Source organism: Pistacia vera, unplaced genomic scaffold, assembly GCF_008641045.1.
Source record: "Pistacia vera cultivar Batoury unplaced genomic scaffold, PisVer_v2 Contig40, whole genome shotgun sequence".
Lineage (NCBI taxonomy): Eukaryota > Viridiplantae > Streptophyta > Magnoliopsida > Sapindales > Anacardiaceae > Pistacia > Pistacia vera.
The window spans coordinates 2825285-2897373 of NW_022196224.1; the positions used below are offsets into that span (position 1 = coordinate 2825285).

General features: G+C 36.4%; 5 protein-coding genes across 6 annotated transcripts; 3 read left to right on the forward strand and 2 right to left on the reverse strand.

Annotated features, from left to right (window-relative positions):
* Positions 1–1936: 1936 nt before the first annotated feature.
* Positions 1937–3992, forward strand: LOC116141670. Its single transcript, XM_031427150.1, has 3 exons — positions 1937–2403; positions 2917–3346; positions 3744–3992. Exons 1-3 carry the CDS (start codon positions 1937–1939, stop codon positions 3990–3992), a joined length of 1146 nt encoding a protein of 381 aa, XP_031283010.1.
* Positions 3993–13915: 9923 nt separating this feature from the next.
* LOC116141671 lies at positions 13916–14851 on the reverse strand. The gene has a single exon (XM_031427151.1). The coding sequence runs from the start codon at positions 14849–14851 to the stop codon at positions 13916–13918; it is 936 nt and encodes a 311-aa protein (XP_031283011.1).
* A 6484-nt stretch (positions 14852–21335) lies between these two features.
* LOC116141674 lies at positions 21336–21794 on the forward strand. The gene has a single exon (XM_031427152.1). The coding sequence runs from the start codon at positions 21336–21338 to the stop codon at positions 21792–21794; it is 459 nt and encodes a 152-aa protein (XP_031283012.1).
* Positions 21795–32703: 10909 nt separating this feature from the next.
* LOC116141714 lies at positions 32704–34687 on the forward strand. Of its 2 annotated transcripts, XM_031427198.1 has the most exons (3): positions 32704–32815; positions 32945–34066; positions 34159–34687. In XM_031427198.1, the coding sequence occupies exons 1-2, from the start codon at positions 32799–32801 to the stop codon at positions 34059–34061; spliced, it is 1134 nt and encodes a 377-aa protein (XP_031283058.1). In that variant the 5' UTR covers positions 32704–32798; the 3' UTR covers positions 34062–34066; positions 34159–34687. The 2 variants fall into 2 exon arrangements, with proteins under 2 accessions (XP_031283058.1, XP_031283057.1); XM_031427197.1 differs by having other exon boundaries at positions 32704–34066.
* Positions 34688–60642: 25955 nt separating this feature from the next.
* On the reverse strand, positions 60643–62159 carry LOC116141675 (exopolygalacturonase-like). Its single transcript, XM_031427153.1, has 4 exons — positions 62031–62159; positions 61628–61930; positions 61015–61530; positions 60643–60900 (listed from the first exon to the last, which is right to left on the reverse strand). Exons 1-4 carry the CDS (start codon positions 62157–62159, stop codon positions 60643–60645), a joined length of 1206 nt encoding a protein of 401 aa, XP_031283013.1.
* Between the last annotated feature and the right edge of the window lie 9930 nt (positions 62160–72089).

Here is a 72089-nt window from a genome sequence, read left to right on the forward strand (position 1 = left end):
CCTCTTTTCAATCTAAAATTCTAGATGGATAAAGTACAACAAAAGTAATACAATCTCAAGTATCAGCAAAATGGAAGACATGCCACCTTAATTTTATTGAACTTGCAAAGAAGAAATTAGAAAAGGAAATCGACCAAATTGTCATTTATCTTCTGTTGGATGGAACAATTTGATCAAGGCATTCAATGAAATGACTGGTATTAATTATAATAGAAAGCAGAAGAGAAATCATTGGGATGCCATGAAAAAGATTGGACTCTTTTCAAGCAATGATGAGAGGGGAGACAGGTTTAGGTTGGGATGATGTGAGAAAAACAATTATTGTGATGACAAATGGTGGATGAAAAATAAAGGTAGTTGCAACTTTTTTTTTTTATGTATTTTTTTTAATTGATATTAATTGTTTGAAATGTCCCTAATTTTCTAAATTAACACATTGCAGGTGAATAAAGAATATAAGAAATTTAAAAACAAGGATTTGTCATTAATATGGGACCGCTATGGATGCTTTATTTTCTGATATTACTGCCACCGGTGATCGAGCATGGCACCTAGCCAAATTGATGCCCTCAACATTGAAAATGAATTTGCAGGTGAATCAATAGGGATGAGAGAAAATAGAGATGAAGAAATTGATGTGATTGAAAAGGATGATGACAATGATGTGTTAGGAAGAAATATAAAAGAACTTGAAAATGTCCCCATCAAATCAACTTCATTCTTTTGTGCTTGAACCCTTAATATCTCATATTAATAGGCATACTTTCCCATTTTGCCCTTACACTTTATAGAAAATTTCATCTTTGTCCCTTAGTCATTTACACTAATGCCCTTACCTTTATTACATTCTCCATCAAATATCCTTATTTTTCACTCCCCACGTTTTCAACTAATTAGGGGTAGAATGGTCATTTTGTCCCTAAGGAAGATTTCTCTAAAATTTTCAAAAATTCTAGCCGGCTCTTCACCTAGGCGAAAAAATCCAAAGAGTTCTTCGCCTCGGCGAAGTCTGAAATTTCTAAAACAAATTTGGGCAAAAAGTTCATTACCGCGACGACAAAATTCCTTTGCCGCGGCGAAGTTTGCAAGTGTCGATTTTTCAATCTTTCTCCTTGAAATAAGCAAAACTAAGGGCATAAAAACATACATTAGTTATATACCTCAATGTGGGCGTTACACCTTACCTCCATCACGATCCCTTGCTTGCCGATTGTAAGCTGTGCACCTCGCGACCTTTCAACTTCCAAGCCGATTTCTGGTGTCGGAAATCGTCCCTGTCACAACCAATTGACTCCCTGGATCTTCCTCTCCAAAAGCCTCAACATTCTCGATCCCGTTTGCTCACCAATCGCCGACAACTGAAGCTTGCCCACCCTAGGGTTTTTTGAGTTTTGATCGATTAATTGGGTTTGATTCATTCTATTTTTGTGTTTGTAGGGTTGAAAACAATTGAGGAATGTTTATTTGTAATATTTGTGATTTGTTTGTTGATTTTCTGGTAACCGGCGACAATTGTTGGCAATTGAAGATGATAAAAAGAGAAGAAAAAAAGAAAAGTTTTTTAGTAAATTACTTTATTTCCCACCAAAATCAGAGGAAAACCTAATATTTTGATAGTAAAACGGTATTTTAAAAGTTTGAGGGTGAAAAGTACCAATGAATCATTTTTTGTGTGAGAATATGTCGTTAACTCTTGAAAATTATCACTATTGAATCAATGAAAAAAATCTGATTCACGTATCCTATCNAGCATCGAGGGGAACTTTTTTGAGCTCTTACGATTTATTGGCAATCAATAAGGATTTGAAGAATGCTTCTGAAAATCTCAAATCCAAATCACCTCATATTTACAAAGACATTGTATTTCAAATGAAATTACCAATGTTATTGTCAAAGAGATGGGGGGCAGATTTTTTTTTTTTTTTTTTTTTTGTTGATGGATGAATACATTGATGCAAATAATGAGCAATTTGTATTTATATTGTGTTATGTTGATAATAATGGACACGTGATTGAACGAGTTATAGGTCTTGAACATGTTACTAGTGTCAAAGCACTGTTCCTTGAGACATCGCTTGATAAGCTATTTTCTAGATGTGGACTGAGTATGTCTAAGTTACGGGGGCAAGGTTACAATGGGGTTTGTAATATAAGAGGTGAATTTAACGATCTTAAAACTCTCATTACGAGGGAGAGTGAATGTGTCAGTATGTTCACTGCTTTGCTAATCTACTTCAAACGGTTCTTTTTAACTGTTGCAAGTAATTATCTTCCAGTTGAAGCTCTCTTTAGTACAGTTCGTAAAATGATGAATGTTGTTGAAGCCTCAGTACATCGTGATATCTTTTGGGGAAAACAAGCTCTTACAGATAATCAAGCACTTAACAGTAAATGGGCTTTCAAGTGGACAATATCTAGATCAAGATATTACTTTGAAGTCTTTTGGTGATACATGTTGGGGTTCATTTTACGATACTTTAATAAGCGTCATCACTAGGTTCTCATGCATAATTGATATGCTTGAGATAATTGCAGATGATGTATCAAACCTTGACCAAAAGTACCAAGCAAATATTATATTGGACTTCATGCTTTCATTTAGTTTTATTTTTTTGTCTACGTTTGATGAAAGAAATACTTGCAATTTCAAATGAATTATCATGAGCATTGTAAATGAGGGATCAAGGTATTGTGAATGCTACGAAGTTGGTTGATTATGTAAGCAACAATTGCTAGTGATGAGGGAGCATGGATGGGATTCTTTACTTGGTCAAGTTTCATCTTTTTCTGTTGAACATAGTATAGATGTGCCCAACATGAATGATAAATATCCAACTCAAGGACGACCAAGACATGAAGCTCAAGAGATCACAAATTTTTACTACTATTGCTTTGAATTATTCTATGGCATTTTAGATATGCAACTTCAAGGCTAAACAACCGTTTCGATGAGGTGAATTCTGAATTGCTTATTTGTTTGACATGTCTTTCTCCAAGCAACTCCTTTGCTGCTTTTAATAAACAAAAGTTATTGCGCTTTGCTGAATTTTATCCAAAAGAATTCTCTAGATTAGAGCTTATGGCACTTGAAATGCAACTTGAGACTTATGTTATGGATATGCGTCCTAACATTGAGTTTTTGGGATCGAAAGGGATCAGTAATCTTGCTGAAAGAGTGGTTGAGCCTAGGAAAGATAGCGTGTATCCATTAGTTTATTTGTTGGTGACATTAGCCTTGATTCTACTGGTTACTAGTCCCACTATGAAAAGAGCATTTTCAACACAGAAGATTGTAAAGGATCGACTGCAAAATGAGATTGAAGAATGGATAATTGATAATTTAGTTGTATATACAGAGCAAGATATATTTGACTATTAGAATCTGTGATATTTTGCTGGAAAAAGGTTTGCTGCTCAAAGTTTGTATTTTGGTGCCAAGTTTGATTATGTCAGGTTGTTCTTCAAATGTTGTATTTGGTTGTTTTTTGAAATTGTTATGTGATATTTTAGGTGATGACAGCCGGTGATTAAGGCCACTTTTGACATTGTAAATCAGTATTAGTTAGAGTTGTTTGGTTTGCATTGTATTTGCTAAAATTTCTCACTGCAAGAGTTGTTGAAATAGTGAGAATTTTGTGTATTTATCTCCCATGTTCTATGAATGAAAACAGAGCAGATACATGTTGAAATTTTTCTCTCCTTATAACTCTCTCTTACATGCACGTTAGCCTTCTTTCTCTTAGTATAATCCAGCTCTAAAACCTACGATTGGTATCAAAGCCATCCTTGATCTTTCGGGACCAAAAACACCATATGTGAGCTTCCTCATGGCATTAAACCCAACTCCACTTTCTCCACCTATCTTCAACGGTGATCAGTTCCATGTTTGGGCTGTCAAGATGAAGACGTATTTGAGAGGCCATGGTTTGTGGCAATATGTGGAGGAGGAGAGGCAAGTTCCACAGCTTGGACCAAACCCAATGCTGAACTAGATGATAATTCATGAAAAAGAGTTAGCCAAAGCTCCAAGAGCTTTGTCATGCATACACTTAGCTGTCACTGACCAAGTTTTCTCTAGGGCCGTGGCGTGTGAAACTCCCAAAGAAGCTTGGGATATCTTCAAGGAGGAGTTTGCAGGAAGTAGTTAGACTCGCAACATGCAAGTCTTAAATTTGAGGAGAGAATTTGAGATGCTTAAGATGCAAGAGGCTGAGTCTGTCAAGGAGTATGTGGATAGGCTTATGAATGTGGTGAATAAGATTAAGTTGCTTGGTGAGGAGCTGACTAATAAGAGGATAGTGGAGAAGGTCCTGGTCAGTTTGCCTAAAAGATTTGAGGCAAAAATTTCATCCCTAGAAGACTTTAAAGATCTGTCCCAAATCAGTTTGGCTAAACTTGTCCACTCACTTCAAGCTCAAGAGCAGAGAAGGCTGCTGAGGTAAGAAATTTCAAATGAGGTAGCCATGGTTGCAAGTCAGAAAGGAAGAGTATACCAGAGGGAAGACAAGAAGTATGTTGGTGAAAATAAGGGAAAAGAGAAGAGTAACTTTCAGGGAGGAAAACGTGTGGAATGAGGTCATTTCCTCCATGCTCACACTACAAAAAGAAGAATCATTCAGAAAGTAGATGCTGGTTTAGACCTGACATACAATGCAGGTCATGCAAGTAATTCGGTCACATAGAAAAAGTGCGTAAAAATAAGGGAAATCAACAGGAGCAACAGGCTCAGGTGTTGGAGATTCAACAACCAAGTCAAGATGCTGAGCAGCTCTTCATGGCCTCATGTTTGAATAAAAAAATTTGTGGTGATGTTTGGTTGATTGACAGTGGCTGTACAAACCACATGACTCCAAACTTGGTAAGCTTTGGGAGTCTTGATAATTCCTATCAATCTAGAGTTAAGATTGGAAATGGAGGATTTGTGGAGGTCAAGAGAAGAAGTGAGGTTGTCGTTCCAACTCCATTAGGTACAAAATACATTTCAAATGTTCTTTATGTGCCTGAAATTAATCAAAGTCTATTGAGTGTGGGTCAAATGTTAGAAAAGAATTACTCATTGCATTTTCAAAATATGTCATGCATTGTAGTTGATAGTTGTTGCAATGAATTGATGAGAGTGGGAATGCTAGGAAAAAGTTTTCCAATTGAGTGGAGGAAGTCAGATTCTCAAGCTTTGTCTGTCAAGCTTGATGAGACAGAAATATAGCACAAAAGGCTTGACCATTTTCATTACATTGCCCTCAAGGAGATGAAGAGGAAATGCCTTGTCCAAAATATGCTTGAAATTGAGGAGAAAAGAGGGGTGTGCCAAATCTGTCAAATAGGCAAACTCAATAGACAACCATTCCCAGCAAATCAAGCCTGGAGAGTTGTTGAAAAACTTCAGCTCATACACACAGATGTGTGTGGACCTATGCAAGTCTCTTCCTTGAATGGTAGTAGGTACTTCCTCCTGTTTATAGATGATTTTTCTAGGATGTGCTAGGTGTATTTTTTGAAGCAAAAAAGTGAGGTGGCAGCAATATTCAAGAAATTTAAACAAATGGTGGAGAATCAAACTGGTTTAAGTTTGAAGATAATTAGAAGTGATAATGGTGCAGAATACAACTCAAATCAGTTTGAAGAATTGTGTGTGGGAGCTAGAATAAAGCACCAACTGAGCAGTCCATACATACCACAACAAAATGGTGTGAGGTAAAGAAAAAATAGGACGGTAATAGAGATGGCTGGGTGCATGCTGTTTGAGAAAAAAACTTCCTAAAGTTTTCTGGGTAGAAGCTGTAAATACAACAATGTATTTGCTAAACGGGCTGCCAACTAAAGCCCTTGGCAACAAGACTCCATTTGAGGCTTGGTATGGAGTAAAGCCAAGCATTGACAACCTCAAGGTGTTTGGGAGTATCTGCTATGCACATATTCCAGCTGGCAAAGGAAGCAAATTGGATGAGAGGGCTGAAACTAGAATTCTGGTTGGATACAGTAACATGTCTAAAGCATTTAGGATTTATAATCCTAAGACAAAAAAGTTTTTAGTAAATTGATAAGAGTGTAATTTATATATTTTTATTCCTTCCATATTATGTTTTTTGTTATGTTTTATGCCTAGTTGAGTTGATTAGAGTTTATTTTGTAAGTTTGGCATATTTGGATAGACTTTATGAAATAATTGAGAAAAGATTAGGGAATTCCAGATTTTTGTTATTCTGACTAGTGCTGCGGTTTTCAGGTTTTTCATGGAGTCAGATTTCTTGATTACAAAAGTATTCTTCAGAAAAAGTAAGGTAGACGAATCAAGCATTCCAGGAAGGTATTATGGGCAAGAATCCGAGTTCGTTTGGGCCCTCATTAGTTGTTACAAAACCGGACCTAGATCCTATTTGCGAAAGGATTTCTTGGTTGAGTATTAAGTCTTCGAATGGGCCTAACTAGAGCTTCAGATATCGAAAGCAGGTGATTCAAAAGCCCCAAATTCATCTACACATCCAGGACTACAACTTTTGTGAAGTGACTAAGCCCAGAAAAGTTCTTTTGCATTGCGAGAATCCTGGTGCAAGCTGGATTACGAATTCTGTTTTCCATATCTAATAAGATTTTGATAGTTTTGGAAGTCTATCGTTTAGGAAAAATCTAGGACAGTAATTTCTGTTTTTCATGGGAGAGAATTAAGGAAAAAACATATTATTTATTTATGAGTTGTTAGGTTAAAAGGAGAGAACAACAGTAGAGTTTAGTTTTTAGTTTTTTTTTTACTTTCTACGTTAAGATGTGCGGCTGATCTTTCTTCAGTTCAAGGGGATTTGAAGCCTGAATTCATGTCATTGGTGTAACTTAACTTCAGTAACATTGTTCTCAATCTCGTTTTTATTGGAATTTTTTATGTTATCCTATTTTAATTGTTTATAATTTTCTGTTTGGGTGATTTAGTAATGACTTGCTAAATTGTTTAATCAGAATTTTATTTATTAGAATTAGGAATTGTGATACGTAATTGTCCTATTTCTATTCAATGAGTAACAAATGATGATAGATAATTACAGACAAGTTTTCAGTCTATCACCTTGAATAACATAACCTAAGTTAAATAATCCGATCTTTCGTGATTGTTGCTTGGATTGATCTATTTTCCTAATTCTTAAGGTTGCCATTGAATTAAACTTAGATAGCTTACTTTAGGTTATTCAAAGGTTATGATCTAATTGAAGAGCTTATTTCAGTATTGACTATTAAGGGAAAATTTGGGTAACAGAGCTTGTTGTTTCCTAGGGTCAGTAATTCCATAATAACAAGATAGAATAATGTTACGGTTAGTTAGTGTCCAATGCATGTTTAGGTGGATCTTGAACCGAGAACTGGTTGTTCTTAATTTGATATTTTCTACCATCGGAGATTTATTTGTTTCACTTTTGATTGCATTGATTACAACCCCTTTCATTATTTTGTTGTCGTATTTACTGTTTAGGATTTTATTTTATTTTCCTGTTGTCTTCGTTGTGGTTATTGGCATAGAATATAGGATTTAATCGAATCATTCCCTGTGGGATCGACCATTGCTCACCCTATATACAATTTAGTAGTTAGGTTAGTAAGGTTAATTAATTTAGTGCATTCGGCACGCTACCATAAACTGAGATGTGAAGGTAGATGAAGCCTCTTTGTGGAATTGGGAAATAAATGAAGTTGAGAAGAAAGGAATGCTGGAGCAAGGAGGAGATCTGTTAGACAACCAAGAAGCTTCAGATTGCAGCTCAGATTTTGAAGAAGAAGCTCCTACCAAGGGCACAAGAACTTTGGTAGAGATTTATGAGAGATGTAACATGGCTTTGATGGAGCCAACATGCTACTCTGAAGCTGTAAGGGTAAAAGAATGGAGGGCAACAATGGAAGATGAGTTAGGCATGATTGAGAAAAATGCCACCTGGGAATTAGTGGACAGACCAGTTGGGAGGAAAGTCATCCAGGTGAAATGGGTTTATAAGAAGAAATTGAATTCAGATGGCTCAATCAACAGGTATAAAGCAAGGCTTATGGTAAAAGGGTTATGTGCAACAATTTGGAGTGGATTTTTCTAACACTTTCGCACCTGTAGCAAGGCATGACACAATAAGACTTCTCCTCTTACTTGCAGCCCAATTCAAGTGGAAAATTTTCCAACTTGATGTGAAGTTTGCTTTCTTAAATGGGTGGCTTGATGAAGAAATTTTTGTAGAACAACCTGAAGGGTATGAAGTTGAAAGGCAAGAGGATAAAGTGTATCTCCTTAGGAAGGCCTTGTGTGGCCTGAAGTAGGCACTTAGGGCTTAGTACAGCAGGATCAATGAATGCCTGATTAGTTTGGGGTTTGCAAGGAGTCCAAATGAGCATACTTTATATGTTATAGAGATTGGTGATGAGATGACATTTGTGTCTTTGTATGTTGATGATCTCCTGGTGACAGGAAGTAATCCCACTTGGCTGAATGAATTTAAGATTGAGTTGCACAATGTGTTTGAGATGACTGACCTAGGTGAAATGAGTTTCTTCTTGGGAATGGAAGTTTATCAATCTCCTAACGGTATCTTCATTTCCTAAAAGAAATATGCTAATGAACTCCTTAAGAAATTTGGAATGGAAAATTGCAAGTCAGTTAGCACACCTCTGGTGCAAAATCAAGTTGTGTAGAGATGATGAAGCTGCTAAAGTGGATGAAACCAGATATAGAAGCATGGTTAGGTGCTTGTTGTACTTAGCAGTAACAAGACCTGACATTATGTATGCAGTTAGCTTACTCTCTAGATTTATGAATGGACTGAGTGAGCTGCATTTGCAAGTAGCAAAAAGAGTTCTCAGGTATGTTAGAGGCTGTGCAGACCTGGAAATTTGGTTCAGGAAAGTTGAAGAACTCAACTTATATGGCTACTTTGACAATGACTGGGGTGGTTCTTTGGATGACATGAAAAGTACCTCAGGTTATTTTTTTTCTTAAACTTAGGTGCCATAAGCTGGATTTCCAAAAAACAAGAGGTTGTAGCACAATCAACTGCAGAAGCAGAATATATTTCTGCTACTGCTGCAGTCAACCAATTGATTTGGTTGAGGAAAATTCTAAAGGATTTAAGGCTGGAATAGAGTGAGGCAAATGTGGTATATTGTGACAATCGATAATTGCTCTGACAAAAAATCCAGTCCTTCATGGCTGCACTAAACATATCAAAATCAAATACCATGCAGTGAGGGAAGCTGAGCAAAATAGTGAAGTGAAGCTGATTCATTGCAAGGGAGAAGATCAAGTGGCTGATATAATGACTAAACCCATGAGCAAATCCAAGTTTGAAGAATTAAGATTCAAACTTGGAGTTTCCAACAAGAATATCAAGGAGGAGTGTTAAAATCTGTGATATTTTGCTGGAAAAAGGTTTGCTGCTCAAAGTTTGTATTTTGGCTCCAAGTTTGATTATGTTAGGTTGTTTTTCAAATGTTGTATTTGGTTGTTTTTTGAAATTGTTAGATGATGTTTTAGGGGATGACATCCGGTGATTAAGGCCACTTTTGATATTGTAAAACAATATTAGTTAGAGTTGTTTGGTTTGCATTGTATTTGTTAAAATTTCTCACTGTAAGAGTTGTTGAAACAGTGAGAACTTTGTGTATTTATCTCCCCTATTCTATGAACGAAAACAGAGCAGATACATGTTGAAATTTTTCTCTCTTTATAACTCTCTCTTACATGCACGTTAGCCTTCTTTCTCTTAGTATAATCTAGCTCTAAAACCTACATTGACAACATTGATAATGAGACTACCATAGAACATGTACAAAACATGAAAACTTATTGAGGTCATTGTGAGTAAATTGAGCATAATTGATGTCAAATTCTTAATATTCTCTTTTTTATTTTTGGAAATTCTTAAAGATTATTATTTTTCAAATCTGTAAGATGACATTCTTGGTGAATCTATATTGTGATACCTGCTATTGTTACTTTGTCCTAAATTTTGCCTTATATAAGATATATTCCCTTGAATCTTTGATAAAAGGAAAATATATGTTTTCAAGGCTGCATCTGCTACTTGTCCTGGAACTGTCAAGGGTTCACCTGCCTTGAGCTCACCGTTCTTCACATTGTAATAGGCAATAACCAGTCCAGTACTTTTAAGGTCTTAATTTGAAGTGTGTGAAGCACAAAAAATAGGAGCTCCAAAAACTGAGTCTCAAGTTAAGGTGATTTATTTCTCTCTTTCTCTACCAATCCATCTATAGTCATGTTTGCTGAATCTATGCACGTTACATAGCTAATCCCAGTCCTGCAAAAAGGTGGAGCTTGCCGTAGGGAGATGACACATGTAAAACATACAAGTGCAATCTTATGAGCTGTCTGAAACATATAGTTGATGGAGATGAATGTTGAGAAAAGTATATTGATTTTGTTTGTGTTGAAGGGATTTATGCTCTGATGCCGAATTGTTTATATAATTTGTCTTTATGACTTCCCTAAATAGCTTATTCTACCTTACAAGATTGTTAGTCATTTTTCATTTGAATTCGCTGTAGATTGTTGAACTTCTGCCTGCAAATAATTTGCCCACCAGTCCTAGGTCTGGGTGAATTTCATGAGTTGCTTTGATGGTTTTGCATGGAAACGAAGGAAAAAAACAGATGAACGAAAAATAAACGTGAGACTACAATAATGCTTTGTTTTTTATTAAAAAAATAGGGGTAAAATATACAATGCACACGCCACTGTTCCAACTAATGAAATTTCAAAATTCAAATTTAAACTTACTACACCTACTAATACACGTACAAGCATGAGTGAAATTACACTTAACCAAACCTAATACACCTAAACATGTCACTGAATCAATCCAATACAGTAACTCAAAATCTGCTTCTGCATGAATAGCGGGAGTCCAACTGGCGGTAAAACTGCAGTTCAAAAAGTTTCTGCCAACTTTTTCATTTCCAGCATGGTATCACCATTCGACACTCCTCCTTGATATCATTGCTGGAAACACCAAGTCTGAATTGAAGATATTCAAACTTGGCTTTGGACAATGGCTTAGTCATAATATCAGTAACCTGTTCTTCTCCCCAGTAGTGTATCAACTCAACCTCAGGATCTTGCTTAGCTTCCCTTACTGCATGAAATTTTATCTTAATATGCTTTGTATGGCCATGATGAACTGGGTTTTGGCCATAGCAACAGTGGATAGATTATCACAAAAAATCACAATAGGCTATTTCTGAGCTTGCTTTAGATCATTCAAAATCTTCCTAAGCCAAATGGCTTGATTCACAGCTGAAGCAGTAGAAATATATTCTGCTTCTGCAATTGACTGAGCTACTGATTCCTGCTTCTTGGACATCCAACACGCAACACCTGAATTCAGAAAAAACACATAGCTGAATGTACTCTTCATATCATCAATCGATCCAACCCAGTCATTGTCCGAATATCCCACAAGCTGGAAATTTTCAGACTTCCTGAACCACACACCAAGTCCAGGATTACCTTTAATATACGCAAGCACCCTCTTGGCTGCCCTGAAATGGTTTTCACTTGGATTACTCATAAACCTGGAGAGGAGACTTATTGCAAACATTAAGTCAGGCCTGGTTGCTGTTAGATACAGCAAACAACCTATTAAGCTTCTGTATAAGCTCTCATCTACATTCACAACCCCATCTTTTCTGCTCAATTTCTGAGTTGCAACCAGCGGTGTATTGACAGATTTACATTTATCCATGCCAAACTGTTTAAGAACCTCCACAACATACCTCCTTTGATTAGTAAATATGCCACATGAAGCTTGATTAATCTCCATACCGAGGAAGTAAGACATTTTCCCAAGGTCTGTCATTTCAAATTCATAATGCATGGCTTCCTTAAACTCATTCAACTTACTTGGATTGCTTCCGGTAATGAGAAGATCATCAACATATAGTGAGACAATAATCAGTTCACCCTTCACCTCTCTCACATATAATGTGTGTTTATTGGGACTTCTCAAATAACCCAAGCTACTCAAATATTCATTGATCCTACTATACCAGGCTTTAAGAGCTTGTTTTAGTCCATATAAAGCCTTCCTCAAGAGATACACTTTATTCTCTTGGCCCTTAACGTGGTACCCATCCGGTTGCTCAACATAAAATTCTTCATTGAGCCATCCATTCAAAAACGCAGACTTGGCATCCAGTTGAAATATTTTCCACCCAAATTGTGCAGCCAAAGCAAGTAACAGTTTGATTGTGTCAAGCCTTGCCACCGGTGCAAATGTATCTTGGAAATCAATTCCATATTGTTGAGCAAATCCCTTAACAACCAACCTTGCTTTGTGCTTATGAACTGAACCATCAGGATTAAATTTTTTCTTGAAAATCCACTTGACTTGAATCACTTTTCTATCCCTTGGTCTGTCCACAAGCTTCCAGGTCTGATTTTTCTCTATCATTGCTAACTCCTCCTACATAGCAACTCTCCAAGCTTCAGATTTTGTTGCTTTAGTGAAGCTTGTCGGTTCAAGTGCAGCCATATTACACCTCTCATATACCTCAGCCAATGATCGAGTACTTCTAACCGGGAGCTCTTCTTCAGTTTCACTTCCATCTTCCTCAACAACTTCATCACCAATAGCATCAGTCTATTGTGGACTTTCTCCTTCATCAACTTTGTTCTCTTCCCAATTCCAAACACCTTTCTTATCAACCTTTAAGTCTCTAGTGATATGAATCTTCTTGGTTTCTAGATTATACACTCTATATGCCTTAGAATGATTACTATATCCAATAAGAATTCCTATAGTTGCTTTGTCATCCAGCTTCCTCCTTTTGACTGCTGGAACCAAGACATAACAAATGCTGCCAAAGACCCTTAAATGATCCACAGTAGGTTTGATCCCATACCAAGCTTCATAAGGGGTTTGGTTGATCAAGGCTTTTGTGGGAAGTCTATTAAGCAAATAGACTGAAGTGTTTGCAGCTTCTGCCCAAAAACATTTTGGTAGTTTCTTCTCAGCCAACATGCATCTCGCCAACTCCACAACGATTCTATTTCTTCTTTCACTTACTCCGTTCTGTTGTGGAGTATAAGGGCTGCTGAATTGGTGCTTAATTCCTGCCTCTATACAGATGGTTTCAAACTCTTTTGATGTATACTCACTCCCATTGTCACTCTTCACCATTTTGATACTCAAACCAATTTGGTTTTCAACCAGCTGTTTAAACATCCCAAAAACTCCAGCCACTTCATTTTTTTGCTTCAAAAAATACACCCAACACATTATAGTTTTATCATCAATAAACAAGACAAAATAATTACTCCCATTCAAAGAAGTTGTTTGCATAGGTCCACATACATCCGTGTGGATGAGTTGGAGTTTTTCTACAGCTCTCCAAGTTTGTTTTACGGGAAAGGGAGGCCTGCTCAGCTTGCCAAGTGGACATGCATGGCAAATGGATTTCAATTCATCAATTTTCGGCATGTTCAGGACCAGCTGTTTGGTTTGTATTTGCTTGAGGCTGTGGTAGTGATAATGGCCAAAACGTTTGTTCCAAATTTCAGATTCATCTAGCTTAGCACTATGAGCTTTGAATTCTGATTTTTTCCAGTCAATGGGAAAGCTTTTTCCCATCATTCTAACTCTCATAAGTTCATAGCCCTTACTATCTAGTATCTTACAAGATTGATCCTGAAAATATAGGACATATTTTCTCTCTAACATTTGTCCTACACTAAGTAAACTTTGATTTAATTCAAGAGCATAAAGCACATCAGAAATCAGCTTAATACCTGATTGAGTTTGCACAGCCACATCACCTCTCCCTTTGACATCCACAAATTCTCCATTCCCTATTTTGACCTTGGATTGAAACGCCTTGTCCAAGCTGATGAAGCTTTGCAAATTTGAAGTCATGTGATTGATGCACCCACTATCAATCAACTAGGTTTCATTGCATGGTGAGGCGTCTCGTAGGATGCCATAAATAATTGCTCAGCTTCCTGCCCTTGCTGCACATCTTCAACCATCTGAGCTTGCTGCTGAGAGGATTCCCCTTTATTTTTACAAACTCTCTCTATATAGTCGAATTGTTTGCAGGCTATACACTGAATTCCTGGTCTAAACCAGCACCTTTTTTCTGAGTGTCCCTTTTTCTTACAGTGGGAACACGATGGATACTCTTTTATCCCACCAGATTTGTTCCACTGAACGTTGGCCTTCTCTTTTCCTTTCTTGTCTCCTGCATTTCTCTTATTTCCTCCCTGTACAAACTTTCCTTTATGTGTTGCAACCATAGCACTTTCACCTGTGTCTTCCAGCCTCAAAAGCCTCATTTGCTCTTGAGCTTGTAAGGAATGAACCAGCTTAGTAAGTGTTATTTGAGTCAGGTCTTTAGAATCCTCAAGAGAGGAGATTTTAGCCTCAAACCTTTCAGGTAGGCTCACCAACACTTTCTCCACAATTCGTCTATCCGTCAACTCCACCCCAAGCAATCTAATTTTATTAACCACACTCATTAATCTATCAACATACTCCCTCACCTTCCCAGTTTCTTGCATTCTCAGCAACTCAAACTCTCTTCTCAAGTTCAACACTTGCATGCCTCTTGTTGTATCACTACCCGTATACTCTTCTCTCAACTTATCCCATGCTTCCTTTGGTGTTTCATGCGCCATGATCCTTGTGAATACAAGGTCAGTCACTACTGCATGAATGTGAGAGAGAGTTCTCGATGCCTTAGCAACCTCTTCTTCATGCATCCTGATTTGATTCAGGGTGGGATTTGGTCCCAAGTGAGGCAGTTGACGATTCTCTTCCACGTACTGCCACAAACCCTGTCCACGAAGGAATGCTTTCATCTTGACTGCCCACATGTGGTATTGCTCACATTAAAAACTGGAGGAGTGAGAGAGGCTGAAGGTTGTGCCATTAAAACTGAATGTTGGAGTTTTGACAAAGTGAGTGTCGTAACATGGGTTGAAAGTGAGGAGAATAAAGGTTAATTATCAGGCTCTCTAAGATCTATATATGCTCTGATACCACTTGTTGGTTTTGCATGGAAACGAAAGAGAAAAACAGATGAACGAAAGAGAAACATGAGACTACAATAATGCTCTGTTTTTTATTAAAAAAACAGGGGTAAAAGTATACAACGCACACGCCACTATTCCAACTAATGAAATTTCAAAATTCAAATTTAAACTTACTACACCTACTAATACACGTACAAGCATGAGTGAAATTACACTTAACCAAACCTAATACACCTAAACATGTCACTGAATCAATCCAATACAGTAACTCAAAATCTGCTTCTACATGAACAGTAGGAGTCCAACTGGCAGTAAAACTGCAGTTCAAAAAGTTTCTGCCAACTTCTTCATTTCCAGCATGGTATCACCATTCAACATGCTTCCATTGAATGTCCTTCATCTGACACGCCTTCCCTACTGTGTTAATCTTGTAATGATCAGAGGCATATTTTATGATACTGGTGTAGTTGCAGAGCACTTTGTTGGTTCCTAGTACCGCAATTTCAAAGGAAGCCTTCAGGCTAAATGAATTTCCGTAAATAGATGTCATTATATTGAAGGGCTCCTTCACAGTTGCAGAGGCTTCATAATCTCCAAGGCTATCTGGCCGGCAGTGTTATCATACAAGTTAAAAGTGCCACTTAAAATAAATTTTGAACAACGTCTGTATTTCTGAATTTATTAGGTGTTTGTTGATATAGGTGTTTTTGGAGAAGAAGAGTTTGTCCTAGTGTGGGTCCGGGTGGACGGTGGACCGGTGGAGTTAGTGTTAGACATTGATTATTCTCTATATTATGAATTCCTTTATTATCTGTTTACTATCATTACGTTGGAACACAATATTGGATGTAATATTCATAATATGAAATTGAGAATAGAAATAAATTAAACAACGAACTTTTAACTTATAACATGTAGTATCCACTTACATTGATACTAGTTTGGTTTTGTAAGAGATCTCACCATATTATTATCGTATAGTATGAAAAACTGACAACGAGGGTGCTACAATTTTATGCAGAGGGGACTGCTAAAAGACTTCATTCGTGGTGCGACGGGTGTTAAGTATATAGCATGATTTTAGGGTTTAGGTCAACATCTGAAATCTTGTGGTGGGGATGATATTCACTACAAGCTTTCCAATCCGCTTCATATATTTTCTAACCCACTTGGTTAGAAATGGTATAATTGCAGGCAAGATTGCCGTCAACAGAGTGACGAAGAGCCATAATTTTTCTGGTGCAAGATTGGGCACAACAGTATTGTAAGTGGAAAACATTGCAAGCATACATACTTGAAGCTCTAATTGCTAGGGAAAATTGTGAGTGAGGATGTAGATCATGTGAAGAGACAATGCAAACCCAATTGAGTTGGAAGCCATAAAAATGCCGTATGTAACAGCATTCACAGATCCCAAAATAGAACTCCCGGCATTATTTTTGTTGTTGATGCTAGTGCCGTTGTCTTGCCAAACGCCGCCTGGAGGATTCATTCCAGCTTGGAAGGTTGCAGTTGCCACCAAAACTGCGATAATTAATAGTGCATTACGGGCTTCACCAGGGGAGTCTCTATCCTTTTTGAACTTGAAGTAGTCCTCCAAATCAGTTGGCCGTTGTTGNAGAAACAAAACCTACCAAATTCTTATATTACTTCCTTCAAACTCATCAAAGCAAATGACTGCCATCAAACTAACATCACATACACACAAATTCAATTTGATCCTGTCTCTTGAAAGCAAATGACTGCCCATCAAACTAACATCACATACACACAAATTCAAACCTGTGATCTGAACTGGCAAGTTAATCAGAGCCGCATAGAAGCACTGATAGAATAAAAAGCTTTTAATCATTCAAATTCCACCAGTGGTTTTTCATCCACAAGTAGTACACGACAAGTACACCATCACATATCTAAACCTGTAGCATCAATGACTTGAAACACCACAGCCATGCACCAAACAAAGGCTAAGCATAGAATTGGTATGGTGAGCTAAAATACAATATAGTACCAGAACTCCCAAAACAAATACGTACCATTTCTTCATCGGCCTCCTCCTCCTCGCCTGGATTATCGCCGGCCTCCTCCTCTTTAGAACCGTTTTGCGATTTTTCTCTCTGTTGTTGTGCCGCCGTCGTCTCCTTTGCCTGTGGACCACCTTCACTAATCGAATGATCCACCGGAGTAGCCATTGAATTGCTTACGCCACCAGACTCTAGGATTCGAAGTGGCGTTGGGTTTTCCTCCTCATTGTGAGTGTTAGCCATGATTTTAAGAAATGAAGCTTTATGATTGAATTTGGTGTGAACATTTGCAAGAATGTGGACTGTACTCGCCGAAAATGGAAATCCCAGACAATGGGTTTACGGTTCAACAAATTGATTTTGCCTTTTTAGTTTCAATTAAGCGATTTGAATGGGTGGGGCTCATTTTTAAATTTCAAAATTTTAAAAACTTCCATTAATTATGATTTTGTCCTTATATGTTTGAATCTTTTTATTTTAACCTATTTTACATGTTTAATGAGTCCTAACTGTATCACATCAGCTTTTCTAAATTAAAAAAATAAAAATAAAAAACATTTTCAAAGCGATTTTTTTAAATGAAAACTTGGGATGGCCAGGAGTTTAATTTTCCAAGGTTCTGAAACCCGGACCGGACCGGGCGGTCGAACCGGTCGGACCGCCACCCGCTTACATTTCTGGTTTGAAGAGAGTGAATAATCGGGATTTGCTATTAAACCGTTTCAAACCGCGGTTGGACCGTCGCACTGTAGTAAACCGACGGTCCAACCGCTATTTAAAAAATTTTCGGTCTTGGTTTTTCCGGTTTAACGCATGAAAAACTGAAATAAAAAAAAAAATTTAATTTCAAAACAATCACATGCAAAAGTCAAACTGTTGTCAGACTAAAACCAAACCCTCAAAATATTTTATTAAAAAACACATTCTTTTTATTTTGTTTTGGCTACAGATACACTGATAGTCATTATCTGATACAGAGCCGTCTTCTTCCTTCAATTTTTTAGTTTTCACTTTTTCTTCTGGTTTGCACTTTGCCGTTTGCTGCTGCCATTCACGATCTCCTCCAGTCTAGTCCCCCTCTTCGTGTCCTCCATTCGAGATCTCAAAAGCAATGTCAGATCTCCTTCAAGCTTTCAGCTAAGCTTCAGCGCCTCACGTCTTCAGTCTTCAGTCTTCAAGTCTTCGGTCTGCAGTCTGCTCTACTCTGCTTCAGCGCTTCATTCTTCAACTTCCAGTCTTCTAGTCTTCAACGTGAACTCTTCAATCATCACCATCTCCATTGCTGATCTGCCGGATAAGTCATTTCAGCTCAGATTTCAGCTTCAGCCTTCACATCTGCCGCCGTCTGCTGCCAACATCAGTGCAACAACATATAATGCACTCCCTGCCCCCAGAACGCCTTTTTCCAATTTGTTCCGATATCAAAAAATGACCGAAACAAGTCTCTTTGAATCGTTCTTCACCATTCCTCACTTCCTTTAAAATCCCTTTTATTCTCTTAAAAACTTCCCAACTCAACCTGACTGTCACCCTTACAAGGAAGTACGGTACCTTATCGCTTACAATTTCTAACCCGTAGTCCTTGTAGTTTACGCTCCGCAAAATCTGCAAAATCGATATAAACAAAATATAAAAAAAAAAAAAAAACCAAAACAACTAATAAGCTGCCAACATACTTTGTAATCAAAAAAATATCATACAATCAATTTAGAAATTACCTCTATAAAGAGAGATTATTACATAATTCAGGAGAAAAGTAGGAAAAATCTGTTTTGACCATGATCACTTAAACGATATATGAGCGACCGCATATATCACTTAAGTGACCAAGAGCTTTCTAGAAAATATCGCTTAAGCGATCACCTTAATCGCAAAAGCAACCAAGAGTAAAAGCGAAGAATCGCTTAAGCGATCTTAGATCTAGGCAGATGATTCTGCCTTGTACAAGATCTCTTAAGCATTCTGAAATCGCTTAAGCGACCAAGAGTAAAAGCGATGAATCGCTTAAGCGACCAGCAATACAAAAGATTGCTTAAGCGATTTGGAATCGCTTAAGCGACTAAGAGTAAAAGCGATGAATCGCTTAAGCGATCTTAGATCTTGGCAGATGTTAATTTTGTCTCGGACAAGATCGCTTAAGCGATCTGGAATCGCTTAAGCGACCAAGAGTAAAAGCGATAGATCTGGGCAGATGCTATTCTGCCTCGGACATGATCACTTAAGCAATCCTAGATCGCTTAAGCGACAGTACAAAGCAAAGGGATGTTATTATGACTTCCATACATTTCTTCCGACCGATTTATGAATTTATTGAATTCAAAAACATAATTGCACTCCCTTATTTCATCACAGGATAAAAATGACCCTTGATTAATCCATCTATCAATAGTTCAATACACAACTTTCTCTTATTTAATCAACAATTACTTGAAAATTTTCAGGCAAGTGTTTCAACAACCAAATACAATTTCTTATTTCCATTTTGGGCAACAGAAAAATAAAACCTCACCACAAAACACAAGATCTAACATGATCAGTTAATAATAAGCAAGTAAAAGGTTCTTCTAACCATATATTCAAGATTGAAGTAAAGAAACAAAACCTACCAAATTCTTATATTACTTCCTTCAAACTCATCAAAGCAAATGACTGCCATCAAACTAACATCACATACACACAAATTCAATTTGATCCTGTCTCTTGAAAGCAAATGACTGGCCATCAAACTAACATCACATACACACAAATTCAAACCTGTGATCTGAACTGGCAAGTTAATCAGAGCCGCATAGAAGCACTGATAGAATAAAAAGCTTTTAATCATTCAAATTCCACCAGTGGTTTTTCATCCACAAGTAGTACACGACAAGTACACCATCACATATCTAAACCTGTAGCATCATTGACTTGAAACACCACAGCCATGCACCAAACAAAGGCTAAGCATAGAATTGGTATGGTGAGCTAAAATACAATATAGTACCAGAACTCCCAAAACAAATACGTACCATTTCTTCACTGGCCTCCTCCTCCTCGCCTGGATTCTCGCCGGCCTCCTCCTCTTCAGAACCGTTTTGCGATTCTTCTCTCTGTTGTTGTGCCGCCGTCGTCTCCTTTGCCTGTGGACCACCTTCACTAATCGGATGATCCACCGGAGTAGCCATTGAATTGCTTGAGCCACCAGACTCTAGGATTCGAAGTGGCATTGGGTTTTCCTCCTCATTGTGAGTGTCAGCCATGATTTTAAGAAATGAAGCTTTATGATTGAATTTGGTGTGAAAATTTGCAAGAATGTGGATTGTACTCGCCGGAAATGGAAATCCCAAACAATGGGTTTACGGTTCAACAAATTGATTTTGCCTTTTTAGTTTCAATTAAGCGATTTGAATGGGTGGGGCTCATTTTTAAATTTTAAAATTTTAAAAACTTCCATTAATTATGATTTTGTCCTCATATGTTTGAATCTTTTTATTTTAACCTATTTTACATATTTAATGAATCCTAACTGTGTCACATCAGTTTTTCTAAATTAAAAAAATAAAAAAATAAAAACATTTTCAAAGCGATTTTCTTAAATGAAAACTTGGGATGGCCAGGAGTTTAATTTTCTCCTCAGAATTGAAGGCTCTATATTCAGCTTCAGCCTTCGTAGTCTTGGCATTGGCAGTTTCAATTGAAGTTTGCGGAATGCAGTTTAAAGTTGAGTAAGTTAAGTTCATTATGTTTCGCTTTCTTTGTAAAACAACAAGAAAAGTAATTGCTGATAGGGATTTTGCTCTGAATCTCACAACTACTCAACTGGGTTTTTCTCAAAATAAGATTTTCTCTCTTAGGTTTCTTTCATCATCTTCGCATGTAGAGAAGAGATCGTTAAAAACTAAACAGAGTGAACAGGCAGAGTCTTTTACATTTTCATACTTGATAAACTCGTGTGGGTTGTCTTTAAAATCTGCTGTTTGTGCCTCTAAGTTCTTTCAATTGAAGAACACTGAAAGAGCTGACTCAGTCCTTAGGTTTCTCAGCGATCATGGTTTCACCAAAACCCAGATCTGTAAAGTTGTGAGAGGATGCCCACAAGTCATTTCAAGTGATCCCGAAAAGACACTTTTGCCTAAGATTGAGTTTTTCCGTTCTATGGGGGTTTCAAGTAGTGAACTAGCAATGATCATAGCAAAGAGTCCAACGTTGTTATGTATGAGTTTAAAGAATCATCTTATCCCCAATTACAATTTCCTCAAGAATGTTGTCATTCATGACAAAAAGTTGTCAAAGTTTTGAAGGGCATGCTATGGCTATTTTTAATGGACTTAAGGATTAAAAATTTTGGTCCAAATATAGCTCTTTTGAAGGATATTGGTGTGCCTCAATCTCGAATTTCTTTTCTTGTGACTAATATGCCAAGCACAGCATGTTCCAAACATTATAAATTTTCCAAGGTTGTCAATGAGGTTAAGGAAATGGGATTTAATCCCACCCAAACTGTGTTTGTTAAGGCAGTTGGAGTAATTAACCAATTGAAGGAATCGGTTTGGGAATCTAAGTTTAAGGTTTATAGGAGGTGGGGTTTGTCCGAGGATGAGATTCTCACTGCTTTTAGAAGGTTTCCATATTGTATGCAAATATCTGAGGAGAAGATTACAAAAGCTATGGACTTCCTTGTGAACAAAATGGGTAGGCTGTCGCGAGATATTTCCAAAATGCCAGAAGTTCTCTGTTACAGTTTGGAGAAGAGGATTGCTCCCCGGTGTTTGGTTATTTAGGTTCTGCTTTTCAAAGGATTGATCAAAGAAGATATATGTCAAAGCACTTACATAAAAATTGGGGAGAGCAAATTTATTGAGAGATTTGTAAACAAATTTCAAGAAAAAGTTCCTGAGTTATTAGATGTTTATCAGGGCAAAATCGATTTTCTGGATTCCTCCCCTGGATTTCAGAAGCATGTGAAATGAAACAGGTTTAACTCTTGAACTGTGTTCAATATAAAATTATTTGTTTTTGTGGTAGTCGCTAATTTAAGCTATTTTTTATTTACCAAATGTTGGATCTGTAGTTCTTTTACGCTAGGATGAATGTTTTGCATAACATTCTTCAACATTAAGCTATGAAATTCTTGTGAATGACTAAACATGAATCTTAACATTCATACTGTGTCCAAATGAAAATTAGAAAAGCCAATGTTGGAATGTCAATGTTCTTTGGAACATTACTGGATTTCTGATGCTTCGTTTTCACTCTGAATGGCCTCTGTTTCTGCTTCCCAAATATATTACCATTCACTAGGAATTCTTTTTTTTTAGTCTAATAATATAATAGGATAGTTTTGACAATTTTGATACCGATAAGTGATTTAAAGAACCTAATAGTATCTCAAAATTGTGGTGTTATTGATTTACAATGTGTGTTATAATTTATATCTGAACTAATGATTGATACTCAGAGAGCACTTGGTTGTTCAGTGTTTTTGTTTATTCCCATCTAAAGGGACCAAAAGATCATTTTAAAATATTTAGTAAATTTTGCTAATAACGGTATTTTTAAGTTACCATTTTATTGACATCCATGTGATTTGTTGTGGAGAAGCTACATAGATGTGGCAATTGAGATCCCTTCATGACTTTTTGAAAGTTTCTTTTATTTGCTCTATTAGAGAATAATAGTACATTTATGTATTGCAAAAGAAGAACCCAGGAACTAGTTTTTTTAATTTTTATTATTCACTACAAATAAAAAGAAAATGATCCCTAAAGTCATGTAAATGAGACACCATTGTGGTGTTTCGGTACCAAAAAAAAAAAAAAAATCTAAATAATTTTTTTTTTTTTTTTTTTTTTTTTTCAATCTCACCTTAGTGTTAGTGAGATTGATGCTCTTTTCAAGGATGGGAAAAAGTAGTAAAATGTCATATAATGGGAAACTTTTTATTTTAGTGTAGCAGGCAGAAGCTTTCACCATGGCGTTTTGTACAAAGGATGATAGGAATAGTTGTTTTCCTTCCCAAGTACCTTCTTTCCCTTCATATATACTCCTTTTGCTCTGTTTTCTTCAGCAACAATTGAAATGTTGCATGAAAACAACTGATATAGTTACATTAGAATTTTAAAGGGATGTAACTTGGGTGAACTTTGAATTGAAGTTGTATATTCTACATGATTTAAGTTTTGGTCTTAGAAGATTACTTTGAAATTAACGTACCTTTAGGCTTAACTTTACAGCGTCACATGCTTTTGTTGTTCAATAATTACTCCAGCCATTATGATTGTTGTCTCCACAGCTTGATGAAATTTCCCTCTTATTCTGTTGCTTTGCCTTTGGAGAACTGTGAGCCTCAGTAGACATTGATGAACAAGAGAAATGGCTTGGCAGGTATATGTAATTACTTGTATTTCCATGACTATTAACTGTATTGGTTAAAGTGAATTTGGGTACTACATAAACTGAAATAAATCTTCTAGTCAACTGAGCTGCTTCCTTATTCTTCCTAGGCAAGTACTTTCTAGTTTCTACATGCTTTTTTGCAGTTCTAAAATCACTTGGAAAAAAAAGTGCGTTTGTTGTTACACTTAAATTTTGATTTTGATTTTAATTAATAACAATGTACTGGTAATTCCGTGATTAACAACTCAGTACTACTATTGTGTATTTGCGCAGAATTTAAACAAAACAATGTAGGCTTCCCGGTTTGGCTTTATTGAGAGAGTACCTATTACAAATTTTCCTGAACTCTATGCCAGCGTGCTTCTATATCTGCAACTGGTAAAGGAGATACAAAGCACAATGCCAAAAGATGGATGCAATTCCGTTTGACTAGGACTGTCAGACGAGTCGAGCGGCTTGCGAGCCGACTCGGCTCGACTCGTCTGGAGCTCGACTCAGCAATTATCGAGTCAACTCGGCTCGAACTCGGTTTATTAACCAAGTCGTGTTCAAACATAGTGAAGCTTGGCTTGTGGGCTCGCGAGCCTGGTCTGGCTCGCGTATACACTGTGCACTTACACAGGATGCTTTGGTGATTTTTTAAACCATGAGGTATTAAACTGATATTTTTCAGTGAAAAAACTTAAAAAAATGACAGTTACCCACCCAAAGTGCAAAATCGTATAACACGATTACACGATTATCCCCAAATCAATTTCAGTTGGCCTAATTCTCAAATCGCAAACAAAGAACCCTAACCTGCGAACCAGACACCAGTCCTCGTCGTGAAATCAGTCATCTCCGTCGCTGTCTCCGATCTCGGCAACTGGAAAAAGAGTCACACAAACCCCCAAATTGCGAAATGGCACCAGCCAGCAGCCCATTGCCCACCACCGTGAAATCAACTGCCCGAAATGGCAGACACGCACCAGCCACCACCGTGAAACTGATAGCTCGTGAGCCAGCTCGAGTTAGGTCTCAATTCTGAGGCTCACCAGGCTCGAGCTTGAACTCGAGCTCGACCCTGTAGTAAACGAGCTGAGCTCGATAAGCCAAAAGCTCAGCTTGGCTCGGCTCGTTTACAGTCCTACGTTTGACTAGCCAAGAGGAGAGAAGTAAATAATTTTGACATTAAGCTGCAGATACAAAGGCAAGATCAACAAACTTACTGCCAAGCTGACGTAGAAGGACAACTCAGATACATTTTTGCAAAGGTTCTTCTTCATTNTATCAGTTAAGCGATCCTACATACATAAGCCATTATTTGTTTAAGTGATATCTTGCATCGCTTAAGCGATCATGCCTAGTGAACTAGATAACCATAGAAGCTTAGTGAACATATATTTTTCTTCTTTCTTCAGAACATAAAGGGTGCGTTTGGTTGAATATTCTTATCCATATTCCCAATCCTATTCCCAAAATATTTGTTTGTTTAATTATTTATGAAATATTAGTATATTTTTTAAATTAATTTTAGAGCCCCTTAAGTTTATTAATTTCATTAAATACCCCCAGAAAAAAGTTTAAAAATTAACAAAAACACCCCTACTATCCACAGTGCCAGATTCCAGTCACTACCATTAGAATCTTGCTGGAAAAGGGCATTATGATGCAGACCGGTTGAATCCGGTATGTAGGGTGTCGATATGGCATTTTCCGACTAGATCGACCACAGATCTGGCCATCGATGGTCGCAAAAGTCCAGATCTGGCTGTCAGTGATGGCCAAATATATGGCCATGGTTGTCAGTCAACGATGCCCAAGATTTGGCCATCGTTGACTGTTAACGACAACCATTTCTTTGGTCGTTGATGACGACAGATGTGACCTTTTCTAGCTAGATCCACTGTGGATTTGACCGAAAAAGGCCATATTGGTAAATTTTCGGCTAGTTCTAGTCATTTGTAGGCCATTGTGACAGATTTCGGCAACCACTGATGGTGGTTGCCAGAATCTGGCAAGTTTGGGTGGGTGGGTGGGGTTGTTTTTGTTAATTTTTAAACATTTTTTCAGGGGGTATTTAATGAAATTAATAAACTTAAGGGGTCTAAAATTAATTAAAAAATACTAATATTTCCTAAATAAGCTTCCATGGTTATCTAGTTCTCTTCTACCCAAATCTCTAGCCTTGAATTTGAGAATGATTATTGTACAGTACAAAGGAAATTAGGCATGATCGCTTAAGCAATGTGAGATATCACACTGAAATATCTATTGTTATTCTATTATTTTTGTTAGTTCTTGACAAGAAAGTAATATATAAAAAATATAATAATAATATAAAATTAAACTGTATAACCATATGCTCTGCACTTTGTAGACCAAGAGAGTGCCAAAATTTTTTAGAAACTTTTTGACTATGAACAATGGCAACTGTTATAACAATAAGGTTTTCAACACACCTGTTGTAACCTTCTTAAGCGACCAAGGTTAAATAGATAGGATCGCTTAAGCGATTTAGGATAATTTACTTCAATATTTCTTTTCCAAGTGTATGGACATATGTTTAATATAGACGTAAACATTCTATACCATATATTTTTGATATAGACGTAAAAGAACTATAAATTTAATTAAAATATAATAACGGTCATGGTGAACTTAACGAATCGTACACCCTAAGAAAATGGCTTCAGAGTTGAGATATGGATAAAGAAGAAGACGGTGAAATTTGTAGAGCATTGATCAATATTGCACTCTTTTGAGATTCTTCTCGGTCTGATTTTAAAAGAGTTGTTGTTTCAAAGAGTAAACGAAGTTTGAATGACTAATCAATAGATTGTTTGCGCAAATGGTTTTGCAGAGTTACAACTCTGTACGATTCGCTCAATAAATAATACTTTATTGCCAATAGTAATATAATAAGTTTAGATAATTTAATTTTATGTACGGAGTTGTAACTCTGTAGAACCATTTGCACAAACAATCCGTTGATTAGTCATTCAAACTTAAGCGATCAAGTCCGATGCATAATCAATCTGCCAGATGCACGATCGCTTAAGCGATTTAGGGTAATTTACTTCAATGTTTCTTTTCCAAGTGTATGGACATATGTTTAATATAGACATAAACATTCTACACCATATATGTTTGATATAGACGTACAAGAACTATATGTTTAATTAAAATATAATAACGGTCATAGTCAACTGAACGAATTGTACACCTTATATGTTTAATATAGGAGTAAACATTCTACACCATATATGTTTGATATAGACGTACAAGAACTATATGTTTAATTAAAATATAATAACGGTCATGGTCAACTGAAGGAATCGTGCACCCTATATGTTGAATACAAAAGTAAACATTTTACANAGTAATAGTATTTATGTAATTGAGTGTGAAAGACATGAGTAAAATAGGGCTGTTCAGAAAAGTCAGAAAACTGAACTGAACCGTTAACCAAGCCGAAAAATCGGTTTTTAGTGAAACTGGTTTTGTTTCGGTTCAAAAATTAGTTCAAGTGATTTTTGAAATCGGTTAACCAAAACTGGTTTAAAAATCCGGTTTGTAGTAAAAGGGTAAAATGTAAAGCCCTAAAACCAAAATCCCCAAATTCATTCTCAACTCTCAACTCTCATCTCAAGTCTCTCACTCTCAATGCCTCTTGCTTGCGAAACTCTCAAGCTGTTATCGTCATTCTCACTCTGTCTACTTCATCTCTCAAGCCACTCAAAGGTTGATGCCTCTTGCTTTCGTGTGACTTGCTCTTGCTCTTGCTCTTGTTCTCTTGTTGCTTGCCTGCTTTGGCTCCATCACTTTCAGTCTCTCACTCTGTCTGCTTCATCAACCAGTGCGAATAAAACTTTTTGCTCTTAGTATTCCTTTGTTTTTATTCAAACAAATCTTGACTCTGTTGTTTTGTTTTGCCTTTGTGAGTGAAAAAGATGCCAAGTTGAACTGTTGAAGGAGTCATTCTATGAATATATGTTCTACTTTTTTAACTTTCTATCATCATGCACTCTGGTGCCCACCTTTCCCATCTGGGACGCTACATCTACATTCATCAATCAAAGGTGATGATGTAATTGAATTTGAAATTCAACAGTGGAGATTTGATGGTTGGATCCCAGTCAATCTTGGGTTTAGCTTAATCAAGATAAGGATTTTTGATGATTTAAAAGGTGTAGAGTTGCTGGGAGGGAGAGACGATTTTCTTTTTCTTTTGTTTGGTTGGATTTGAATTCAATTAAATGAGGATCCACTTGGATTATTAGGACATGGAAGGCAGTTGAGTTTTTTCTTTTCCAGAGTGAGCAGAGTAAAATTGGTTAATCGGTTAACTGGAACCTGGAACCGGTTTTCCTCTAGGACTGTTTGGTGTTGGGTCAAGGTTTTTTGAACTAAAAAACTGGTTCGATTAAAAAAAATGGGTGTTTGGACTGGTTAACCGGTTTTAAACATCCCTAAGTAAAAGTGTCCAAAGATCTTTTGATATATCTTGCTTGCAAAGTAATTTGAGAGTTGGTTATCCTTTAATTTGACTTTAAGTAAATTTATCTCTTAAATAAACTATTTTGGTAGTAAATAAGCTCAAGTAGATCATTAGAGATATCCATAGAAGTTGCTACTGCAAGTAAGGTTAAGAGGAACCCACCATTTATAAGGTTTGGTTAGAGATGCCCACGAATCATTTCAATTGATCCTGAAAGATACTTTCGCCCAAGCTTGAGTTTTTCCGTTCTATAGGGGTTCAAGTAGTGACTACAGCAATGATCATAGCAAAGAGTCCAACATTGTTATGTATGAGTTTAAAGAATCTCTTATCCCCAATTATAATTTCGTCAAGAATTTTGTGATTCATGACGAAAAAATTTGTCACATTTTTGAAGCGCACGGACGGGGACTTTTACTGGATTTAAGGAGTAAAAAATTTGGTCCAAATATAGCTCTTTTGAAAGATATTGGTGTGCCTCAATCTCAAATTCTTTTTTGACTAATATGCCAGGCGTAGCATGTTCCAACATTCTAATTTTGCAAGGTTGTCAATGAGGTTGGAAATGGATTTAATCCCACCCAAACTATGTTTGTTAAGGCAGTGGGAGTAATAACCAATTGAAGGAATCAGTTTGGGAATCTAAGTTAGAGGTTTACAGGAGGTGGGGTTGGTCCGAGGATGAGACTCTCCGCTGCTTTTAGAAGGTTTCCTTATTGTATGAGAAATCTGAGGAGAAGATTACCAGCGCTATGGACTTCCTTGTGAGAAAATGGGTTGGCTGTCGCGAGATATTTCCAAATGCCAATAGTTTGCACATTCAGCATAGAGAAGAGGCTTGCCCCGAGGTGTTTGGTTATTCGGTTCTGCTCTCCAAAGGATTAATCAAAGAAAATATGCGTCCATGCAGTTACTTAGTCTTGGGCAGGCAATTTTATTAAGAGTATGTAACAAAATTTCAAGAAGAAGTTCCTGGGTTATCAGATGTATATCATGGCAAAATCATCCAGTGGATGCCTCCCCTGGATTTCAGAGCATTTGAAATAAAACGGTTTAACTCTTGAACTGCGTTCAATATAAACCTTTTTTTTTCTTTTTTTTTTTTGTGGAGTCGTCTAATTTAAACTATTTTGATTTACCAAGTGTGGATCTGTAGTTCTTTTACGCTAGGATGAATGTTTGTGATGAGACCATCAGATATGTGGTATACAATAAGAAATCAAGGGAGGCAAGTAGGGGACTTTGAGTTGTAAAAATAAGATTCCGGTGAGTAGATGTTAAAAGCTGAGTGAGGTGTTAAGAATCAGTTATGTGGTGGAAGATGGCAGTAAGGATGGGATAGGGAAGAATTCATTGAGGAGAAAGAAATTAAAGGAGGCAAAGAGGAAGGATATCAAAAAATTATGGCAACAGGGGAGAGGCTGACCCTCAAAGTTCAGCTGGGATGGGAATAATTTATGTTACTTTATTGTTTTTTCTTTATGTTGAATTAAGGATTGACTGATTCCAATCTTGGTTCAGTTTTATTCCTTATCTTTGTTAATATATAAGGTCAGTTTGCATTTCCGGTTTACTATTTCAATTCTCCATTTTTATCGCTTGAAGTACTGTTCTTTTATTGTCTGAATTGTTTGAACACGCGGGGATCCAACATTTTGACATAACATTCTAAAACATTAAGCTATGAAATTGTTGTAACATCATGCTGAGTCCAATGAAAATTAGAAAAGCCATGTTGAATGTCATGTTCTTGCCTTTGGAATAGAACTAGATTCTTCTGCTTCCTTTTTACCATGAATGGCCTCTGTTTCTGCTTCCAAAATATATACCATTCATTAGACTGTATGAAATTTTTTTAATATTTAATAATACCATTCACATCTTGTCTGTACAGTGTACATCAAAAGAACATAATAGCATCTCAGATTGTGTTCTGCATATGGCTATTGATTTACAATGTGATGTTATCAATATTATATCTGAACTTGAATTTTGTTACGCTAGGTGATCCCATTGATTAGAATGTTGTGTTTATTTCCATCTAAAGGAACCAAAAGAAACATTCTAAAAATATTCAGTAAATTTTGCTAATAACTGGATTCTTAAGTTATAAGTTTATTGACATCCATGTGATTATATTGTGAGAAGCTAACTTAGATGTGCAATTGAGATCCCTTCATGACTTTTTGAAAGATTTTTTATTTGCTCTATTAGAGATAATAGTGCTAGTTTATGTATTGCAAAAGAAGACACAGAAGCGAGCTTTGGTTTTATTGCCGGAGATGATGCAACGTGGAACTGTAACAATCAATTCATAGGTCATCATAGATTCAATAGAACGGAAATGGAGCCTTGCATGTAGTTGAGCAAACTATTTTCACTAGCTCTATAACAGCCATATTTGTTAACAAAATATGCATATTTAATTTCCTCTAAGAGTGTTGTCATTCATGATGAAAAATTGTTTCGGTTTTGAAGTGCATGGGACGGGGACTTTTACTGGATTTAAGGAATAAAAGTTTTGGTCCACATATATAGCTCTTTTGAAAGATACTGGTGTGCCTCAATCTTGAATTTCTTATTTGGTGACTAATTATCCACTTGCAGCACGCTCGAAACATTCTAATATTGCAAGATTGTCAATGAGGTTGAGGAATGGGATTCAATCTTGCCCAAACTCTTTTTGTGATGGCTGTTGAAGTGATAACCATTGATGGAATCGGTTTGGGAATTTAAGATTTAGGTTTATAGGAGTTGGTAACTCAAAGTTTTTTTTTTTTTTTTTTTTTTTTTAATTGGGTAAAACTTTTTTGAAATATATATTTTTTAATTTTCTTTATTATTATAACATATTATAATCAATTTGTATATTGGCCAAAATATATATTTCCATCATAGGTTTGGTGAATCAACACTTTCTTCTCCCTTATTTAAGAAACTATCAACGTTCCATCATTCATTAGTCTTTGTAAATGATTTTTGGCATATGACATGGCTATATATAGTACAATGACCATATTACCTCTATCTATCAAAAATTAACCAATTCTTTATTTTTAATCACAATTTTAATAATAAATCTCTAAATTAAGGAAAATTTTATAATTTAATAAATATATTTCCAATAATTATTTATTTCCACCTTATAATTAATCACAAAATTAAATTAATAATCAACTCTTAACTAATTAAAAAAACATTAATCAAAGAGTTGACAACTTTTTCCCACCCAAATAATGGCTTAACGACACTTTCTCATCCACAAACTTTTAAAATATTATTTTACTATCTGAATTTATATTGCGGCAACGAATAGAGAGCAAACTATATCCAGGCTGTTATGACTTTTGAAAAGGGGAGACTAGTGAGTTTTTTAGTGGTAGAAGATTGGATTTTGGTGATTGAGATTGATTATAATTTGACTTAGATATGGTGGTTGGGTAAACCCTAATCGCTTGATTATCGATGATTGGCGAGGTTAGTTGAAGTAAGGTTTGAGGGGTTTGATGAGTGATGATTGGGAAGAGAATGGTGATGGTGTGGGGTCGCAAAGATATTAGAATTGGAAACAAAATATAAATTTGGATAATAAAGTGTTATTTAAAAGTTTGTGAGTAAAAAAATGTCATTAAACCATTATTTAGGTGGGAAAAAGTCGTTTATTTTTACCCAAATTAATATTCTTATACGCCACTTAAATGATATAGAGCAATGCTTGAGTTAATCATTTTTCAGCAAAGAAAATTTTCAACCCAATTTAATTTTTTTTTGCTTTATTTATAAATTAAGCATATTTTCAACATTTCATATATTTTTTAACAGTATATTCTTTAATCTAGTAGAATAGTATGGGTGAGTTTGGTGTAGTATTTTGGATAGGATTTTGGGGATAGTATTGAGATATTGGACAGGGGAGTATTACGAGGTAAATTTTAAAAATTTATGAAAAAACCCTTAAGTTTACTAATTTAATTAAAGACCCTAATATATAAAATGACAAAAACACCCCCACCACCTATAGTGTCAGATTCCGGCCACCACCGTTGGAATCTGGCCGGAAAATTTTGTTACGGCACAGACCTATCGTAACGCGTCATTATGGCCTTTTCCGGCCAGATCCACCACGTATCTGGCCGGAAAAGGCCAAATCTACGACCTGTTATGGCCGTCGACGGCCGGAAAGGCGAAAACGACGGCCATCTTTTTCGGTCAACGACGGCCATTTATTTGGCCGTCGTTGAAGGCTAGATCCGTGGTAGATCTGGCTGGAAAAGACCAGATCGGTGAAATTCCATCCATTTATGGTCGGAATTTAGGCCGTTGTACAGATTCTGGCTATCACCGATGGTGGTTGCTGGAATCTGACAAGTTGGGTTGATGGGGGTATTTTTGTTAATTTTTAAACTTTTTTTCAGGGGGTATTTAGTAAAATTAATAACTTTGTGGGGTCTAAAAATAATTAAAAAATAGGGTAATATTTCTGGAATAATGTGCCAAATATTATTTGGAGAATAGGATTGGGAATATGGATAAAAATAGGGAGCCAAACGCATTAGCTATTTTTATTTAAAACAATTAAGATTCTAACATGTAAATGACATAAATGGGGTTGTTACCCAAAAGGCCAAAACATGAAAAAAGGACCAGGACTTGCGAAAATGTGAATATATTAGCTCCAAAAATGTTCTCAGTATACGACATGTCATACACAATCTATACTTTGAACGTCTTGTCGGATATAAATACTCTTAAGGGTGAACCTCTCATTCTAACATTTATAAAATGGCATACCCACCAGGTGGACAATACAAAACAATGGCGGCTCAGAATTGAACGTTGAAGGCTTTATATTCAGCTTCAGCCTTCGTAGGTCTTGGAATTGGCAGTTTAAATTGAAGAAGTTTCCGGAATGCAGTTTAACGTTGAGTAAGTTAATTTCATTATGTTTCGTTTTCTTTGTAGAACAGCAAGAAAAGTAATTGCTGATAGGGATTTTGCTCTGAATCTCACAACTACTCAACTAGGTTTTTCTCAAAATAAGATTTTCCCTCTTAGGTTTCTTTCATCATCTTCGCATGTAGAGAAGAGATCGTTCAAAACTAAACAAAGTGAACAGGAAGAGTCTTTTACAGTTTCATACTTGATAAACTCATGTGGGTTGTCTTTAAAATCTGCTGTTTCTGCTTCTAAGTATCTTCAATTGAAGAACACTGAAAGAGCGGACTCAGTCCTTAGGTTTCTCAGCAACCATGGTTTCTCCAAATCCCAGATCTCTAAGGTTGTGAGAGGATGCCCACGAATCATTTCAATTGATCCTGAAAAGATACTTTCGCCCAAGCTTGAGTTTTTCCGTTCTATAGGGGTTTCAAGTAGTGAACTAGCAATGATCATAGCAAAGAGTCCAACATTGTTATGTATGAGTTTAAAGAATCGTCTTATCCCCAATTATAATTTCGTCAAGAATGTTGTGATTCATGACGAAAAAATTGTCACATTTTTGAAGCGCACGGGACGGGGACTTTTACTGGATTTAAGGAGTAAAAAATTTGGTCCAAATATAGCTCTTTTGAAAGATATTGGTGTGCCTCAATCTCAAATTTCTTATTTGGTGACTAATATGCCAGGCGTAGCATGTTCCAAACATTCTAAATTTTGCAAGGTTGTCAATGAGGTTAAGGAAATGGGATTTAATCCCACCCAAACTATGTTTGTTAAGGCAGTTGGAGTAATAAGCCAATTGAAGGAATCAGTTTGGGAATCTAAGTTAGAGGTTTACAGGAGGTGGGGTTGGTCCGAGGATGAGACTCTCGCTGCTTTTAGAAGGTTTCCTTATTGTATGAGAATATCTGAGGAGAAGATTACAAGCGCTATGGACTTCCTTGTGAAGAAAATGGGTTGGCTGTCGCGAGATATTTCCAAAATGCCAATAGTTTGCACATTCAGCATAGAGAAGAGGCTTGCCCCGAGGTGTTTGGTTATTCAGGTTCTGCTCTCCAAAGGATTAATCAAAGAAAATATGCGTCCATGCAGTTACTTATGTCTTGGGCAGAGCAATTTTATTAAGAAGTATGTAACAAAATTTCAAGAAGAAGTTCCTGGGTTATCAGATGTATATCATGGCAAAATCAATCCAGTGGATGCCTCCCCTGGATTTCAGAGGCATTTGAAATAAAACAGGTTTAACTCTTGAACTGCGTTCAATATAAACCTTTTTTTTCTTTTTTTTTTTTGTGGTAGTCGCTAATTTAAACTATTTTTGATTTACCAAGTGTTGGATCTGTAGTTCTTTTACGCTAGGATGAATGTTTTGTGATGAGACCATCAGATATGTGGTATACAATAAGAAATCCAAGGGAGGCAAGTAGGGGACTTTGAGTTGTAAAAATAAGATTCCGGTGAGTGAGATGTTAAAAGCTGAGTGAGGTGTTAAGAATCAGTTATTGGGTGGACAGATGGCAGTAAGGGATGGGATAAGGGAAGAATTCTATTAGGAGGAAAAGAGAATTAAAAGGGAGGCAAAAGAGAGGAAGGGATATCAGAAAAATATATGGCAAACAGGGGAGGAGGCTGACCCTCAAAGTTCAGCTGGGATGGGAATAATTTATGTTAACTTTATTGTTTTTCTTTTATGTTGAATTAAGGATTGACTGATTCCAATTCTTGGTTCAGTTTTATTCCTTATCTTTGTTAATATATAAAGGTCAGTTTGCATTTCCGGTTTACTATTGTCAATTCTCCATTTTTATCGCTTGAAGTACTGGTTCTTTTATTGTCTGAATTGTTTGAACACGCGGGGATCCAACATTTTGACATAACATTCTTAAAACATTAAGCTATGAAATTGTTGTAACATTCATGCTGAGTCCAAATGAAAATTAGAAAAGCCAATGTTGGAATGTCAATGTTCTTGCCTTCTTGGAATATAACTAGATTCTTCTGCTTCCTTTTTACCATGAATGGCCTCTGTTTCTGCTTCCAAAATATATTACCATTCATTAGACTGTACATGAAATTTGTTTTATAGTCTAATAATATAATATATTACCATTCACTTGTCTGTACAGTGTACATCAAAAGAACATAATAGCATCTCAAGATTGTGGTTCTGCATATGGCTATTGATTTACAATGTGATGTTATCAATATTATATCTGAACTAATGAATTTGTTACGCTAGAGTGATCCCAATTGATTAGAATGTGTTTGTTTATTTCCATCTAAAGGAACCAAAAGAAACATTCTAAAAATATTCAGTAAATTTTGCTAATAACGTGGATTCTTAAGTTATAAGTTTATTGACATCCATGTGATTATATTGTGGAGAAGCTAACTTAGATGTGGCAATTGAGATCCCTTCATGACTTTTTGAAAGCTTTTTTTATTTGCTCTATTAGAGAATAATAGTGCTAGTTTATGTATTGCAAAAGAAGAACACAGAAGCGAGCTTTGGTTTTATTGCCGGAGATGATGTGAACGTGGAACTGTAACAATCAATTCATAGGTCATCATAGATTCAATAGAACGGAAATGGAGCCTTGCATGTAGTTGAGCAAACTATTTTCACTAGCTCTATAACAGAGCATATTTGTTAACAAAATATGCATATTATAATTTCCTCTAAGAGTGTTGTCATTCATGATGAAAAATTGTTTCGGTTTTGAAGTGCATGGGACGGGGACTTTTACTGGATTTAAGGAGTAAAAGTTTTGGTCCACATATATAGCTCTTTTGAAAGATACTGGTGTGCCTCAATCTTGAATTTCTTATTTGGTGATTAATTATCCACTTGCAGCACGCTCGAAACATTCTAAATATTGCAAGATTGTCAATGAGGTTGAGGAAATGGGATTCAATCCTGCCCAAACTCTTTTTGTGATGGCTGTTGAAGTGAATAACCATTTGATGGAATCGGTTTGGGAATTTAAGATTTAGGTTTATAGGAGTTGGTAACTCAAAAGTTTTTTTTTTTTTTTTTTTTTTTTCATTTTCATGGAAGCAATAGTATTTATGTAATTGAGTGTGAAAGACATGAGTAAATAGGGCTGTTCAGAAAAGTCAGAAAACTGAACTGAACCGTTAACCAAGCCAAAAATCGGTTTTTAGTGAAACTGGTTTTGTTTCGTTCAAAAATTTGCTTGAATCGGTTTTCTAGACCGGTTACTAGTTCAGTGATTTTTGAAATCGGTTAACCAAAACGGTTTAAAATCCGGTTTGTAGTAAAAGGGTAAAATGTAAAGCCCTAAAACCAAAATCCCCAAATCATTCTCAACTCTCATCTCAAGTCTCTCACTCTCAATGCCTCTTGCTTGCGAAACTCTCAAGCGTTACGTCATTCTCACTCTGTCTACTTCATCTCTCAAGCCACTCAAAGTTGATGCCTCTTGCTTTCGTGTGACTTGCTCTTGCTCTTGCTCTTGTTCTCTTGTTGCTTGCCTGCTTTGGCTCCATCACTTTCAGTCTCTCACTCTGTCTCTTCATCAACCAGTGCAATAAAACTTTTTGCTCTTAGTATTCCTTTGTTTTTATTCAACAAATCTTGACTCTGTTGTTTTGTTTTGCCTTTGTGAGTGAAAAAGATGCCATTTGAACTGTTGAAGGAGTCATTCTATGAATATATGTTCTACTTTTAACTTTCTATCATCATGCACTCGGTGCCCACCTTTCCCATCTGGGACGCTAGATCTACATTCATCAATCAAAGGTGATGATGTAATTGAATTTGAAATTCAACAGTGGAGATTTGATGGTTGGATCCCAGTCAATCTTGGGTTTAGCTTAATCAAGATAGGATTTTTGATGATTTAAAAGTGTAGAGTTGCTGGGAGGGAGAGACGATTTTCTTTTTCTTTGTTTTGGTTGGATTTGAATTCAATTAATGAGATCCACTTGGATTATTAGGACATGGAAGGCAGTTGGTTTTTCTTTTCCAGAGTGAGCAGAGTAAAATTGGTTAATCGGTTAACTGGAACCTGGAACCGGTTTTCCTCTAGACTGTTTGGTGTTGGGTCAAGGTTTTTTGAACTAAAAACTGGTTCGATTAAAAAAAATGGTGTTTTGGACTGGTTAACCGTTTTAAACATCCCTAAGTAAAAGTGTCCAAAGATCTTTTGATATATCTTGCTTGCAAAGTAATTTGAGAGTTGGTTATCCTTTAATTTGACTTTAAGTAATTATCTCTTAATAAACTATTTTGGTAGTAAATAAGCTCAAGTAGATCATTAGAGATATCCATAAAGTTGCTACTGCAAGTAAGGTTAAAGAACCCACCATTTATAGGGGGAGTTTATTAAAAGACCATTTCAAGTTAAAATTAAATTAAAGGCTATCTAGTTTGTAAATGTTAACTAAATAACCATATTTTTTATTAGCTAATTAAACATGATTAGGGTTAATTAGGATAATAATAATTTGTAATCTTTTAAAAATTATAATATGTCCTCAAATAGTTTGAAATTCTTGTAAACAAACCCAACACCTTCTTCTTCTTCTCCTCCTGGCACATTAATGCATTCCTCCGCCATTAACATCTTCTCCAACATAGATGCTCCTCCTCCCTTGACATTTTATCCAAGTATGTGTATCTTCCTTCGATTTACAAAGATTAATGATGGATTGGTTTGGGTTTGATTTTGATTTAGTTTTTAGGTTGTTGGGTTGTGGTTGATGTATGGAAGTTGAAAAAGTGAAATTTGTTGAAATTTTCTTGCATTGTGGTACTGGGGTGGTAGCACCGATTGTAGGTGGAGATGACTGAAAATGCGTTCTAATATGATGGATCGCTTAAGCGATCTGGTGTATCACTTATGCGATCTGGTATGGCTGGTAATGCAGTAGATAGAGTGTATCGCTTAAGCATCTGGTACGTCTGGTAATGCAGTAGATAGATCACTTAAGCGATCTGCTAAAAGTCTGGTGTTAGTCAGATCGCTTAAGCGATCAGCAAATGGCATAAGATCGCTTAAGCATCATGTTTATTATGCTGGATTGCTTATATCGCTTAGCGATCCAGTAAACGATATACCATATTGCTTAAGCAATATACCAAATCTATCAAGCGACTGTGCAGATACTTTTTAAAATATTTCAACCCTTAGTACAACAGTTAGATATTTTTTCTTGCATTATAGGTGTTGTTATTATTAGACACATGACAAGTTGTTTTGGTGTTAAATATTTTGATGAGTGGGTGGAGAAAGAAGTAGCTGGAATGGATTGGGAAAGCAAGAATTATACCAATTGCTGTGAGCACAGAGGTTAGTTTTGAGGAGTTAATTGATGAAATAATTAGAGAGTGATTTGAGTTGCTCACGTATGAGTAGTTTGAGTATGTTTTAAGCAGAGTTCCTGAACATTATAAGGTACCTCCTGCTAAATTAAAGTCGGATGACATTGTGAAGTTATATATGATTGATGTGGCCGATAATGGGTCAAGACCGATTTTAAGGGTTTCTTTTGTAGAAAAATCGTTGGAAGTTTTTCAAAGGAAGGGGATAACAAGGAAATAGGCAGAGATTTGTCTGGTTTTAATTTGAACTACGAGGGCATTGATTTGTTAGTGAAAAATCAAGAGTAGACTTGAATCGGGTGGTGAGGAGGACCTGTAGAAGACGTTGGTCATAAGGGGCAGAATAAAAATGTTGAGGAAGAGGACCCCGTACATGTTCCCGCAGATTTAGAGATTCTTTTAAATACAGATTATGCAAAAGGTGTAGTTTTGTGAGAGAGACACTATGGTCTTTGGCAGGTTAGAGGGAGCAATTGCATGTAGTAGTGAATCGCTCATGTTTTTACGGATGGATCGGAGTTGCGCATAGGGTATTTATTGACAATAAAGAGGAAGCGGTGAGGAAGCTAAAACTTGTTGCCGTGAAGCTAATTTTGAGTTCATACCAAAAAAATCAAATTCTGGCTGTGACGGTTGCATGTCTGACCGAAAGTGCAAGTGGCGGGTTTATTGTAGAAGGTTGGCGGAGTCGGAAAAAATTATTCTTAGCACATATACCATGAGCACACATGTGGTTTGAGACATATTTTAGGTGAGCATCAACAAGCCTCCGCTGATGTTATTGGATATTTGTCAAAAGTCGGTTCGTTGAAGGGAAATATCCATCTCCTAAAGACATTCAAGATTTGTGCACAATTGGGATGTGCTTTGTTATTGGAAATGCTAAAGGGAGACAACATGCATAGATTTTGTGAGGGGCATGCCAGAGCACGGATACAGTATTAGAAGCGTACCATTATATGTTTGATTTGACAAACCAAGGTAGTAAGACGACTTTGAAGTGGACATGAATATGATGTTTAAATATTTTTTTGTTGCTTACGGTTTTGCTATAGGGGTTTTGTAACATGAGAAAGGTATTGGCTGTTGGTTGCTTTCTAATGGGAAAGTATAGAGGTACATTGTTGGTGGCCACTGCACAAGACCGAGAATCACACATATCCTGTTGCATGGTGTGTGGTTGACTCTGAGAATGACAAGTCTGGACTTGGTTTTTTCAGCAATTATGTACGTACCTCCTGACAGTGACGAGTTGTGCATAATATCTGATAGGCATAACTCTATAAAGAAGGAATTGCCATTATTTATCGTCAAGCACATCACGGATTCTGTATGAGGCACCTTGGTGAGACATAAAACAAAAGTTTAAGTGTGCTGGCCTTCTTCAGACATACTACATGGCAGCAAAAGCTTATCGGGTTGATGAGTTCGAGGAGCACTTCCAGCAAATCTGAATCAAGAATGATAGAGTTGCTAAGTATCTTGAGTATGATGTTTTGTTTCGACAATAGAGTAGAGCTTACTTTCTTGGAAGAAGGTTGGGTGTCATGACCACGAAAGATTCCATAAATTTGAAGTTGTAATAGAAAGAGAGTTTCCAATAGTTGCACTTTTTGATGCAATCCAGAGACATTGTCACGTGGTTCCATGAGCGTCGTACGGAGTCAGATATTTTACTCAACCCTTGTTCCATCAGCTGAAAATTATTGTGAGAACGTATGGAACTGTCAAATGCACTATTTCCTATCCTCTTAATGCTCAAGAGTTCACTGTGTGCGGCTATAGTCCGAATGCCCTAGTTAACCTTGTTAGTAAAACTTGCAGCTGTAAAGTGCTTGACATTCAACGTTTACCTGTCCTCATGCACTAGCAGCACTGAAACACCAACGGAAGCCGAATTTTGGTTCAAGAATTTACATGGAACTTTGCTCCCCTCTCTATATGGCAAATCACTACATGCTAGCTTATTCAGAAACGATATATCTAGTGCCTCCAGAAGAGCAGTGGGTAGTTCCGCCAGAGTTGGCTGACATTATCATCCATCCGCCATTCAAGAAGACAGCAAAGGGGAGAAAAAAAGTTAAGCGTATTCTATCAGCCTCTGAGGTTCTCTGGAAGATGAATAAGTGCTCAATTTGCAAGCAATCTGGCCACAAGAGAAGCAATTGCAAGAAGTAATCACATGTAGATCCAGAAAATTAGGTTCGAAGAAGGATGAAATTCAGGGAGTTGCCAAGGGCAACCGTTGATGAGTTATTGTTTTCAATTATTGATGCTTTAAATTTTATTGTTACCTTGAATAAATCATTCTTTATATTTAGTATTCTTGTTACATGGCCTAAATATGTGTTGGTGATTTTAGTTTAGAATTTGGTTGTCAAATTGAGAAGAAATTATGGAAATAATATGTGTTGGTAATTTTAGTTTGTCAAAATTCAAGAGAAAAGATGGAAAAGTATGTATTGCCCATGATCGCTTAAGTGACTAAGTATATCGCTTAAGCGCGACAAAAGGTTTTTCATAAAGGATCACTTAAGCGATATCATAGGCGATCGTGCACCTGGGCATATCTTGATTTTGCCCATCACATGATCGCTTAATCGACCAAGTGAAAAAGAGAAGAATCGCTTAAGCGATATCACGGATCGTCTAGGCGATCATGCTCCTGGGCAGTTATTGATTCTGTCTCGGCCTTGATTGCTTAAGCGACACTTTGTAAAAGCAAAGAATCGCTTAAGCAACCATACATCTGGCAGATTGATTCTACATCGGACTTGATCGCTTAAGTTTGAATGACTAATCAATAGATTGTTTGTGCAAATGGTTCTGCAGAGTTACAACTCCATACATAAAATTAAATTATCTACACTTATTATATTACTGTTGGCAATAAAGTATTATTTATTGAACGAATCGCACGGAGCTGTAACTCTGCAAAACCATTTGCACAAGCAATCTGTTGATTAGTCATTCAAACTTCGTTTACTCTTTAAAATAACAACTCTTTTAAAATCAGACCAAGAAGAATCTCAAATGAGTGTAATATTTATCAATGCTCTACAAATTTCACCGTCTTCTTCTTTATCCATATCTCAACTCTGAAGCCATTTTCTTTCTCGAACTCTTAACATATAGGGTGTACGATTCGTTAAGTTAACCATGACCGTTATTATATTTTAATTAAACTTATAATTCTTTTACGTCTATATCAAACATATATGGTATAGAATATTTACGTCTATATTAAACATATGTCCATACACTTGGAAAAGAAATATTGAAGTAAATTACCCTAAATCGCTTAAGCGATCCTATCTATTTAACCTTGGTCGCTTAAGAAGGTTACAGCAGGTGTGATGAAAACCTTATTGTGATAACAGGAGCCATTGTTCATAATCAAAAAGTTTTTGAAAAATTCTGGCACTCTCTTGGTCTACAGAGTGTAAAGCATATGGTTACACAGTTCAATTTTATATTATTATTATATTTTTTATATATTACTTTCTTGCCAAGAACTAACAAAAATAATAGAATAATAATAGATCTTTCAGTGTTAAGCGAGATATTAAATCGCTTAAGCGATCAAGTGAATTTCCTTCTGTAGAATAATCATTGTCAAATACAAGATCGCTTAAGTGATGTTATATATTGGTTAAGCGATCCTACATACATAAGCCATTATTTGTTTAAGTGATATCTTGCATCGCTTAAGCGATCATGCCTAGTGAACTAGATAACCATAGAAGCTTAGTGAACATATATTTTTCTTCTTTCTTCAGAACATAAAGGGTGCGTTTGGTTGAATATTCTTATCCATATTCCCAATCCTATTCCCAAAATATTTGTTTGTTTAATTATTTATGAAATATTAGTATATTTTTAAAATTATTTTAGACCCCTTTAAGTTTATTAATTTCATTAAATACCCCCAGAAAAAAGTTTAAAAATTAACAAAAACACCCCCACTATCCACAGTGTCAGATTCCAGCCACTACCATCAGAATCTTGCTGGAAAAGGGCATTATGATGCAGACCGGTTGAATCTGGCAGGTAAGGTGTCGATATGGCCTTTTCCGGCTAGATCGACCACAGATTTGGCCGTCGACGGTTGCAAAAGTCCAGATCTGGCTGTTAGTGATGGCCAAATATATGGCCATGGTTGTCGATCAACGATGCCCAAGATTTGGCCATCGTTGACTGTTAACGACAACCATTTCTTTGGTCGTTGATGACGACAGATGTGGCATTTTCTAGCTAGATCCATTGTGGATTTGACCGGAAAAGGCCATATCGGTAAATTTTCGGCTAGTTCTAGTCATTTGTAGGCCATTGTGACAGATTTTGGCAACCACTGATGGTGGTTGCCAGAATCTGGCAAGTTTGGGTGGGTGGGGTTGTTTTTGTTAATTTTTAAACATTTTTTCAAGGGGTATTTAATGAAATTAATAAACTTAAGGGGTCTAAAATTAATTAAAAAAATACTAATATTTCCTAAATAATTAAACAAACGAATATTTTGGGAATATGATTGGGAATATGGATAGGAATATTCAACCAAATGCGCCCTTTATGTTCTGAAGAAAGAAGAAGAAGATATGTTCACTAAGCTTCCATGGTTATCTAGTTCTCTTCTACCCAAATCTCTAGCCTTGAATTTGAGAATGATTATTGTACAGTACAAAGGAAATTAGGCATGATCGCTTAAGCAATGTGAGATATCACACTGAAACATCTATTGTTATTCTATTATTTTTGTTAGTTCTTGACAAGAAAGTAATATATAAAAAATATAATAATAATATAAAATTAAACTGTATAACCATATGCTCTGCACTCTGTAGACCAAGAGAGTGCCAAAATTTTTTAGAAACTTTTTGACTATGAACAATGGCAACTGTTATAACAATAAGGTTTTCAACACACCTGTTGTAACCTTCTTAAGCGACCAAGGTTAAATAGATAGGATCGCTTAAGCGAATTAGGGTAATTTACTTCAATATTTCTTTTCCAAGTGTATGGACATATGTTTAATATAGACGTAAACATTCTATACCATATATGTTTGATATAGACGTAAAAGAACTATAAATTTAATTAAAATATAATAACGGTTATGGTGAACTTAACGAATCGTACATCCTAAGAAAATGGCTTCAGAGTTGAGATATGGATAAAGAAGAAAACAGTGAAATTTGTAGAGCATTGATCAATATTGCACTCTTTTGAGATTCTTCTCGGTCTGATTTTAAAAAAGTTATTGTTTCAAATAGTAAACGAAGTTTGAATGACTAATCAACAGATTGTTTGTGCAAATGGTTTTGCAGAGTTACAACTCTGTACGATTCGCTCAATAAATAATACTTTATTGCCAACAGTAATATAATAAGTTTAGATAATTTAATTTTATGTACGGAGTTGTAACTCTGTAGAACCATTTGCACAAACAATCCGTTGATTAGTCATTCAAACTTAAGCGATCAAGTCCGACGCATAATCAATCTGCCAGATGCACGATCGCTTAAGCGATTTAGGGTAATTTACTTCAATGTTTCTTTTCCAAGTGTATGGACGTATGTTTTGTTAGTAAACGGTCCTGTATACGCAGCGGAAACAAAAATAATATAACTCGGGGATCGTTTACATGAGCCAAGATCAAGGGTATAATTTTACAATTTATATTAAATAAAATCTGCATAAATATTCAACATGAGTTTAAAGAAACAAACGCACGTTGGAGGCTCCTCCAAATTTGTCGACGAATGTTTTGCTACCGATCCAAGTGTAGGATCGAACCTGTGTAGTCCACACGAAGACAATCTCAAAAGAACCAAAGAGGGATTTGCTAGATCCTCTTTGGCTTCAAGATTAAGAAGAAAACAAAATCAAATTAATTTGATTTTAGGCACACAAATGTTACTGCCGTGGGAGTGTATTATCAAAGAGGGGCTGCTGTGGTTCTTTTCAAAGAAAATCCTATATCATAATTACACATTTTTCTTTTAAGTTAATTAAGTTGCCCTAATCCCATATGGAATAGGCTGGGCTCCAACCCAAAAGCCCCATGTTGCCAAACACTCCCAATTTGATTATTTATTTTCCATCATTATCTCAATTAAAATCGATTAATATATTTAAATATATTAACATTACAATAATGATAATATATTTTAAATATGTGCGAACACACATTTAAACGTAATTTACTTATTTAATTTTTCTAACAAATTAAATAAAGGCTACGACCTCAGCAAATTTAATTGCACTGTGAAATTACCAAAATACCCTTTCGCCTTAAAGACGAAAACGCCCTTCTTTCTTCTTGCCTCTTAAATTGTCTTCTATGTGTTGACCCATAGGCTCATCATCATATCGGCAGTGTATAGTATCGCGATTAACACCAATTAATCATCTCACTAACACAGACCAAGATGGCCCCTAGCAAGGCATCATGGCCACCCGATAGATTCGGATTCAGCAAAGTAGACACTGTAACGATATGGTTACGTGCAATTCGATCCTTTCACTCTACGTTATCTCGACGAGACGAAGGCATAGAAATGATGTCCACCTTCGGTTACTCCGATATTATTATTCAGTTTCTGGACCAATGACCGTAATAAACTGGATAGAGCAACAACTCAATCCCACTGTGGCCACGTTTTAGTGTCATTACCATATATAAATTGCGCCGTGAGATAACTTTCCCCATACCCGGGAGTGATGAATCCTGTCAATACACCATAGTCTGGATACACCTTGATGTAGTCATCACCACCGTATGACAGCTCTGAAAAGAACTGCGTTAGGCTAGTGTCAAACACAAATCGGTGCAAAGGCGCTCCGGTGATCTCAAGTCTAAGGATCACATGCACCACATTCGTTAGAGGATTTGTTCCATAGACACTGGGGTTACCATCCATATGGAATCCTCTGGTGGGTCAGTCCAGTGAACTTGGTGGTGTAATCGCCTACAACAAACACCCATGTATTGCACCAGGTTGTCACCAAACAACCTTGACAAGTGAGATCAGTCATGCCTTTCGACAGGGTCGTTCAACACTATGATAGCCTTACTGGATTATCTGTGCCCTTAGTTCAGAATAATACTGGGGCTACAGACGTTTCTAGAATGGCCACCATATGTGCTCATAGGGTTCTCACTATCAAGATTTGAAACACTTGATACCCTCGTCACGGCTCTACCATTCTAAGGACATATATCAATACATATTGCAATAATAATGATTTACGCGATATAGAATAAAATGCCTTTTATTGATTAATGAACATTATTACAAAGAGTCAATTCTACAATAATTGATTGGCTCTAGGGCATCTACTCTAACATGTTTAATATAGACATAAACATTCTACACCATATATGTTTGATATAGACGTACAAGAACTATATGTTTAATTAAAATATAATAACGGTCATGGTCAACTGAAGGAATCGTGCACCCTATATGTTGAATACAAAAGTAAACATTTTACACCATATATTTTTAATATAGACGTAAAAGAACTATATGTTTAATTAAAATATAATAACGGTCATATTCCACTGAGAACAAATCGTACACCTTATATGTTTAAGATAACGTTAATTGCTTAACCGATATTGTGAAATACAATTAAAAAAAAATCCGAATACACAGGATCGCTTAAGCGATTTCTTTTATCGCTTAAGCGATCTTGTGTATTTAGACTTAGTCGATTAAGAGATCCAATGGTATTTATGATATCGCTTAAGCGATTCATTGCTTTTACTCTTGGTCGCTTAAGCGATTTAGGATCGCTTAAACGATCATGTCCGAGGCAGAATCAACACCTGCCTAGATCTAAGATGGCTTAAGCAATTCATTACTTTTACTCTTGGTCGCTTAAGCGATTTATGATCGCTTAAGCGATCATGTCCGAGGCAGAATCAACATCTGCCCAAATCTAAGATCGTTTAAGTGAAACATAAGATCGCTTAAGCGATTAATTGCTTTTACTCTTGGTCGCTTAAACGATTTACCATCGCTTAAGCGATCATGTCCGAGGCAGAATCAACATCTACCCAGATCTAAGATCGCTAAAGCGATCATTTGTATCGCTTCAGTGATTCATTGTTTTTACTCTTGGTCGCTTAAGCGATTTACGATCACTTAAGCAATCTTGTCCGAGGCAGAATCAGAATCTGCCCAGATCTATGATCATTAAGTGATCGTTTGTGTCGCTTAAGTGATTCTTCGCTATTACTCTTGATTGCTTAAATGATTTAGGATCGCTTAAGCAATCATTATTAGAAAACTCTTAGTCGCTTAAGCGATATATGAGCGACCACATATATCGCTTAAGCGATCATGGGCAAAACAAATTTTTCCGACTTTTCTCCTGAATTATGTAATAATCTCTCTTTGTAGGGATAATTTTAAATTACTGTGATTGTGATACATTTTGACCTCACTCATTTTCCTCCCAAATCCAAAAAGAATAAGCAGCAAAATTAAGTAATTTATATTAAGCTAATTCATCACAAATCAAAATATAAGAGACATCAATGTAATTGAAAGTTTAAACTTAAAATCATCCATAATAGTGCCAAAACACTTTAAATCCTAAGACATTTAACTCCAGTTCTGATTGTAATAAAATTTCCTCCACCTAGACAATTGCAAAGAAAAAGACAAGTCCAAGTACCAGTTTTCCTCTCATTTCCCTTCCATACATTATCATTTCCCTCCTGTGATAGCCCAAGCCACTTTGAGAAGTTTTCAAATTCTTTATAATCACTGTCTGATATCATTGTTTGGTATCATGCCTTGCCAGCAGCGTTGATTGCAGATGTCGCCACTTTGAGAAGTTTTCGATTTCTGTATAATCACTGTCTGAAATCATTGTTTGGTACCATGCATTGCCAATAGCGTTGATTGTAGATGCCGCCACTTTAAGAAGTTTTCAAATTCTGTATAATCACTGTCTGAGATCATTGTTTGGTACCATGCCTTGCCAGTAGCCTTGATTACAGATGCCTCCTTCTGGCCACCAACCTTGATTGCAGATGCCTGCTCCTGACCACCATCCTTGATTGCAGATGCCTGCTCTTGGCCACCAACCTTGATTGTAGATGCCTTGCTGGCAACCTACTCTGATAGCCCAAGCCAGTTTGAGAAGTTTCCTCTCATTATTTGCCAACAACCGGCAAAATTATCCGGCACACCTGTAGCCACGCCAACTTTTCTAATTAAAAAATAAAAATAAAAAAGTTTTTCAAGGCCAATTTGTTAAATGGAAACTTGGGATGTCCGGGGAGTTAAATTTTCTCTCTTCACGAACCCAAGTGATACGTTTACAAGTCCTAAAACACTTGTAAACATGAGTGGACAAGGAATTACAAGTCCTAAAACACTTGTTAATTCGGTTGAATCAAAGAATTGCATTCCAAGTCCTAAAACACTTGGATTGTGGAGTGTGGAAAGCATTGGAGGAGATTCGGCCCAAGCAAGNGGATTTTATTAAGAATAGAGGTTATTTTTGTTGGTATGGAGTAATTAATGTTTGTGTTAAGGTTGAGAAATTTATAATTTTAAATAATGTATTCTGATGGTGGATAAGAGTCTTAGTGTAAGAAGAGATGATTATGGAATGAATGCATTTAGTGATTGGATCAGTGCCATGTTATTGTTTAAATTTGCTTGTGTGTGTGGGTTAGGAATTTTTCATTTTCGAAGTAGCTCACTATTTTTATCATTTGTTTTGGTAGTTAATTGTCTGATGTTAGTTAGTGAATCATGTGGTTTAGGCAGGTTGGTTATCAAATTACAAGTCTCAAGAGGTAGCTCATTTAGCTTGATTGCAAATGAACAAATTTTACGCAATGTAGCCTGTAAGGGATAATTCTTCAACAAGAGGAGATCAAAAACAAGTCTTATTCTCCAAATTTTGAGTACGTCAGATTAATGATTTAGGTTATTACCACAGCAAATGACAGAATTAAGGAGAAAAAATTATATAAATGAGAATCTAATTTAGAAAAATTGTGACAAAGGCCTTATATTTTCAGATTGAGCTTGATGGTATGCCTGGCAATTCATATTACTGACCAGGTGATAGTTAATTAACCAATAATTTGCTATTTCAGAACTTTCTATGGCAAGGTAGACAAAGAAAATGTTGAGAACTTTAAAGAAGCTTGATCTAAATTAGGAATATTCAGGATAGGGTATCATGTTTTTCCTTTCACAAACTCCAAATAATTGTAATACATGTGCTTTTGATTTGCTGGTATTGAGTTTTGTACTTGTATTTGTCACCATGATACGCTTTCCTTAATTATTTTCCACCAGTTGTACATATATACACTTCCTTATTTAGTCAGAATATGTATTAATAGCTGTAATTTAGGCAGATCTTTCTGCGGTAATTTAGGCTTGATTCTAACCTTGTATATTGCACATTTGTGCATGCCTATATATTGCACATTGAATCCAATTGACATGGTATTAGAGCTAGGTTCCTAAGTTACAAACCTTTCTCGTGTGGGTTTTCTGTTTTTTTTTCTTCTTGGTGTTTTTGGTCACGTTAGGCTTCCTCTTGGGTGCTGTTGGTGTTGTTCTTGGGACTCGATATTTTCGTCATTGTCTGAGTGTCTCTTGGAGTTTTTCGACGCATTCTGGGTGTGCTTGCTTGGTGGCGCATCTTTGGTTCTGAGGTTGTTGGCAGTTTCTGGTGGTCTGTTGCATTTGTTGGCAGTTTCTGGTGGTTCCTTGGTGGTGGTCGATCTCTTCTGGGGTGGTTTGGGGTTTCCATTTTTTTGGAAATCGATTGTTGACGTGTTTGGGAAGGTATCGTTCCAGTTTTCTTTTATGAAATTGTTTGGTTGATACTGTTTGGGATTATTCTTGGGCTATTGGCTATTTTTTGTTAGTGTTTAATTCAGTTATCATGTCTTCTGATTTTATTGTGGTGAAATTCACGTGTAAGAACTATTTTGCTTTGGAATTTCAATTTCTTTTATTTGTTATGGGGAAAAAGTTATGGGGTCATATTGATGGGAGTGATAAGGCTCCTACGGATGTTTCTAAACTAGCTCAGTGGCAAACCAAAGATGCTCGGGTGATGACATGGATTTTAGGATCAGTGGATCCTATTATTTTCTTAATCTAAGGCCATATAAGACTGCAAAATCTATGTGGGAATACTTTAAAAAAAGTATATAATCATGACAATATTGCTCGACGTTCTCAATTAGAGTACGAGATTGCTAGTTATACTCAGGGTGATTTCTCCATTCAGGATTATTTTTCTGGATTTAATAATATATGGGGGGAATTTACTGACATTATTTATGCCAAGGTACCAGAAGATTCTCTCTCAGTTGTGCAGGAAATTCATGCGCAAAGCATGCGAGATCAATTTTTAATGAAGTTACGACCTGAATTTGAAGCCACTCGCTCTAATTTGATGAATCGCAATCCCGTGCCATCTTTGGATATCTGTTTTGGGGAGTTACTTAATGAGGAGCAACGACTTACCACCCAGGCCACTTATCAGCACAACAAAATGATATCCAATGCAGTGGCTTATGCTGCTTAAGGAAAAGGCAAGGGACGGGACATGCGGAACGTTCAATGCTTCAGCTGCAAGGAATATGGGCATATTGCCACCAACTGTACACGGAAATTTGGCAACTACTATAAGAAGCCGGGGCACATTGTTAAGGAGTGTCCTACTTGTCCCCAGAATCTTCAGGCCAATGCTTATCAGGCTACTGTGGATTCCGCTTCTTTTGCTACTCCTAGTGCTTCCTCTGCTCTTACTCCTGAGAAGGTACAACAGATGATTATTTCTGCATTTTCAGCCTTAGGACTGCAAGGTAACATTTCACTTTCTCCCTCATGGATTATTGATTTAGGTGCATCTAATCACATGACTAGTTCTTCTGATATTCTTGGCAATGTTCGAACTTATACTGGATCGACACATATTCAGATTGCTAATGGTTGTCAGTTACCTATTCATGCTATTGGGGATGTTGATTCAACTATTAGAGATGTTTTTGTATCTCCTCAATTTTCTACTAGTCTTATTTCAGTCGGGCAATTGGTTGATAATAATTGTGATGTTCATTTTTCTCGTGATGCTTGTCTTGCATAGGATCAGGTGTCGGGCAAGATACTTGCGAAGGGGCCTAAAGTTGGATGTTTATTTCCTATGCATTTTTCCATTCTTGCTGTTATTTCATTTGCTTGTAATGATGTGAACAATAAGTGTGAAGTATGGCACAAACGGTTGGGTCATCCTAATTCTGCTATTTTATCTCATATAATAAACTCTGGTTTGTTGGGTAATAAAGGTCAATTTTCTTTTCCTCTCTCTTTTGACTGTTCCACATGCAAATTAGGTAAAAGTAAGTCTCTTTCTTTTCCTTCTCATGGTAGTCATGCTAACCGCTATTTTGATTTAATTCATAGTGATGTGTGGGGAATTTCTCTGATTATCTCACATGCAAATTATAAATACTTTGTTACATTCATCGATGATTATACAAAGTATACTTGGATTTATTTTCTTCGTGCTAAATCTGAGGTCTTATCTGTTTTTCAACAGTTCACTGCTTATGTCGAGACTCAATTTTTTTCTGGTATTAAAATTCCGAGGTCTGATTCCGGGGGTGAATACATGTCTCGTGAGTTTCATGATTTTCTCACACAAAAAGGCATTGTCTCTCAGCGTTCTTGTCCATATACACCTCAGCAAAATGGTGTTGCTGAACGTAAAAATAGACATTTGTTGGATGTTGTTCGTACTCTTTTGCTTCAATCATATGTTCCTCCTAAATTCTGGGTTGAAGCTTTATCTACGACTGTTTATTTAATTAATAGATTGCCATATAGTGTCTTGAATTATGAAACTCCTTATTTTCGTCTTTATAATCAGCATCCTAAATACCTTGACATGCATACTTTTGGTTGTGTTTGTTTTGTTCATTTGCCTTCTCATGAACGACATAAATTATCTGCTCAATCTGTTAGATGTGCATTTATGGGTAGTACTTCACACAAAGGCTATGTTTGCTATGATCCATGCTTTAACCGATTTCGTATTTCCTGTCATGTTGTGTTCTTTGAAAATCAATCATTCTTTCCTTCTCATGGTAAGTCTTTGCCTGAGATACATGTTTTGCCTCATTTTGATGACTTGCCTCCTTCTATTGACCGATTCAAATCTGGACTTGTATATGAAAAGACGATAATCTACTTTGCCCCTTCCTGAGCCTGGCCTGCCATCTGAACCTGTTCAGACTGAATCATCTACGGGTGATCCAATACTATCCCAGTTCCTCGTCGCTCGACCAGAGTGTCTCGTCTGCCAGACTGGTATGGTTTCTCTGCTACCTCTCTCCATGTTACTCTATCTAATATTCCCATTCCATCCAGTTATTCTAAAGCAGCTACACGTGACTGTTGGTGTGAGGCAATGGCCGAGGAACTTCAGGCTCTTCAGGATAATCATACATGGGATGTTGTCCCTTGTCCTGCTCAAGTAAAAGCTATTGGTTGCAAATGGGTCTATTCTATCAAGCTGCGTTTTGATGGAACTCTGGATTGGTATAAGGCCCGGTTGGTTGCCCTTGGCAATAGACAAGAATATGGGGTGGACTATGAGGAGACTTTTGCTCCCGTTGCCAAAATGACTACGGTACGGACTATCCTGTCTATTGCTGCATCTCGAGGTTGGTCTCTTCATCAGATGGATGTCAAAAATGCATTTCTTCATGGTGATCTCAAAGAAGAGATATACATGACCTTTCCACCTGGTTTGTCATCATCTTCTTCCTCGGATGTCTATAGGTTGAAACGATCATTGTATGGGCTGAAACAAGCTCCCCGGGCCTGGTTTGATAAATTTCGCTCCACTTTGCTCCAATTTTCATTTCAGCAGAGTGCATATGATTCTTCTTTATTTTTCTGCAAGACATCTCTTGGCATTGTCCTTCTTCTGGTTTATGTTGGTGATATTGTTATTACTGGCATAGACTCTAGCTTGATCACCTGACTGCAGCAACATCTTCAAGCCTCATTTCATATGAAGGATCTTGGTTCTCTTACATACTTCTTAGGCTTGGAAGTTCATACTGATTCTTCTGGCATTTTTTTGAATCAGCATAAATATACTCAGGATTTGATGGCATTGGCTAGTCTTCAAGATACTTCTTCTATGGATACTCCTATGGAAGTAAACACGAAGTATCGTCGGGAAGAGGGTGATCTCCTTTCTGACCCTACTATGTATCGACAGTTAGTGGGGAGCTTGAACTACTTAACCATTACACGTCTTGATATTTCCTTTGTCGTACAGCAGGTTAGTCAGTTCATGCAGGCTCCACGTCATCTACACTTAGCTGTCGTTCGTCGTATCATTCGATATCTTCGAGGTTCTCTTAGTTGTGGCCTATTCTTCCCTACTGGGACTCCTCTTCAGCTTGTGGCTTACAGCGATGCAGATTGGACATGATGTCCTGATACGCGCCGATCTGTTACTGGTTGGTGCATGTTTCTTGGTGACTCTTTGATATCTTGGAAGATATTCTTTGGCTTCAGCTTGTGGCTTACAGCGATGCAGATTGGGCAGGATGTCCTGATACGCGTTGATCTGTTACAGGTTGGTGCATGTTTCTTGGTGACTCTTTGATATCTTGGAAGAGTAAGAAACAAGATCGCGTGTCCAAATCTTCTACCGAATCTGAATACCGTGCAATGTCTACTGCTTGTTCTGAGATTCTTTGGCTTCGTGGCCTCCTTGCTAAGATTGGTTGTGTTCAATTCGATCCTACTCCTCTACATGCTGACAACACTAGTGCCATTCAGATCGCTGCCAATCCTGTCTTTCATGAGCGTACCAAACACATTGAGGTGGACTGTCATTCCATTCGGGAAGTATTGGACACTTGTATCATTTCTCTTCCTCATATTTCTACTGACCTCCAGATTGCAGATGTGTTTACGAAGGCCATGACACGACAACGTCATCGGTTTCTTGTAGGCAAATTGATGCTTCTTGACCGACCAGCATCAATTTGAGGAGGGATGTCACCATGATACGCTTTCCTTAATTAGTTTTCACTAGTTGTACATATATACACTTCCTTATTTAGTCAAAATATGTATTAATAGCTGTAATTTAGGCAGATATTTCTGTGGTAATTTAGGCTTGATTCTAGCCTTGTATATTGCACATTTGTGCCTATATATTGCACATTATTGCACATTGAATCCAATTGACAGTATTGTTCTTTTACAAACATATGTTACTTAATGTTGGTGCAATAATGCCACCAAATATGTTCTTTAAGCGCCCACCACTGTTCAATGTCAAAATATGTTTATATGGCAGCTGGAGTTGAAAGTAGGCTTAGGGGGCACCTCATATGAAGATTTCAGGCGCAGCATGCACCTGCTACTACAATTGAGGCTATTCTACCGGTTGTTGATTTCAAATCTGATGTGAACAATTTGTTTGTGTTGATGAACTTCAGCTTTGCTTATGCTTTCACTTTCCTCGAAAAGTAATGGGATCTTGGAGCTCTTGTTACATTGTTATCAGGTGGCATGGGTTTTGTGGTATTTAGTCCTCTCTTTGTTTTGGAATTACCTGGGTGATGTTGAAAAGCAGAAGTTGATTTATGAAATGCCGGATGATTGGATCTGATCACTTTATGGTTAAGAATCGCAAGACCTTTGACAGTGTTTAGCTTCTAATTCAATGGTTGAAGCTACTCAAAGATCTTTCTTCTTCTTCTTTTTGTGTTATCCATTGTAGCAGTCAAATGGTTGGGGTTGTGGTTGAGGTTCTCATTCAAAACTTCAGTTTCTTAGATAGCTTTTGATTTTCTTTATTAAATTTTAGTTCCATTTCTTACACGCTTATTGAGCAACAGATTGGACTCCTATACTTTTAATGTAATTTTTATTCGTGAAATTAATTCATCTAAATGTAACTTGTTTTTTGAATGATAATGCTTAAAGATGGCTAAATTATTGCAATGGATAATGCTATTCATATTTTGCTGTTATTGTTACACTCAGATCCTTGTGTATCTGCTATTCATAGCCAAGAAAAAAAAACCTGAAAAGTAGAAGCTGATTATGTCTTTGCCACTTTCTTTCATTATTTTTTAGATTTTCATTTTATGAATTGAAATAATTTATTGATGTATACATACATAATTCCTTGGATAGGGTACTTGGATTGCGCTCGATGTTCTGAAAGTGGAGTGTGCTTGCTTAAGCATTGATCCTATCTCAGTATCCGGTGCCTCTTATCAGCCTTTGCGAGTGCCGCCAGTCAACAATGTACTAACTGCTCTGTTGCTGGAAAGGTAATTGATCAGATAAAGATTACAAAATATCACGTCAGATTGTGTAGTTGTGGTCCTGTGTTTTCCCAAACTTCTCCCTCGAGTCTTTTACAGTTGGATGAGCAAAAACCAATTAAACACGTTTAGTTTCAATTTATATATAAATAGTAACGAAATTATGATGATTCTAATTGAATAGTAGAAAATTCTTTTGTCCTTTTTAATGAAATTAAATTATACGTTCTCTTAAAGAATAGATTTATAGTGGATGAATTGGACCTATTTTCAATTGGCTTGGCATTAGGATTGAAAACAAGGCTATCTGAAGCATAGTCCATTTTTCATCTTAAAGATCAAACTATTTGAAACAACATAAGAATCTACTTACTCCGAAACAAGTTTCAATTTGAGTAGCACTTAAATGACCTCCAATATTTGAAATATGGACAATTTCATATTCAACTAGCATGTAGTTGCCTCATTGTATTTGTTATTGCTGGCTACAAGCTTTAGCCTACAAGATAATCACTTTTACTGATTCATTTGCTTAATAGCTTAAGTCATGTGCATGAACTTGTAGCCAGTTGATGCAGGTGTATGTGTGTGCACGTTATCAATTTGATTTATCGCCGTGCTTCTGTCTGTCTTTCTCATATCGCTCTCTAGAACAAAATTTAATCAACTTCATTGTTCAAGTTACATTTGCTAATCGTATTCCATGCTTTATTCAGGTGATGTGCTCGAAATGCTTTTGTACCGGTATGATGACGGCAAGCATGACCCCCGCATAGATTCATTTGACTAAAGAAAATCGACAGCTCTCAGTCATTGCAATGTTAATATTTTTGTAGTCAATGTATCTGAAGAACATAGTTTGATCCAACAACAAAACCTTTTTAGGAATATAATTTTTTATTCCTGTTCAATAAGGCTCAGAAGAAACTCCCATTCTATCTTTCCTAGGCATCTCACCACCTTCTTCTTATTATTAAGAACTGGCTGGCATTCAGCCCTTACCCGGGCATGTAGGTGGGATTTCTGGTAAAACTTTTTGAGGGAATGAACCTCGGAGCACGTCTTCAAAGACTAACTTTTTCTTTTACTGATCGTGCACATATGGCTAAGAGAAAAGAAGGAGTACGCCGCTTCTCTTTCTAAGAAAAATGTGGGTGCTTGACTGACTGTTTATGACTAGTTCCTGAGAAAAAGAAAGATAGAGTTGGGTGAACACTTGATAACGAGGGCTCAATATGTGTGTGGTTGGCATGGAAATTTGTTTGTAATTGCAATAGAATAATGACACATTTTCTAGTCGATCTGGATTTTTAAGATTGTGTATAAAGGTTTTGAATTGAATCTCATTTATACTAGAATATGGTTTAAAATTATAGAAACTTATTTAGAATTATATTGTAAAAGGCTAATCAATAGATTGTTTTTTTAAATGTATGTTTAGCAAAGGCTTTCAATATAATAACTTTGACTTAGCTGGTCTTACAAATATAGGAGAAATAATTTATAATGTCATTGGAAGACTATCCTTCACACTAGCAGAGTCACCCTCGGCGTGTGGCAATTAATGATTTGTTGATTTGGATAGGTTTTGATCGTAAAAGACCATAACTGTAACATTACATGGGATAATAATGTTAGAGAAGGTATCCTAGAGTCAATAGCTTTTTGTAATATGACTCTATGTATCATGGATATTCTATTAATAAAAGATATTATTTATATTATGTAAATCGTATGCCATATGTGTGTAATAATATATGTCCTTAGGATAGTGAAATCAGGATGAGTGAATCAAGCAGTTATAAGTCTTGATTGTGAGATCCCTATGAACACATATGATAACTATTCTAGAAACGTTCATAGCTCCAGTATTATTCTGACCTAGGGTATAGATAATACGGTAAGATTATTATAACATTGAACGACCCTACCGAAAGGTCGTGACAGATCTTGCATGTCCATGTTGTTCATTGACAACTTGGTGCGACGCATGGGTGCTTATTATTCATGAGTTCATTGGATTGGCCTATATAGAGGATTTCATATAAATGGTAACCTCAGTGTCTATAGAATACATCCTCTAATGGATGATGGTGTACGTGATCCTTAAACTTGAGATTACTAGAGCGCCATGTGTAAATATTGGTGTAGTTTGACGTTAGCCAAATGTAATCCTATCTAGGGTAATTAGTATGATAGTGATTGGCTACATTGAGAAGTACATTATGACTATGGTGGGTCGACAAATGATTCATCACTCTAAAGTATAGGAGAAACTATCTCGGTGAGATATTTGGTAAAAGGCAACGACCTTAAATCTGTGACCATAGTGGAATTGAGTTGTTGCTTGAATCCAATTTCATTTGGTTGTTGGTTTGATAACCGAATACGAATATGTCAAGGAATTTCATACTTGAAGCTGACACTATTTTTGTGCTTCAAACCTTGATGAGATAATTGATGATGAAGGGACTGAATTGCACAATAACCATATCGTTAATAGGTAACTGTTACACTGAATATGTATTTGTCGGGTGGCCATGATGCCTTGCTAGAGGCCAATTTTAGTCTGTGTGTAGTGAGACAATTAATAGAATATAATTGCAATACTATTCCCTACCGACATGGTAAGGAGTTTATGGGTTACACACTTAAAACACAATTTAAGGAAGATGATGGATAAGGACAATTTTGTTTTTCAAGATGAAAGGGTATTTTGGTAAATCCTACAGAGTAATTAAATTTGTTGAAAGGTCGTTGCCTTTGTCCAATTTTAAATAATGAATTATAATTGAAATTAATATCAATATTAATATATATATTTATATCAACTCACATGTGTATTTATATATGTATTAAATAATAATTATTAATAATAATGAAATGCCAACTCTTACTTGGGGAACAATAAATATTTAAATACTAAGGAATTTATATTAAATATTACTAGGAATGTTTTAAGAATATTTCAAAGCATATTAGGGTTTTCGCTGCCCTATAAAAAAAGGCAACTAAAATAATTTTACCCTAATCTTTTAGTTTTAACGCCCAAGCTAAAGTGAAAGAGCAAAATTTCTCTTTGAAATTTTCATCCCTTCTCTTCTTTGAACCACCATCTTCATTCTACCAAATTGATCTTGTGTGCATTCTTGTTTTTGTATGCAGCGACGGAGGGAGAGGGGGTCAAGGAGGGTCAATTGACCATTCTTGACTTTGAAAAATTATCAAAATTCAAACATATATATATATAAGGGTTAGCTTGTCATGACCCTCCACTTAAATTGCAGATGTTCAGATGGAGAATCGAACTTGAGACCGTGTGCCTATTCACACTATTCCCAATTCGTTATACGCATCTAGACCACCTATAGATGAGTTATATCAAAATATTGAAGTTAGAAAAAAAAAAGATAAATATAAAAAATATGTATTTTGATGCATTATTTTAAGGGGTCAAAACATAAAAGTGAAATTACAAATAATATTTTACTATAAAAGCTAGATAAATCTTTGAATATTTTATTAGTAGAAATTTTATTATAGTTTAATATGGAGGTGTTGTTATTTGTGTTGATTTAATAACTTGTTCGTTAGTAATTTTTCTTAGTTTTGTTTTACACTTGTTAAAGTATTATAAATTTATTTCATATCGTCAAACATAATCATAAATATATTAATTACAAAGAGCATTATAAATAAATACTCATATTTTTATATAACTTATACCCAATATATTATTTATTATAAGTTTATTTACAATTGTATTATTAAGTTTAATTAACGTCTTAACCCTCTTAGAATGAGTTTCTAGCTACGCCCTTGTTTGTATTGTATGGATTACCGTTTGTTCACTTTTATTCTTGAAGCGGTAGCGTTTTTCTACAATCAATCGAAAGAGCCACCAATGTTTGGTATGAAATCAAAACCTTGAATGGTTTATTATATTTTCATGTAAATAACATTTAATTCGTTATGAGGATCGTGGACTTTAGGTTTTAATAAAAAATTTTGGGTCCGTTTGTTTTAATATTTCATATCCTATTCCCAATCCTATCATCAAAATAACTGTTTGTTTCATTATCCTCAAAATACTATTATATTTTCTTCAACTATATTTTAAATCTTTTAAGTTGATTAATTTAACTAAACACCTTTAGAAAAAGGTTTAAAAATTAATAAAAACACTCCCACCCACCCACATTTGTCAGATTCCGGCCACCACTGCTGGAAGGTGGTCGGAATCTGGTGTAATGGCACACTACCAGTTGGATCTGGTTGGTAGTGTGCCGATCTATCATTTTTCGGCCAAATCCATCGCGGATTTGGCCGGAAAAGGCCAGATCCACGACCAAAGATTTGGCCGTTGACAGCTAGATCTTTGGTCGTAGCTGGTCGTCAACGACGGCCATATCTTTGGTCGTTGACGGTCAGAAATGACCGTAGATCTGGTCAGAAAAGGTTATATCGGCACTCAAACGACCAGATCTAACTAGTTGTGTGCCGTAACCCCAGATTCCGATGGTGGTGGCCGGAATCTGGCAACTGTGGGTGGGGGTGCTTTTGTTATTTTACAAAATTTTTGTATATTGGGGTATTTAGTAAATTAGCAAACCTAGCGGGGTGTTTTTGTTAGTTTTTAAATTCTACCTCGTTATTCTCACCAAACTCTAAAAATATAAAAAATCATATCCAAAATAATAAAACACGATTTTCCAAAAAATCTCATGAAATACTCTAACCTCATTTTCCAAAAGAGAAATGCTAGATGTACAAAGACACTTGCAAAGAGTCAATCACGATTTTAATTACCATTTTAATAGCATATGACTAAATTTCTACAATTTTATCATGCAAAATTACCATGGTGATAGTCAAACACGATTTAGTCACACTTGCTGATGAGCACCATTATCAGGCGTTAGTTACAAATTACGCAAACTGGAAGTTTTCGACAATGTGAAGACGATGTTAATCCTCACCTAGTTAGACATGCTCAGACAAACATGTTTTAGCTAGTTACTGGACATTAGAAAGATTCAATTTTTTAAGAAGTTATGCCACGACATAATCTTGAGGGAAGAGAAAACAGAAGGACTACTAAAACAAACGATATATTAGTAAACAATGAATTCTCACATTCAGCTTATGCCTCCAATGTGGGAACAACCGATCGACTATTGAAGAATGTGACAAATGCAACAACCTGCAAACAAGAACTTAAAGCCTCCAACGTGCTAAAATCCCCACTCCAGCTTGTCTGCAGACAACTAAACAGCTTGTTTCCGCTAAAAACAGTCTTCACTTCAGCTTTTAACTAAAGGGTTCTCGCTTCACGTTGTTTCAGACCATTTCACTTTTACTTTTAGAAGACCAACCCGGAAAATATCAGTTTCCGGAAAGCAACTTAAATTGAAAATTTTGTCAAGAAAAAAAAAAAAAAAATTAAATAAGGAAAAAAAGAATGAGGCAAGCTTTTTTCTAATCAACAGTTAAGTTTCTCGAGAAACCAACGTAAACTGAAAATTTTGTGGGGAAGAAAAAATAAAAGAAGAATGGAGCTTCAAATGTGTTAAACAAATTGTTGACTTCTCGACGAAAGTTCTAATATTTCTTGCAAAACAAGCAGATAGTTGAAATGTTTTCAGATTATCGGTATGGATGAGAGTTCTAATTTTAAAAGTTGTAGGGAAAATCTGATTTGTCAACGGTCTCGAAAACGTTAATTTGAAGTTGGATTTCTCTCTCCCTCTCTCTCTTTTTTCCTTCACTTAAATAGGAGTTTGGTTTCTCTGACAAGGGCTATAGGTTTCTCCATTCAGTATTAGATGTAATATGTGTTCACAGGTTAGTTAACAATAAGTTTAGAGTTAAAAGGCTAACAAAAAAAACAAAAAAAAGTCGTTGGAAGGTTCAACTAACAAGAAAATTTTTAGTTGAACTTAATTGCACATTGAAACTCGCACAACGGTCGTTTAAAGTAGCAAGTAGAACAATTCTAATTCCACAAATGAAATAATATAGATTTATAACAGACCGATTCATGCATATATCGACATGAGAAGGTTTAAGAGTGGCTATGTATGCTCTACACATATATTTGCAATTAAATTAAGCTTTGCGAGAAGGGGCCGCAGTGGGGCTGCCACATGCTAGCGCGCTTTGTACGCCGATCACCTTAGGTTTAACATTACTACATTCGGATGAGATAGGTCCTTCCTTTCCAATGTATTTAAGGTCGATATTTGCAAGCTCCACACCGTCGCATGGTACACCACTACTACAAGCAAGCTTTACAGCAACTGGAGTTGCAGAAGTGCCTCGAATGTTCTTGAAGCTAACGTTGTTGATCTTCACGCGCGATGGATGCTGAAGAAAATAGAATAAAGCATTATGGAACTGATACGGTCAATGTCATGAGACTTGATAAACACAAAAGAAAGAAACAAAGAAATTTGATTTTTTTTCTTTTCTTTTTTATACCTTTGCATTGCAGTCATTGTGTGGGCAGTAGGCTTGATCAATGATGATAGGATTGCTGACATTAACCATAGTAAGGTCCTCGAAGTGCATGTTGGATGCAGAGCCTGCATAGGAAGCTGGCCAAGTTTTGATTCTCATACCATTGTCGGTATTAGTGAGAGTACAACCCTTGACAGTGATTCCGACTACAGGTTCTTCTCTCTCATACTGTCCTAGACTTCCGACGCTGATGCCATGACCAGGTCCGCATGTAACTTTGGTAATTGACACATTCTGGGCTCCACCACCGATGGAAATGCAATCGTCACCCGTTGCAATTTTTGAATCTGTAATTTCAATTCCACTAGATCTTCCGATGTGGATGCCATCGGTGTTTTTGCTATCTGCAGGCGCGGTGATGGTAAAGCGACGGAAAGCGACGTTCTTGCAACCTAGGACGTTAACATGAAATTGCTTGCTGTTTAAGGAAGTCACATCTTGGACCAACCCGTTTGTAATGAAGTCGAACCTCATATTCTGTGCACAGGATTGAAACAAGTGTTGTCAGTGCCATACGTATAACATACTCTTTAGTTAGTTTAGCAAGATATGTGGGACTAGATAATAAACTTACAATGGGAAGCTGCTTGCAATAATCATTGCCACAGGCTCCCCAAGACGAGGCTCCTTGGCCGTCAAAAATTCCACCACCCGACAATGTGAAGCCTTGAATGCGTTGGAAAGTAACCCAACCGCCATCCTCTGTCGTTTCGCCAGCGCCCGACAGGGCCTTGAGGGTGCCTTGAACTTGAACCTCAATAGTAGCCTTGCAAGGACCTTCTAAGGTCACCGGACTTAATGAGAATATCCCTTTTGGAATCAAAACTTTGCTTGGCGTAGCGGATGCACATGCTTTTTTCCATGTACTTGTTAAAGCCTGAGACAAGAAACGTTACGTTATAAAGGAGATCAATTTGGAGATTAACGAAATAGAAATCCTCATGCATACGTATTTTTTTACTGCGTTGGAGTATTACTGCATTGATATCTGGTCCATTGGCCTTGGCGCCATCTTTTGTCACGTCGAAAATTGACTGAGCTCTACCTGTTGATACAAACAATACCAATAAAAACGTAACTTTCGCTATGCCAATCGATTTCACCATGTTTTCCCTTCCGCTTTTAGTGTTGTTACTTTCTCGCTATAGTCTTTTTCGATGAGTAATCATGAAATCCTAGTTCTACAAGACCATATTTATAATGCATTGAAGAAAGCTAATGCCGCAAATTTATAACAAGTCATTCGCCAATTTTGTCCTCTGTTTGAAGAATGTTGTAACGTAATACGTTGTATCTATTTTTCAGTTATTAGTTTCTTTTATATGTTTCATATATGTTTGACTAAGGGATGTTGTTAATTAATGCCAGTTAATGACGTAACGCCTATGCATTATTCGTATTTTGGCAAAACGAACAAAGTGGTGGTCTTGCATGTGGAACATTATTATTAGAATGTAATATTAGATTTTGCTCAAATGTACGTATTAGCAGTGTTAGCAATATGTAATCTCCTAGTCGAGGCATAAGTAGTGGCGGAGCTACTATAGGACCAAGATAAGCAATTGCACATCTTTGAGTTCTCGAAATTCTTCCTGGTTTACGTTTTGGAAAATTGCCTTGTTCAGCGAGATTTTCTAAATTTTTTAGAATATTCAAAGCTGAAACGTCAATCCAAAGTGCCTCAGAATTGTTTTCACTATCCTTGTTTGTTTCTTCACAGTTTCTACCAAGTTTAATGAAGAGAATTACGGATATAAGGTGAAAACTGAAGTCCATATCGTGTCCCATTTCATACTAATAATGGAAATATCAATTGCATGTTCGTCCCAGAGGGAAAAAATGCACGTAATCTCATTGGGGAAAATTTGTTACCAGTTCAAAATTCCTACAGGGTCACTCGCGGAGGCAAATTGACAAGAAAAACAATTAGAACCAAAACCCCCACTCGTCGTTCAGTTTTTCTTACTTAAACAACGCATGGATATTAGAAACAAAATTTTGCCTGGTTGCTCGTCTTTTAGGGTTCAAAATAAACCAACTCCGGAAGTGTTTCTCTTTATTTTATTTTCTATGCATTATGATGGTAAAACAACTCACCACAAGAATGAAAGTAGGCGAACTAAAGATCTAATTCTAGCCAATAAAAAATATAATTAAAAAAGATCTCCAAATACACACATATGAAAAAGCATAATAAGATCATCACATATCAATCTGACGGCACTGGAACTACTAAAACAAAAGATATATTAGCAAACAATGAGTTCTCACATTCAGCTTATGCCTCCAATGTGGGAACAACCGATCGACTATTGAAGAATGTGACAAATGCAACAACCTGCAAACAAGAACTTAAAGCCTCCAACGTGCTAAAATCCCCCCACTCCAGCTTGTCTGCAGACAACTAAACAGCTTGTTTCCGCTAAAAACAGTCTTCACTTCAGCTTTTAACTAAAGGGTTATCGCTTCACATTGTTTCTAACCATTTAACTTTTACTTTTAGAAGACCAACCCGGAAAATATCAGTTTCCGGAAAGCAACTTAAATTGAAAATTTTGTCAAGAAAAAAAAAAAAAATTAAATAAGGAGAAAAAGAATGAAGCAAACTTTTTTCTAATCAACAGTTTAGTTTCTCGAGAAACCAACATAAACTGAAAATTTTGTGGGGAAGAAAAAATAAAAGAAGAATGGAGCTTCGAATGTGTAAAACAAATTGTTGACTTCTCGACGAAAGTTTTAATTTTTCTTGCAAAACAAGTAGATAGTTGAAATGTTTTCAGATTATCGGCATGGATGACAGTTCTAATTTTAAAAGTTGGGAAAATCTGACGTTAATTTGAAGTTGGATTTCTACTATAGTGAGCGTGAAATTGCAAAAAAAAAAAAAAAAAAGAATTTCTATGACATAGTCCTTGACCCAAGATCACGACTCGATAAATTAATCCACAATATATTTATATGAGTAAACCATGCAAGGTTAGTGATTTTATACCTTCGTTGGTGGCTCATTCTCTCGATCTCGCTATTGACCCAACATATGATCGAGCTTGACGATATCCACACGAAAGTAGGCTTGGGGATCACCCTAAGATTGATTGTTAGACCAATCAAAGGGTTAGGAGATGTGGCAGAAATTAGAGAGAGGATTTCTCTCTCTAAGGGTTGGCGGCTAGGGTTTATTTTGGGAGAGTTATTTTGCTTTTAATTTTGCAAAATAAACTTATGAGAATTGCTCTTTTAAATCAAAACCCAACGATATAGGCAATCCCAAATAAGAATCCAATAAGGATTGTAAATCCTTGATTTCTATTTGGATTGGACTTTAATTTCTATTTGAATTGGATTGTAATCCTTGATATAAGGGATTAGAATATCTCTTAAAGATATTCCCTTTAAATATGAATCCTAATTAAATAAATATTCCTATTTATTTAATCCATATATATTTATCATATTTAATATATATTCTCCATATTAATTAAAATTAATGTGATTCCAATTTTGCTAAAAATTCTCCCAATAAATTGGATAATGGTGTCAACCCCTTAGCAAAATTACCAAAGTTCCCTTTTCGCCCATAATGACGAAAATGCCTATGGACTCCCAAATTACCGAAGTACCCTTTTTGGCCCAAGGACAAGATTGTCATTCCATTTCTGTTTCTCACTTAACTATCTTCTATGTGTGTGACTTGAAGGCTCTTTACTTTGCCGGCAATGTCCCGATAACTAGTTAAGCAACAAACAATTAGTGTTTTGGTACACCAATCAAGATTGGCCTCTAGCAAGGCATCATGATTCCCTGGTAAGTAAAGGATTAGAGATTTAGGCTTACCGTTTCTACAGTATGATTACCATACAATTCGATCCATTCATCTTATATCTCACCAAGGTTTGAGGTACATAAATAGTGTCTACCTCAAAATGCTACCTTGACATGTTCTATATTTGGTTCTTGAATCTTACAACTATAAAATTGGATTCTAGCACCAACTCGATTCCACCATGGCCACGGATTTGTGTTAGGAAACGATCAAGTTATGGCAGCGGAAACGAAAACATAAACATCATAGATTGTTCCTTTGAACTAAGATCAGGGCACAAATTTATAGTTTATATAACATATTAGAATATGCAGAAAAATCAGCTCAAGGTTAAGAAACCATACCCACGTTTGGAGGCTCCTCCAACTTGTCTTGGAATGAGTTTCGCTACTGATCCAAGAATAGGATCGAACCAGCGGTAGTCCAGATGAAGATAATCCCCAACGAACTAAAGAGGGATTTGCTAGATCCTCTTTAGCCTTAAGAACCAAGAACAAAAATCAAATGAAACTTTGATTCAATCAAAGATGAAGTGGCGTGGAAGAGAAGAAAAAGGGGGCTGGAATTTCTCTTGAAATGATTGAATGAATTAAATTATTATTTCTCATAAAGTGTTGCATTTATATAGTGCACACTTTGCCCTATTCCATCATGGAATAGGCTTGGGCACCAACCCAAATAGCCCCTATATCCAAACAGCCCCAATTAGATAATTTATCATTATTGTTATTTCAATTAAACTCAATTAATATATATTTCATATATTAACATTTAACAATAACAATAATTCATTTAAATATATATGCGAACACAAATTTAAATATAATTTCACTTATTTAATTTTATTAACAAATTAAATAAATGCTACGACCTCAACAAATTTAATTACATTGTGAAATTACCCAAATACCCTTTTCGCCTAAAATGACAAAAACGCCATTCTTTTAAACAGGTTCTTAAATTATCTTCTATGTGTGTGACCCATAGGCTCCTTATGATACCGGCAGTGTGTAGTATCGTGATTAACACTAATTAATTGTCTCACTACACACAGACCAAGATTGGCCCCTAGCAAGGCATCATGGCCACCCGATAGATTCAGATTCAGCTAAGCAACTACCTGTCAACGATATGGTTACTGTACAATCCAATCTTTTCATCATACGTTATCTCGACGAGATCGAGACATAGAAATAGTGTCAACCTCAGTTACTCTTGATATTATGTATTCAGTTACTAGACCAATGACCTGAATTATAAACTAGACAGAGCAACAACTCAATCCCAATGTGGCCACAGTTTTAGTGTCATTGCCATTTACTGAATTGCGCTGTGAGATAACTCCCCCCGTACCCGGGAGTGATGAATCCTCAGTCTATCTACCATAGTCTTGATACACTCCTTGATGCAGCCAATCATTACCGTATTGACAGCTCTGAATAGAACTGCGTTGGGCTTATGTCAAACTACACCAATCGATGCACAAGGCGCTTCGGTGATCTCAAGTCTAAGGATCACATGCACCACCATTCGTTAGAAGATTTGTCCCATAGACACTGGGGTTACCATCCATATGAAATCCTCTGGTGGATCAGTCAAGTGAACTTGCCTATAGCAAGCACCCATGTGTTGCACCAGGTTGTCACCAAACAACCTTGACAAGTGAGATCAGTCATTGCCTTTCGATAGGGTCGTTTAACATTATGATAACCTTACCGTATTAGCTGTGCCCTTACTTCAGAATAATACTAGGGCTATAAACGTTTCTAGAATGACCATCTTATGTGCTCATAGGGTTCTCACTATCAATATTTGAAACACTTGACACCCTCGTCACGGTTCTACCATTCTAAGGACATATATCAATATATACAATGATGATTTATGCGATATAGAATAAAATGCCTTTTATTGATCAATGAACATTATTACAAAGAGTTAATTCTACAATAATTGATTGGCTCTAGGTCATATACTCTAACAATTTGAGGTTGTAGTTCTTAACCAAATATCTTGCCGAGATAAGATCTCCTGTAACCAGGAGTGATGAATCATTTGTTGATCCACCATAGCCATAGTGTACTTCTCGATGTAATCAATCACGACCGTTCTGGTAATCCCTAAGAAGACGACATTAGGTTGGTGTCAAATCACATTGATATTTACACACGGTACTCTGTTGATCTCAAGTCAAAGGACCATATGCACCACCATTTGTAAGAAAAAATTATTCCACAAACATTGGGTTTACCATCTTGTGTGAAATCCTTTGATGGGTCATTTCAGTGGACTTGCACAACCCATACGTTGCACTAGGTTAATGCCCACAACCTTGACATGTGAGATTTGTCACTATCTTTTGATAGGGTCGTTCAATGTGATGATGGTCTCTCTGTATAATTTGTGTCCTTGGTCAGATTTATACTATGACTATGGATGGTTTAAGAAGGGCTACCATTTGTGCTAATAGGGTTCTCATAATTAAGATTTATAGCACTTAATTCCCTGGTCACTGGTTTCAACCTTTTTGTGGACATATACTATTTTCTTTACATGCAATAAATAGATGCTATAGTATATATGCTCATAAATAAGCGATGCCTTTTATTTATTAATATTGAGTTTACAAAAGCTAAAACATTGGCTTTAGTGCACCAACTCTAACAATCTCCCACTTGCACTATAGCCAATCATTCATACATTTGATCCCATATGATGCTATGTGCCTATCAAGCTTCTGCTAGGACAAAGCTTTCATAAGTGGGTCTGTGATGTTATCGTCAGTAGGTACTCTGTTGATTTGTACATCACCTCTCTTCACGATTTCTCTGATGAGATGGTATCACCAAAGTATATGTTTGGATCATTAGTGAGATCGTGGTTCTTTGGCCTGAGCTATGGCACCTTGTTGTCGTAGTAAAGCACAATGCTCGGAACCACCTCTAATTTAGTCACTCACTTCTTGATCCAAACAATTTCTTTTGTTGATAGACACAAAGTTTAATCCTTCACAAGTGCACGAGTCACAATTGTAGCATAGTGCACAAGTAAGGGTCGATCCCATAGAGACTGGAGATTTTCTTGTTATCCTAGTAACTATGCCTTGTGAAAACAACAAGAATTGAAATAAAGAAAGCATACAAACGACATTAAAGTAAATCTAAATCTAACTATCTACAAGAATCCTAGGGCTCTAACTCTTTCATAATTACTAGGCTACATGTTCATCATCAAACTATTGTTCTCTCCATTCCATTCTAGGCTTCGTACATATTCGGGTTAAACCTAGTACTTTTCATCATCTAAACTAGCTAGTGGTGTATAGTCTAGTCCAAATAATGAAGGAACCAATTCGCATAGACACAAACCATCCATTCACAGAGCTAATCAAGATAGGCATGGCATCACTCGTTCAAAGATATTACCGTGGGCGTTCAGATTTAACCTAATATTTTCACTAATCAAACTAGCTAGTGGCGTATAGTCTAGTTTGACTACAAAACCCATTAAGCACAAGACGTTCTTAAAGACAATAACCAACTTATACCCAGGCAGGGTTACAAATAAGTCATTCCACACACAATCTTGTCTCATACAATCAATTAACAAACATCAAGGTTGATCAAGCCCTGATATCAACTAAAGATTGAATTAAATGCAATGAATGAATCTATAACATAATAAAATGGATCAAACAAATAGACTAACAATAAAACACAAGCCTTCAATTAGATTACATCAAATCCATAGAAAACAAACTACAACATAAAGGAATAGAAACGATTACACCTAGAACCATAATCGTGAAGAACAAAGGAGGAAGAGAGGACGAGAAGCTCCTCTCCTCTCCAAGCTCCACCTTTCCAAGAAGCCCCAAGAGTAGTTCAATCTCTAAAATGTGTATTCTCCTAAAAATGAAATATACTACCCTTCATATAGTTTTTACAATGATTGGTAGTTTAGTAAATACTGGTAACTTAAATTAGGGTTGGAAATGCAGTATTTTTGCATTTTGGGCGACTTTTTCCGTAACGCGATTTAATTGTGTCGCAGCGCGCTTCTAGACAATTTCTTCTTGGGCAAAAACCGTATCACACAGCGGCATAGTTTAATTGTGTCGCAGCAAAATTTGGATTTCGTCGACTTTGTGTTGTGGCTAAAGATTTCTTCGCTGGGGTGCAATCTGGGTTGCACTGTTTTTTTGCCACAATTCAGGAAATTGTGCTGCGGCGTGAATTCCGAATTTCACTTTTTTTCTTCTTGCCTTGATTTATCTACACTTGAATGGGTCCAAGATGTCCAAACACAAGCACAAGCATGAATAATCCATTCTTTTGCACCTGAAAACCTGAACACTCACACAACACCCTTGATTCTGAAAGATAACGAAACATGTAAGAAATCACATCATAAATCACGCATTAAACTTTAAATTCCTTACAATTTCACCTCCAAATCACTACATAAATCCACATTTCCAATGACAGCCCCTGCCGTGCGTGTGAGTGCGTGGTAATGCCTTGCCATGATAGGAACATGCCTAGCCGTTTGGGACTTATGGGCCTTGAACTATGTGCATGGGCCCAGTAGGAGTGGCCTGTTTTGGGCTACTAGGGTTTAATGGTTGTTGCCGTCGATGAGGATAAGCCCTGCGATCTTTCGTGTGGGAATTAAGAGGGTTGAAAACGAATTGTCCCATTGTCACGGGATAAGGGTATTTTCGAGAATGGAGAAAAGCATTTTAAACTTTTATGCTTAGCCCTCAATAGAAGACTGATTTGTATCTATTCTGGATAGTTTAGTCATTTTTCAAACTAGACAGGGACTAAGTTGTAATTTTCTTAAGTTTGGGGACCAATAAAAACTTTGCAAAATTAAAGAGGGTAAAGAAAATTTACCTGACAATTCAAATATGGTAAATTTGAATTTATGCATTGTATGATTGGTGTCTATTATGCATGGTGTTTGGTACTCGGCCATAGACCTTAGGTTTTATTGTTTTGGATTGTTTGTTTTATTTAGGGCCTGCGTGTCCTGCCTTACCTCCCATTCTTCAATGTAAATTTTCTTCTCATCTAAATCCCCTCGAATGTAACTTGAGGTTTCTTTAAATTTATTTGTAAAGTAGAATAAGCTTTGAAGACGAGGTGAAGGCGTGACGAATCCTGAAGATGTTTCATTCTTTGTAATAAAATAATAAACCTAAGGTGGCCTACCAACTTTCTCTAAGTTCGAGGAAATTGGTGTTAGAATGGCCATGTACCAACACTAGTTTATGTAGTGTCTTATTTGTAGAAGCATGCTAAGGTTGAATGCCAAACAATAACATGCTAAATAAATAATTAAAATGGTGAGATATTAAAGCATGAACCACTCATAAATGATATTAAGTCAAAAATAAATTGAGCATTCCATCCCATGAGATTAATCAAACCATCATTCGTCGTGGTCTCACTTGCCCCTGCAGGGAGCCACTTCTACCTTTGCGACGTTAATCGTCATTGGAGTTTTTCCTTAACTAGGCGCACTTTGCTGGATTTGCCTCCGCGAAGGGTTGATAAGTTCAACTAGAGGCATGGTAGAGTAGTGCATATTTAAAATGCACGAGTGGGCATGTAGTGTCCAAACTCACCGATCCAAAAGTTATACTTGAGGCCAACGGTTGGTGCCATTGGATTGTGTAATTGGTTTGTCTGTAGTACTTACATTTGAGTTTAATAAGTTGGTGCTATCAAATGGTGTAAGCTAGAGCTTGTAGCCTACCTACTCATCCTACTTTGGTCTACTTGCCCCCGTGAGAGGTCAAATTAGGAATGATGGGATTTTGGCCCACTAGGAAGAATGATGGACCTTCTCGAGTTTAATAGTGAGGGCTATTAACTTGAATAAAAATGGTGGAGCATATTAATTGATAAAAGGCCCTATTAATTAATAAAAGATTATTAACTCTGTTTTATTTGTACTCGTAGATTTACATTATGACTACCAATAATCTGTCACTATGATAAATCATAGAAAAGGAAAGTAGGTTTGATGGTACAAACTTCACTGGCTGGTATAGAAATCTTCGGATTGTACTCAAGTTAGAAAAGAAGTTGTACATCCTAGATGAACCTGTTAAGGAAGCACCTAAACCTGAAGCTACTTAGGAAGCTATAGATGCTTATAGAAAGTATCTGGATGATGCTGATATTGTACAATGTATTGTACTTGCATCATTGACACTTGATCTGCAAGAGCAACATGAGAATTTGGATGCTAGCTCCATCATCACACATCTTAACGAGCTCTTTTAGAAGCGTACTAGGCACGAATGTTATGAGGTATCAAAGGCATTATATAGATGTTGAATGATTGAGGGAACCCCAGTAGGCCTGTATGTAGTCAAGATGATTGGCTACATACATAAGCTTGAAATACTGGGATTTGGTATAGAGGCAGAACTATCAATAGATCTTGTTCTGCAATCCTTGTTTGATTCCTTCTCCTAATTCATAATGAACTTCAATATGAATTCTATGGAGAAGTCTATCTCAGAGCTCCTGAATATGTTGAAGACAATAGAGAAAGACATGAAGAATTTCAAGTCAGTGATGCTAGTTGATGCTACACCATAGAAAAGAAAGGGGAAGCAAGGCAAAGGAAATGCCAAGGGAAAATCCAAAGCTCAACCCCGAGATGTCCTTAAACCTACTGGAGGCATGAGCAAAGATAGAAAGGTTGTTTGCTTCCATTGTGGCAAGCCTGGTCACTGGAAGAAACATTGCAAGACTTTCCTAGCAAGCAAGCAAACAAGCAAGAAGAAGAAGCTTGCATCTTCTTCTAAAGATATGTACATGATTTTAATCAATGTATCTCCTGTTACATCTTGTGTTATCAACACAGGATGTGGTTCTCATATTTGCACTTCTGTGCAGGGACTGCGATAGAGTAGACTGCTTGGTTAAGGAGAGGTGGAACTACGAGTTGGGAATGCTGCATTTGCCATAAGAGATTATTATTTATGTTTGTCTTCGGGCCTTGAACTAGAACTTTTAAATTGTTTTTATGTTCCTTCAATTTTAAAGAATATTATTTCTGTGTCCGGTTTGGACAACATTGGATATCAGTTTATGATAACTAATGGATTGATGTCAATTAGTTTTAATGGTATTCAATATAGAATTGTAAGATTACATAATGGTTTGTATATTCTAGAATTAAATAATAATGA

Bases quoted from the DNA above. Each gene is read 5' to 3' on its own strand.
- LOC116141674 (XM_031427152.1), top strand. From the start codon at position 21,336: ATGGACTTAAGGATTAAAAATTTTGGTCCAAATATAGCTCTTTTGAAG.
- LOC116141670 (XM_031427150.1), top strand. From the start codon at position 1,937: ATGGATGAATACATTGATGCAAATAATGAGCAATTTGTATTTATATTG. The intron at 2,404-2,916 runs GTGGACAATATC...ATGGCATTTTAG, and splicing joins AACAGTAAATGGGCTTTCAA to ATATGCAACTTCAAGGCTAA. The intron at 3,347-3,743 runs GTATATACAGAG...TCTTTCTCTTAG, and splicing joins GGATAATTGATAATTTAGTT to TATAATCCAGCTCTAAAACC.
- LOC116141675 (XM_031427153.1), bottom strand. From the start codon at position 62,159: ATGGTGAAATCGATTGGCATAGCGAAAGTTACGTTTTTATTGGTATTG. The intron at 61,931-62,030 runs GTAATACTCCAA...TTCTTGTCTCAG, and splicing joins ATGGACCAGATATCAATGCA to GCTTTAACAAGTACATGGAA. The intron at 60,901-61,014 runs GTATAAAAAAGA...TATTTTCTTCAG, and splicing joins ACAATGACTGCAATGCAAAG to CATCCATCGCGCGTGAAGAT.
- LOC116141671 (XM_031427151.1), bottom strand. From the start codon at position 14,851: ATGTGGGCAGTCAAGATGAAAGCATTCCTTCGTGGACAGGGTTTGTGG.
- LOC116141714 (XM_031427197.1), top strand. From the start codon at position 32,832: ATGTTTCGTTTTCTTTGTAGAACAGCAAGAAAAGTAATTGCTGATAGG.